This window comes from Coloeus monedula (genome assembly GCF_965178545.1).
Source record: "Coloeus monedula genome assembly, chromosome: 28".
In the NCBI taxonomy this organism is placed as follows: domain Eukaryota; kingdom Metazoa; phylum Chordata; class Aves; order Passeriformes; family Corvidae; genus Coloeus; species Coloeus monedula.
The window spans coordinates 1,216,806-1,282,663 of NC_138808.1; the positions used below are offsets into that span (position 1 = coordinate 1,216,806).

The window sequence follows — 65,858 nt, forward strand, 5'->3', positions numbered from 1 at the left end:
ATAATCCATTTTTTTTTAAGTGGGAATGACCCATTTTTGTCACAGGGAGCGGATGGTGACACCAGGAAAACAAGTTCTGATGCTGACCAATCCTTCCAAGCCTGAGGTGCTTTTAGGGGCTCAAAACCAAGAGAAGCTGGCAGATTTTCCATGTTCTGGGATGAAATTGAGTCACACCCTGGAATTTTCAGTATTTTAAGGAATTCCTTTGGAAAATGTCCCACCAGCACCGAGGACAGAAAGAGGCCTCAGGGTGAATCTCTGCCTGCCCATCCTGCAGCTCCAGGGGTGTTCGGGGAGAACTGGAAACCTGGAAAGATCAGTGGGATCAGGCCCAGAGAGGGCAGGGAAGGCTCAGAGGTTTTATCTTAAGGGAAAGGGAATGGGAAAGGAAAAAGGGAAAGGGAAAGAGAAAGGGAAAGGGAAAGAGAAAGGGAAAGGGAAAAGGGAAAGGGAAAGGGAAAGAGAAAGGGAAAGGGAAAGGGAAAGGGAAAGGGAAAGGGAAAGGGAAAGGGAAAGGGAAAGGGAAAGGGAAAGGGAAAGGGAAAGGGAAAGGGAAAAGAAAAAGGGAAAGGGAAAGGGAAAGGGGAAAGGGAAAGGGAAAGGGAAAGGGAAAGGGAAAGGGAAAAGGGAAAGGGAAAAGGGAAAAGGGAAAGGGGAAAAGGGAAAGGTGCCCTTGTGCTTTAGCTGAAGGCAGAACAGGAACAGACAGCTCTCCCCTTCCCTAAACAAACCCATCTGCAACACTTCCAGTTTGAATCCAAATAATCTCTGGGCTTTGGGATTCGGCAGCAAACCAGCTCAGGGTCCCTAATCCCAGCGCCTGATGTTTGGGGGTGTTGGGATTTGGAGCTAATTAATTCAGCCACCTGTAATTTCTGCTCAGATGTGCTGTCTGCCTTTTCCTGGGATGGATCATATGGTCTGGAAGGCTGCAGACGGAGCTGGCCTGAATCCCAATCCCTCCGTGCAGCCTTTTTTTCCCCCTAAAAAATCTTTCTCTTATTTTTGTTTATTCAAGCTTTTTCTTGTTCCTTCCTTTTCTCTCCCACCTCCCTCCTGCTGCTCTCTCCCTCTTCTGGGTCCTGACTCAGACAAAAGCCCGGCGACAACAAAAGAATCGGACATTCATTGAGTGGTTCGGCTTTTCCTGAATGGAATGGTCTTTTCCCTCCAGGCCTGGCCGCAGGATGATGCTCCCAGCGCTGTCCCAGTGTCCCTGGCTGGTTTTAGCACAAAAGCTCCGGTGCCAGGCGTTCCTGTCGGGAACAAGGCTCCAGGGGATGAATATTGCAGGGTTTAGAAAGCCCAGGAGTCCTGTCCTGATTTCTGTCCCTTGGCAGGGAAAGGATGGGAGAAGAATGAAAAGATAATTACTTTGGAGTTTGGAGAAATTAACTGGACAAGGTTAATCCATCCCCTTTAAACCGAGGGAAAGCTTGGGCTGGAAGGGCCTGGAGGCTGAGATGTGGCCACAGAACGGGGGGTTCTGCTCCTTATTCCCTCTGGAAAGAAACCCTTCCAACAGCTAAAGCTGGAGCGAGATTTCCCACATCTGCCGAGCCTGGAGCTGTGCTTTTCCTCTGGAATTTCACATCCCACCAGTGCCAGGCCAGGCCGGGCACCTCCATGCGTTCAGTGGCAGCTCCTGGCTGAAAGCAGGGGGGGCTCCAGAGCTCCCACAGCCCCCGGGGGCTCACAGAGAGGGCAGAAAATGAAAACCCTTCGGTATCTCCTTGTGCCTTAGCAAACATCGGCTTTGCTCGGGTGCTGCACTGGGGCAGAACTGCCAGCCTGGCAGCTGCCACTGCCATTGTCACCCTGACTGCCATTGTCACCCTCACTGCCACTGTCACCTTGCCATTGTCACCCTGACTGCAATTGTTACCTTGTCATTGTCACCCTGCCACTGTCACCCTCACTGCCACTGTCACCCTCACTGCCACTGTCACCCTCACTGCCATTGTCACCTTGTCATTGTCACCCTGCCATTGTCACCGTGCCTGCCATTGTCATCCTCACTGCCATTGTCACTCTGACTGCTACTGTCACCCTGCCATTGTCACCCTGCCATTGTCATCCTCATTGCCATTGTCACCCTCATTGCCATTGTCACCCTGACTGCCACTGTCACCCTGACTGCCACTGTCACCCTGCCATTGTCACCCTCACTGCCATTGTCACCCTGATTGCCACTGCCCACCCTGCCATTGTCACCTTGACTGCCATTGTCACCTTGCCATTGTCACCCTGCCATTGTCACCCTCACTGCCATTGTCACCCTCACTGCCATTGTCACCACGCCTGCCTCTGTCTGGGTCACTTTGGGGCCGGCTGCTGCCGGGTGCTCCCAGCTCCCGTCACCGAAATCTCTCCTGGGAAGATGCAGAGGCTGCCCAGGGCTGGAACTGAAGGTCAGGGGGCACCTGCAGTGGTCCCAACAAACAGGCCAGGAGGCCTCAGGAGCTCTGGGGCCGCTGCTGCTGGAAGGAGATAAAGTTGTAATTATTTAACATTCCTGAGTGGGAAATGAGAGCGATCCCATAATCCCCTCAGTCTCTGGCTGCGGGTCTGGCAGGGGAGTGGGAATCTTAATTGGTATTTCCTTATCAATGCACTCAAACTGAGCGATTAAGGATAAGGCTCTGAGCACAACCTGGATTTTTGGGAGATGCTTCTGATTTGGGGGGGATCAAAGCAGCATTGCTGGGGCCGGGGGGGCTGGGGAGGGGGAGTGCAGGACCACGAACCTCAGGAGTGAGAGGCATTGTCTGCACACACAGCCCCAGCCCGGCTGATCTGCACCTGCACACCTGATCCATCCCAAAAGCCAGGAACAGGGACAGGCAGGAAATGCAGATGTGTCCTGGCCCGGTGTCTGGGTGGTTTTCGGGCATTTTAAAGGTGTGCCAGGGCTCTTACAGTGCCCCATAAAAAGGTCTGTGACCACGTGAAGCGCGGAGCCCGTGCTGCCGGTTTTCCATCAGGCTTCCACACGATGCCATCCTGCCTTCCCACAGCTCCAGGAACAGCTCAGCTCCATTAAATCCCCACTCCCAGCTCCTGGGGGCCCACTGCAATTAATAAATCTGTTGTCACCTGGTCTGCAGCGAGCCCAGCAGAGCCCTGCCAGGCTTTTGAACGGAAAACCACCTTGTTCTGGAAGTTGTTCCGGTTGTGGCTTTGGCTCTGGCGCTTCCTGTTTGTGGCTTGGATCGAGATTTATTCCAACATCCTCCCTGTAGAAGTGATGTATCCAGGCGGAGCCTGGGGTGTAAAGCAGGGGCTGCTCCGTTCCAAGTGACAGCAAAACCCCGGGAAAAGGGACAGGAGGAGCAGCCCCTGTGTGGCTGCGAGGTGGGGGCTGAAACCCCTTCCAAACTCCTGCACAGCCCACAGCCTGACACGGGCACAGCAGCGCTGGTTCTCCTCACTTCTCCGAAATATTTAAGGGGATGGAGGTATAAAAAGAGAAATTACACGTTTCTGGATACACGAAAACTCCCTCAGCAATATTTCCTGGGATGTCAGCGGCTTCTCAGTGAAATATCTGACACCTCCCCTGCTGTAAATCACTGTGGCTGTGGTGACACGAGGGGAGCTACTCTGATTTACACCCCACAGTGATCCAGCCTTTATTCATCATTATGGCCTGGAATTAATCCCTGTGGAGAAAACAGAGGAGTTTGGGATGCTGAGAGCGTTTATCCAGCCCAGACAACTTCCAGAAACTCGGAGAAAGGAAAACATTGGGCTGAGGCAAAGATGAGTAATTGAGGCTCGGGATGAGAAGGTGTAATTACAATTAGCTGCACAAGAGCGTTAATCACGGCAATAATTACACGTCAGCGGTTTCCAAAAGGAACCGGGAGCAGTGATGGAGTGGCCCGAGTGGGTGACAAAAACAGCAGGGAGGGGCAGGAGGGGAACAGAGGCGAAGTCCTGGATATTCCCATTGCCTCCCAAGCCTTTCCAAGGAAAGGAGAGCTGGGAGTCAGGCTCTGAGCTCCTCTTTGGGTGGATTGAGCCGATTTTACTGCCAGAAAATTGGGATTCGGGGTTGCAGCCATTGGATTTCTCAGCTCTGTCAGGTCGGGGCTGCCTCTTTCTTTGCTACAGGGTTAAGGTCAGACCTGGAGCCACCTCCCCTCTGCCAGACTCTCCAACCAAATGAAGCTTTTTTTGTCCCACAAAATAAGGCAGACACTCGATTTTTAAAGATATTTGTGCAGCACAAGCCTTAATTCCCATGGGATTGGGTTAGGGGCTGGACTGGGAGTTTGCCTTTGGTCCTTTTTGCTTAGACAGGAACTTCTTGTTCCAGCTGGGGGTGGGTGCAGCCAGTCCTGCAGCCCCCAGAGCGGGGCCCTGTGCCACAGGATGGGACACCAGGCCCAGCTGCCCTTCCCTGATCATCCCTGACTTATCTGAAGCTCTTTCAGGTACTGCGGGTGGCAGGGTCCTGTAATTTATCTTGCATGAAATGAGCCCGTTTGAACGGCCTGGAAAAGCCGAGCCATTAATTCAGAATCGCTTCTGGACTCTGCAGAGCTGCAATTCCATTCTGCAGATCCGCTGCTGTAAAAGTTATGGCATTTTAATGCCCTTTTTTTAAATTTTATTTTTATTTTGTCCTGCTGCAGTCACAGCTCCGGCTGCCCCTGAAAGCAGCTTCACCTCAGCAGTCACCTGTGAACAATTGAATAAGTTTGCTGAGTGTAAATCCTCGTCTTTAAACTCATTAAAGTGTGCCCAGCCTCTCCAGGAGCCATTTGACAAACTCCCCTGAGCAGCCAAGTCGTGTTTATTACGATTATTATTACTATTATTATTTTTCTCTTGGCTCCATCTGCAATGTAAACACCATTACGTTTTAATTATCTGTTTGAAGAGGAGATTTCAGAGTGAATCCCGCAGGAACCTGGCCGGCAGAACAATGGGAATGCCGCAGGAGGGGAGAGGGAGGCACCCAAAAGTGCCGGCAGGGACAGGGCTGAAGGTCACGGCCACAAATCCCACAGAAGTGGGGCTGGAAGCTGATGGAGCTCCTCTCCAAGAGGGGTCTATTTGCATTTAGGGGAAGGGAGGTGCTGGCAAAGGCTCTTCCTGTGCCTTTGGTGAAGGATTTGTCTCCCATTCCCCAAAAAAGGGGACTGGGAACGGAAGGAGCATGCTGAGGTGAGGGAATGGCAACGCCTCGGTTGCCATGGAGCCCATCCGAGACTCGATGAGGGCTGAGCTCCCCCAGGCAGCGCCTCTGCACACCCCCCACACCCCGGGATTCCCAGCCTTTCCCATCCCTTTTTCCCCTAAAAGGCCCCTAAACTTCCCCTCCCACACCCCTAAAGCAGCCCTGTGCTCCCCCCGTCCCGCCCTGCAGAGGGAACCGGGGCTCTCTGTGCTCTGCTGGGTTTCCTTCCCTCTCCTCAGCCTCAGGGCCGGCTTTCCACACCCAGGATTTGCCAGGATCCCCTTGGGCTCACCCAGGGAAGGGAACAGGAGCGTTCAGCCTTTGGCACAGGTGAGCAGAGGTGTGAAAAGGAATCCACGAATTGGAAAAGCTGCCAGAGGAGAGGGAGCGGAGCCGGATCCAAAGCAAGCCAGGAGGGAACTGGGGCAACACCTGAATATCGCCTCTCTTATTTCTTAAGCTTGACATAAACCCAAACTCTTGACCCCATTTTCACGCCCCTGGCCCAGCTCTGTTTGTCAGCCTCACCCTGCGTTCAAAGTTCTGCATTTTCCATCCTCGCCTGGCTCACAGGAGAGGCAGAGCCCTGCCGTGCCAGAGCTGGGGGCTCCATCCCAGGCGGATTCCCAAATCCATCCCCCACCACAGGGAACACTCGATGCTCCAGAGCTCTTCTCCCCCTTCCCGTGCCCCAGGAGAAGGTCCTGGAACATCACAACTCCCAGGTGACCACAACACCTGAAAACTCAGGGATCCCAGAAGCTTGGGATGGGCCCTTCTGCTTCCTGCAAAGCCACGGAGCTCGGAATTCCTGAGGGAGGGATGGCACTGGGAAGATGCGAGATGAGAACATTCACACCCCCAGGGTTCCCAAATAAAGGAATTGATTTTTAATAACTCCAACCATCTCTTCAGCTTTCATTAGTCTCCTCCTCAGCTTTGTGGTGCTGGGCATGGAGAATATGAGGATGTGAAGAATTAACTGAATTAATGAGGGTTGATTATTAATGTTCAGAGCTCAATAAAAGAGAGAGAGAGAGAGAGAGAGAGGGAAATAAAACTCACCCAAAAATGAGCTGAAAATAAGGGCAATTTTTCATTCCTCCAAATGAGATACGCTGAGTTATTGCTGTGCTTCAAGCTGAAGCACCAAAGGAATGGAAATAAATCCCTCCCATCAGCTGGGGAGGACCTGGGAAACTCGCTGCAAGGAAATGTCCGAGTCGGGGCAGAGGACGGGGAGGTGAAACAGGAGCTGGAAACTCATCCTGAGCTGCTTTTGGGCCTGGCCTTGGAAAACTCTCAGTCCCTGAATCTCCAAAGGATCTGGTGTCATTCCTGCCCTGCCCGAGGAACCCTGGAGCTGGGACAGCAGGGCCGTGAGGAGAAGCTGTGCAGGCGTTCAGCCCCTCCACAGGTTGTAAAATCACCTGTGAGTGGGTATTTGATACTCCCAAACACTCAGATATTTGAAAATCCCAAATTTCCCTCCATGCCAAAGCCCAGCTGGCAGGAGAAGCCGAGAGCCAGAACTGCAGGAGCTCTGTGGGTGGGATGGCCCGGGATTGTTGGGATAACGGCGGTGGATGTTTCCTTTCCCACCTGCTGGCCCCAGGAACACTGTGGGAGCGAGCCCGGCCACAGGACCACCCTGGCTGCTCGCTAAATTCCACTTGGAGCCTCTTCTGCAGTGATAAAGTGTCTGAAAGGCAGCGTGGACAGAGCTTGGATTTCCCCATCGTCCCTGGGCGCTGGAATCTGGGAATGAACAGAGTTTAGAGCTCGCCGGGAGAGCCGGGCTGGGCAGCGGCTGCTTGGGGCAGCAGGACAACTTTTATCGGAGCTCTTCCAGACCTGGAGCCCTCTCTAGTGCTGGAAAGGTTGGGGAACAGCAGCAGTTAAATGCTTTGCTATTTTAGCCCTGGGCTCACTTAAAAATTCCAGGGTTCCGTGTTTCCTTCATTGGCCCAGTCTGGGGAACTCTGAGGGGTAAAATCCTGATCTCAACGGCCCTACAGCCTCAAATCCTGTGGTGTTTTTGTTCCTGCAACTTCCAGGCTTCTCCCCTCGGCTTTCCCTGTGTGTTTTTCAGAGCCCTGAAAGTGCCCTGGGATGTGGGAGGTGTTGCTGCCCATGGCAGGGGTGGGATGAGATGGGATGTAATCCTTTCTAACCCAAACCATCCCAGGATTCCATGCCTCTCCTTACCCTCCCTCTTTCCATCCATTTGTAGATATTTTCGGGTGAGAAAGTGCAATTTTTCTGCAGGGAGAACTCTTCCTCGTGGTGACCAAGGGAGGGACTGTGGGCCCTGCCTGCTCTGTAGGAAATGCCTCCCTAAGCCTGGGAACCCAGCAAACAATCCCAGCAGTGGAAGGATCCCGGAGCTGGAGAGATGCAGGAGTGCTGACAGAGGCTCAGCCTGACCCATTTATCTCCCAGCCCCTCTCAGCTCATTCGGCAGCAGCTACAGGAGCACCTCGCAAAATTGGAACCGGGGAATTTAAATGATGGTCTCTGCTGCCGCCGCTTTTTAATTTCGCATCCCTGGGATGCTCCCGTCCCCGCTTTGGAGTCCTCTTTGTCTCCAGTGATGGATTACAGGTGTCTGCCCCCACTCCTGGCCCTGCTGAGCAGCCGGGAACTGAGATTTAGGAGGTGCAGAGCAGCCAGGGCAGGGCAGAGGGAGGGAAGGGGAACGTCGGGGCACAGCAGGGGCTGTGCATGGGGGGTTATGGATCACGGATCCCCAGGTCCATGGGAAGCAGCGGATCCAGCACTGCCCGGGTGCGGGTGGGGCTGGGATGTTCCAGGGACACTCCTGGCCATGCCCTGTCCCCGCCTGGCACTGGTGGGGCTGGACGTGTCCCCACGGGCCCCCCAGTGCTACCTGTCCTGCTCCTGACACTTCCCCGCCATTCCCACAATTCCTGAGTAATTCCAACAGCTCTGTGTTACTGTAATCCACATTTTCTCAGCCTAATCCTCCTCCTGTGGAATTCCAGGAGTTTGCTGATGTATTCCTGATGGTGCCTGGCTGGGGCAATGTGTGTATCCCAGCAGGTGCAGGGATTTGGGAGCAGAGGGAGCAGGGAAGGAAAGAGCTCCTCCAAATCCTTCAGCTCCTCACTTGGCCGCTGTGAATGAGATATTTAAATGTTTCCACGGCAACAATCAAAGAGGGGGTCCTTGTGAGGGTGTGTGTCTGAGTAATCCCAAAGGGGGACTTTAATTGGGACCAACCCCAGCTTTTTAACTGGGTTTCAAATAGAAGAAAACTAAAAAAAGGGAGAAGCTGCCAGAACATTGAATAAAAGAGGGGGGAAAATAAAAAAAACCATGAAACAAGGTGGAGGGAGAAAGGGGAATCAAAAGAATAAATTTACTGTAACTGGTGAAGGATTCATTAGGGTTACAGCAAAGCAGGGTTCAGTTCCCCTCCCATTGACAGGAGGGAGTTTGATGTAGGTCCAGCCTGAAAGGCAGCGAGGACGTCCCTCCCTTTTCCCCCTCTCCTTTTTCCCCCTCTCCCTGCTCCCAGGGCACCCAGCAGCTGGCTGGGAACTGCTCCTCACAAGGGAATGAGGTTTTCTTCTTCCCTCCTCGTGTTTCCCTTTGTCCAGCCCTCAGATTTTACCTCCCCACTGCAGTTTTTGGGCCCCTCCAGGCCCCTAATTAACAATTAGCAATGCTAATGGTGAAATTGAGGTGGAATGAAGGACAGGAGCGACCTCAGGGTGAGCAAACTTGGGGAATTTGGGAGTTGGAAACACTCCTGGAATAAGGGCAGTGGGAGAGGAATGGTTGGGAGAGAAAACTTGGCAGGGCACGAATGAAATTGTGCCTCAAAGAGCTAAACCCCGTGGTCCAGGAGGTCTTTCCCAATCTCCTGCTCCTGTGTTTGATGCTTTTTGTATTGAAATGAGGTGGCACAGGGTGGGAATGGCAACGCTGGGAGAGCTCATCCTGCACCCACAGAGCAGCAGCAGGGCCTGACCCCCGTGTAAGGAGCCAGGGTGACTTTTTTGTCATCCGAGATTAATTCCACATGGCTGGAGCTGCCAGAACAGGCACATGAAGGAAGGGCCACTGATCCCAGATGCCAGGGCCGGGCTCTGCTGTTCCCTGCAGACAGAGCCGGCACAGAATTAGCATCAGGAGAAGCTGGGAGGAGTCCAGCAGAGGAAGGGAGTCACTCAAGGTCCAGTTTTAGGGTTATTTTTAGATTCTACACATTCTCTCCATGCTCTGGGAGGGTCCTGCTGCCTCCCTGAAGGCCTCAGAGCTCAGGTTTGGGGGTCTGGCATTATTAATAATCCCCTTTTGAGAAGCTGGGAATGCCCAGGGAGGTGAAGAAATCAAAGCCTGAGCAAAACCGGCCCAGCCTGGTGTGGCCCTGCAGGTCTGGCTCTGTTAAACCCGGCCTGGGAGGGAAGTGCTATGCCCGTGGTGTGTCCCAGGTGGCAATGCCAGAGCAGGGTTCTGAGCCCCTGGCACGCTCTCAGGGGCAGCTGCACCTCATGGGCCAGAAATGAGGCCAGGCCGAGCTCAGATCATTGCATTTTGTCACCATTCCTCCCTTCCCACACGGATTCCTGCTTCTGGATCTTCCATTTCTCAATCACAACCTCTCCAAGCTCCAGGAGAACCCTTCTCTGGCTTCTCCCCCAAACCAAAGCCCTCCTGCCAGGCCTCCCCCTCGCTCCCCCGTCCCTGCCCCCTCCCTGAGGGAGAACAGCCGGGAAGGATATGTGGAGCTGGAGTAGATTCCCCCCACGGAGTGCACCTTGAACTGAAGGTTGGTCATTGAGGCACCTGGAAGCAGCAGCGTGAAACAATCCTTGTGAGGGCTGTCCTGAAAAATGGAGCAGGAGATGAGGAGTGATCGGGATGCAGGAGGGAGCTGCAGCTCTGGGCGTAAAAATGATTAATGGCCAATGCCCGGCGTCCTTCGTGCTCCTGGTGAGGGGGATAATGGCAGGGATGGTGCGTCTCCAGGAGCTTCCCAAGGCCCCCCGAGCATGGAATAAATTGCCGTTGTCACTTTTGGGAAGCTCACAGAGGGAGATCGGCAAAGCTGAGGGAAAAGAACAAAGGATTGAGCCCCAGGAGCCCGGCCCTGCCTGGGAGAGGAGCCTCTGCTCCACCCTCACCTCAGCAACGCGGGCTGGGAGTCCCGAAGGATCTGGGGGTGGCTGATGGCAGAAGGGCCAAGGAGGGCTCTGTAAGGGGCAGATCTGGATCTGGGGGTGGCTGATGGCAGAAGGGCCAAGGAGGGCTCTGTAAGGGGCAGATCTGGGGGTGGCTGATGGCAGAAGGGCCAAGGAGGGCTCTGTGAGGGGCAGATCTGGATCTGGGGGTGGCTGATGGCAGAAGGGCCAAGGAGGGCTCTGTGAGGGGCAGATCTGCAGGGCTGAGCCCGTTTTGGGGAGCCCTGGGGGGCTGGGCTGGGCTGCCAGGCAGGTACCTGCCCTCAGGGTGCTGCGTTGGGCTCAGGAGAGCCAAACTTTTCACTTTTTCCTGAATTGGATCCCATTTCTCACAGGAATGCTGCAAAGCAGCCAATCTCTTCCTGCTTCAGTTCTCTACCTGCAAAATAAAAGTGTTTCATTTCCAGTCTGCCTTGGCTGCTTAAATGGGGCCTTGGCTACTGAACTGGGGCCTTGGCTACGGAACTGGGGCCTTGGCTACGGAACTGGGGCCTCAGCTACAGAACTGGGGCCTCAGCTACAGAACTGGGGCCTTGGCTACGGAACTGGGGCCTTGGCTGCTGAAATGCCAATCCTTTGGGGCAGGCCCTGTGTCCCGCTGTCCCCGTGCATCACAGAGCTCCAGGATGTGATCCTGCAAAAACCCCGCTGCAGAGCTGGAATGGGAAAGAGGGAAACACCTTCCTGGGCTCCTGAAAAGTTGGGAAAAGGAGTCACTGGCAGGAGGCTGAGCTTGAGGATTGGGTTCGCTTCAGCTCCTGGGATGGCTTTGCAGCAGTCACCGGGTGCTTTAATTTTCTCTCCTATTTCTGAGCATAATTTCTATTATTTTCTGTCTGGTCTATGCAAGACAGACCTCGGGATGGATTTTGGTACCTGCATTCTGTGACTGAACATTTCCCCGTGCCATGGGACGCTGATTTCATTTGGATTTCTAATTTATTTCACAATGCCGTGGCATAATTAGAATTATTAAAGTCGAACTGCTCTCTGCTGCCTGTTTCCATTAGGCAAAGCAGCTCAGGCTGTCAGGGCTGTGGGGAGGGAGGAGAAGGTTTGGGTTTTACCACCTCCAAATCTTTTGTCCTCCATGACCTTTCCCTTTTTTTTTTTTTGCTAAAATCAACGTCAGTGCAGAAAAACAGAAGGGGAAAATCAGCCTGTCTTCCCACTGCACCAAACATTCTGGCTGGGGAAAGGTTTTTCCTCTCCGAGGGTTCTGGAGGATGTGGGCTGCCCTTTCCCAGCTAAATCAGCAGCCCTGCTGTGTTCTCCTTCTTTTTCTCCCCTTGGCACATGAATATTTCCATGTTGGCTGTACCAGATGGAAAATGAGGCTGGAAGTCCAAGTCCTGTTCCCATTTAGGGCCAGAAGGATGGGATAATTCCTAATGGAACCCTTGGAGTTGTTGACAGAGCTGTTCCTCAACAAAAAATAGTGAAAACCACCCGGAATTTAAAAACCCAAGGACCCTGAGGCACAGCAAAGCGCGCTGGTAAATCCTGCCCGTGAGATGCGCAGAGTTCTACAGCGGCCTTGGATGGAACTGGGAAATTGGAGCTTTTTATTGGAATAACTCAACCAGGCCAAGTGAGAGCCTCCCAGGGGATCAGCGGGACAGAATTTCCCATCTAGGGAACCAAGCAGTTGGATTTCCAGAGGGAGAACCATTCCTGCAGTGGAACTGGAAACGTCACTGTGGGGTCTGATCAGCTGGAGAGGGAAGGGAAGGGAAAGGAAGGGAAGGGAAGGGAAGGGAAGGGAAGGGAAGGGAAGGGAAGGGAAGGGAAGGGAAGGGAAGGGAAGGGAAGGGAAGGGAAGGGAAGGGAAGGGAAGGGAAGGGAAGGGAAGGGAAGGGAAGGGAAGGGAAGGGAAGGGAAGGGAAGGGAAGGGAAGGGAAGGGAAGGGAAGGGAAGGGAAGGGAAGGGAAGGGAAGGGAAGGGAAGGGAAGGGAAGGGAAGGGAAGGGAAGGGAAGGGAAGGGAAGGGAAGGGAAGGTCCTTCCCCAGCTCCCTCAGCTGCTCTCCCACCCTGCCCTGCCCATTCCCACCATGGCCCCTCCTCTCCCTGACTGTCACAGTTCCCTTCCTTCCACCTCGTTTTGCTCCAGCTCCCTGGTCCCTCAAAGAGCTCCTCTGGATGAAACCCATCCCCTCCTTCTGTTTACGACCGAGTTTAACAAAATCTGGCTCCTGAGCCCTGGACACGCGGTACTGCCCGCGGGAAGTGATCGATCCCTGAGCTTTCAACCCGGGCTTTGAAGCCCGCGCTGGATTTGCATTCCCGGGGAGTTTAAAGCCGGCAGAGGCGGCTCTGGAGCTGCCCAGCCTCTGCCCTTCCCTTCCCTGGGCTGAGCAGTGCGGTCTGACCGAGCTCGGAGGTGATTTATGTATAACCAGAGCAGCCTCCAGTGGCTGGAGCCGTGAACTTTTCCAGCCGCGCTTTCATCCCATCCCACGGGGTCCTGCAGCCCCCGGCGCTGCGGGACCCCTGCTCAGACCCTGCCCGTGCTCCCAAATCATCCGAATGCGCCAAGGAGCGGAGGGTGGGCTCAGGCGCTGGGGGGTGACACAGCTGGCAGGGACAGGAGGTGGCAGGAGCCCTCTGTGACCCGTCCTGCAGCTGGAGGCTTCCCAGAGGGAACAGCTCCGAAGGAGGAGGCAGAGTTTGGGGTTGGCCTTTAAATCCTCCCCTGTGCCTCGGGGATTCCTTCTCAGCGGGGATTTTGCTGCCCAGGCCCTTCAGGACCCCCTCAGGGACCTGGCGGTGACCGGGACCAGAGCAAGGCGCAGGTGACGGTGACACAAAGCCCGGGGGGTGTCTGTGTGTCCCCCCCAGCTCTGGCCCAGCCCCAGGCTCTGAGAGGCCTCGTGACTCCACGGGCAGCAGCTCCAGGAGCTCCTGAGAGCGGATAAATCCTGCAGGGAGCAGCTCAGCGCTGCTGTCCACGGAAAACGGGGACGGGGGAGGAAAGAGGTCCGGGCTGTGTCCCAGACAGAGAAATCGCTGACGCTGTTCCTCGATGCAGCTGCCCGGGCGTCTCAAAGCAGCTGAAATTTCATTATCCGAGGAGCACTCCCCGGCTTTGTTGGGGCCTTCTGGCTGCTTTACAAAGCAATTCCAGCACTATTATTGGAACAAAAACAGAACAACCACTAATCCTCCGCTTAAATGACCGGCGAGCTCCCTGCAGGCAACGCTCTGCCAAAACATTTATCCACCTCATTTTCTTTCGTGTGGGTTTGTTGTTTGTTTTTTGTTTTTTGTTTTTTTTAAATTCAGATTTAACCTTTTGTGCCGGGCTTTGTAGGCGCTTCTGTTCAGAAGCGCATTTTCCACACTGCCGGGAATGGAATTCCCTGGGGCAGGGGAGGGACAGGGCTGCTGCTGTCCACACTGAAAGTGTCTCTGAGAGCTCAGAAATTTCCTTTCAGTGCCTGTTTTTTTGGAGGAGTGTGGCCAGGCAGAAGTGAAAAGTTCAATTTTTCTGCAATTTCTCAATTTTTCACCCCCTTTCCCAGGGTTCAGGACAGGTTTTTCCCAAGCTGAAGCATCCCAGAGCTGCGAAATCCCGTTGGCTCAGTGAGGACACAGAAGCAGCCCCCACCCAGGACCTCCCTGTTCGATCCTTCTGGGATAATCCCGGGATAAACACAGGTTCAACTGCAAAAAACCGGGAGAATTTCCTGCTTTTCAATCAAGCAGGAGTGGGGGAGGGCACGCCACGAATCTCGGAATGTGTCACTCAGCCTGGAACAGCTCATTTCCATCCTTCCTCGGGTTGTTTTTCCCACCACACTCCCACTTTCTGATCTGAGTCAAACTTTTCGCTGGGAAGGCAGCGCTTCAAAGGGAAAGGGAGCATATTCTGCCTGGAAAATGTTTAACTGAAACATTGCAGCACTTGTGAAATGAATGGTGGCGTTTAGAAGCTGTCAAAACAAAAAAGCTTCAATCCTGAATTCCTTTTTTTTTTAAATTTCTTTTCCCCCTGGGGAAAAAAAAAAATCCCTGACTTTGACAGGAATTTGTAAATTGTCATAATTGTCCCCTGCCCATGGAACGAGGTGATCTTTAAAGTCCTTTCCAAGCCACGCCATTCTCTGATTTGCTATCCCCCATAAATCCAGGGTTTATTTTCTTTGCAAACGGAGAAAATCTCACCGAGCCCTGGATGTGCAAAGGGAGCGGGGGACGAGGTCAGCTGTGAAAAAAACCACGAAGAAACATGGCCTGGAGACAGCTGCAGATCCCCGGGGAGGGAAATCGAGTCCTCAGCACCGCTTCGGCAGCTTTTCCTTCTCTCCCCTGCGCGCCTGTGGCTCGGGGAGGGAGGCGGAGGAGGGAGAGCGGGGCTGGGGGAGGATTTGGGGACGTTGTTGTTGTCGCTGTCGCTGCTGCGCGGCCACGGGCGCTTGTGCGGTGTCCGTGCGTGTCCCTCGGTCCTCCCGCGCCCCTCCGTGCCCAGCCTGGCATAAACAACCCAGCCTCTGGCCATGTCATGCCTTAAAATAGATGTTCCTACATCAGCCTCCCTCCAGCGGCGGCGGCAGCAGCGAGACATGGCCGACTGGAGCTGATCCCGCTCCGATCCCGCCCCGATCCCGGCGCCGCATCCCGGCCCTCGCCAAGGTACGCTCGGGGGTGGCCGTCCCCTCCCCGCGGGTCCCGGGGTGTCCCTGAGCCACGGAGCTTCGGCACGGCTCCCTCCTGCATCCCACGGGATCATTCCTGCATCCCACGGGATCATTCCTGCATCCCGCACCTCTCCCCGCATCCCACAGGACCATTCCTGCATCTGGGACCGCTCCCCGCATCCCACAGAACGTCCCCTCCCTCCCAGCCGGGCACAGGGGCCGGGGGAGCAGCGAGCGAGCCCCCGGATCGCCTCCCAAACAAGGGGGACAGCCCCTACCTGGGAGGCGCCAGGAGCGCTCCAGGGGCTGTTCCCGGTTCGGGATGTGGGGCAGAGCCTCTCCCCTGACCCCCGGCAAGCCGCTCTGGGCCGGGGTTCCGGCGGCTGCACCCCGGCCTGGGTGGGGACGGTTGTTTTTCCAGCCAGCTGTGGTGATAAGAGGGGCTGGAATTCGGCTGCCTCCAGCCCTCTCCATGATCCAGCCGCTTTTTCCAGCCCCTGCTGCTGCTGTGCCCCGGCGCTACCCGGGGCTGGGGACGTGTGGCTGTGCCGCAGCCAAGGTCACTCGGGGTTTAAGGGCCCCGGCACTCGGCCCTGCCCGGCGCCTTGCCCGGGTGGGCTTTGCCAACCTCAATTCCCAGCCTGGAGGAGCCCAGGTTGGATCAGAGCAGGGGGAATGAGTCGGGCTGGCACCTGGCCCTAGGGTGTGAGCTGTGCTGGCGACCGGGGTGACACTTGGGCAGGGCTGGCCCGTCCCGCGCAGGGCTCTGAGCTGCGGCCCTGGAGCAGGGAAGGGGCAGGGGGACACCCTGGGTCTCCCTGGGCTCCCTCCGAGCTCCCCCATGCCCTTGCCACGTTTTCCTCTGCGTTGCCAACAAATGGGGGCTGGAGGCTCCTTCCTTCTGCTCCGCCGGCCGGAGCCTCGGGGCAATGTCACAGCGGAGGGACACTGGGTCGCTGTGCCCCCCCAGCCCCAACTGGGCAGTGCTGGGAGGGGAGGGGAGGCTCCGGGGCAGCTCCGGGGCAGCAGCAGCGAGGTGGGACAGAATTTCTCCTCCTGAGGGAGGGGCAGCAGCGAAGGCAGCACAAAAAGGCCTCTCTGACCACATCTGGCAGCAGGAACCGCTGGGTCGGGCTGCCCGGGGGGGGGAGGGTCCTTGCAGATGTGTAACAAGCAGTGAAGGTTTGGGAGCAGGGCTGTGTCCTGGAGCAGCTGCTGGGTAAAAGGAGCTTTCTCGTGCCCTGCAATTAACTCTTCTCACCCCAAAGCGGCCCTGGATGTTCCAGAGCAGCTGCAGGGCCGTGCCCATGGAGGGGTTAACCCTGCCCCACCCTCCCTGCAGGCTCTGGAGGAGGCTGGGCCCTGGCCAGGCTCCTGGTGCCATATGGAATCCTCCACCTGTTCGGGGGCTTTTCCTCCCCAGCCCTGGTGCCGTGCCCAGACCTGGCCGCCTTTCCTCGCCTGCCAGCGCAGGTTGGCAGCGCCAGCCCCAAGCTGGCACCGTCCCCTGGCAGCAGAGCCACGGGAGGGGTCCTGTGCAGAGCACCTCCTGCCAAGGTGGCCACAGCCCAAAGTCACGGGGCTGAAGCGAAAGCTCGGCCTGTGGAGGCTCGGGGTTCTGGCTGCTCCCCAGCCCTGGCAGCAGGAACTTCTCCCCAGCAGTTTTCCTTCTTGGAATGCTCGGCTCACACCGGGGAGCAGCGGGTTGGTGACCTGACATCAGCAGGGGGAGACCTGGCTGCTCTGGGCCGGTGTTTCCACAACAGGGATGGAGTGTGTTTGCAGCACCACAGAATCCCAGAACCCCCGAGGTTGGAAAAGCCCTCCGGGATCATCGAGTCCAAGCTGTGCCCGATCCCCACCTTGTCACTGAGTGTCACATCCAGGTGTTCCTTGGACACCCCCAGGGATGGGCACTCCAAACTTCCCTGGACAGTTCCAAGGCCTGAGCACCCTTTCCATGAGGAAATTCCTGCTGCTGTCCACCCTGAGCCTCCCCTGGCCCAGCCTGAGGCCGTTCCCTCTCCTCCTGTCCCTGTTCCCTGCGAGCAGAGCCCGACCCCCCCGGCTGCCCCCTCCTGTCAGGGACTTGTGCAGAGCCACAAGGTCCCCCCCTGATCCCCCTTTGCTCCAGGCTGAGCCCCTTTCCCAGATCCCTCAGGAGTTCTCCAGCCCCTTCCCCAGCTCCATTCCCTCCCCTGGACACTCCCCTCGCTGAGGGGCCGTTTCTCCTGACAGCCTCTCCACTGCTTCCCAACAGGACCGTGGGTGGCAGCAGCAGCAGAAGTGACCCCCAGGCCCCTGTCCGGCCTCTCCGCCCCCACAGGCATGCCGTGTGGGTCTGGGCAGCTCCCATGGCTTTCCTGTCCAGGTTCTACAGGAACAGCAGCAGGTCCCCGAGCCGGGCCCCGCGGGACGAGCGCGGGAGCCACCCCATCCTCAGCGTCTTCGAGCTGGAGCGGCTGCTGTACACGGGGAAAACGGCCTGCAACCACGCCGATGAGGTGTGGCCAGGCCTCTACCTGGGCGACCAGTAAGTGTGGCAGGGCACAGGGACAGGGGGCATTTTGGGCACATGGGGAGGTGGCGAAGGTGAGGGAGCACAGGATGTGGTGGGTGCAGAGCACTGGGACGAAGGAGGAAGGAGGTGAGCAGGGCTGTCTGTGCAGGGAGGTCACAGCTCTGCTGAGCTGGGGTGGGCACAGGTGGGGTGTCCACAGAGCCAGGGCTGGGAGATCGCCTTAAAACCCAAAAACCTCAAAAATCTGTCAGGTTTTTGCCTCCAGCTCTCTCAGCCAGAAACGTTTGTCCCGGGCAGCCTTTCCACCGTGCTGGGACACTGTTCCTGGTCTGAAGTGTCCCCTCCCTGCTGTCCCTGCAGAGATATCGCGTCCAACCGGCGGGAGCTGCTGCAGCTGCGCATCACCCACGTGCTGAATGCCTCTCACTGCCGCTGGCGCGGCGGCGCCGAGTACTACGAGGGCACCGGCATCCGCTACCTGGGCATCGAGGCCCACGACTCCCCCTCCTTCGACATGAGCCCCTACTTCTACCCCGCCGCCGACTTCATCCACCAGGCCCTCAATGAAGGTCCCTGGGGAAGGTTCTGGGAGAGGAGAGGGAGAAAGGATGGGGGGAACTGCCCTGGGAAGGGGAGGAGCTGGGGTGGTGTCCTGTGGAGTGGAGGAGCTGCACTGGGAATTCCACCATCAAACAGAAGTTTCTAGGCTGGGATGGTGTCCCCTGGATGGGATCACCTCAATGGTGTCCCCTGGATGGGATCACCCCGGTGGTGTCCCCTGCACAGCATCACCTCCTCCCCAGAGGGCACAAGGCTGGATGAGAACACCGTCCCCCCAGGTCACAGTTTTTGTTCTGACCTGTTCCTGGGTCTCTTTTGGGCTCTCAAGACATGCTGACACCCTTTGCCATGAGGTGACCTCGGTGCCTCACAGCTGGGACCCCTCATGCCCCGCCAGGTGCTGCCCACCTGAGCCAGGGCTCCGGGTGCTCCGTGGCACAGCTGGGTGCTCAGCAGGTTTTTAACTGGGATGTTTTGGCTCTGCTGTGACGCAGCCGCTGTGTCCCCCCAGGGAGGATCCTCGTGCACTGTGCCGTCGGGGTGAGCAGGTCCGCCACCTTGGTCCTCGCCTACCTCATGATCCGCCACCACATGCCCCTGGTCGAAGCCATAAAGACGGTCAAGGACCACCGCGGGATCATCCCCAACCGCGGCTTCCTGCGCCAGCTGGTGGCCCTGGACAACGCCCTGCGGCTCAAGAGGAGCTCCTGAGGGAGGGTGGGTGCTGCAGGGGCTCTGCCCGCCCGGCCCCGCACCCGCCCAGCTCGGGCTCTGCCCATGGGTCACCTGCAGCCCCCCCAGCTCAGGGGGTCCCCAGACCTGCGAGCCATCCCCATGGTCCGGCCCGGGCCCTCCACCTGCAGCTCTGCCACCCAGGGAGGCCTGGCCATGGCCTCCTCCCCAGCCCGCTCGCTCCAAGACGCCTCTGGAGGACTCGTCCCCACGTCACTGTCACCGGTCACTCCATCCCTGTGGGCTCCAGGGAGCCTTCAAGGCTTCGTTGTCCCCCCTGGCATCTGCCCAGGCAGTCGTGTCCCTCCCTGCCAGGACACTGCAGCTCCGTGTGTCCCTGTTGTGTGTCCCGTGTGTTTCTGGTGATGTCAGTCAGCTCTGGGCTGTGGGCCCAGGCAAACTCCTGTCGTAGTGTTTGGGTGTTCCCCATGCCTCGTGTCACCCTGTGGAAATAAAGGCAGTGCTAAGGAAGAGCCTGGACACCCCTGGCGTGCTTGGGGACAGCTCAGGCTGGGATCTGTCACAGGACTGCAGGACAGAGCATCACCCGAGTGCTCGGGGTCCACATGGACCCAAATCCCCCCAAATTCTCAGTCCAAGGATCAAATCTTTGCCTCCACTCAGTGCCCAAACCTGAGCCCCCGCTCAGTGCCTGTCCTGGGGTTCCCACTCTTTTTCCCAGCAGTGGGGACCAACTGCGGCTCCTGGTGGGAAGCAGAGCCGGGCTGGCAGTCCCAGGGTCACCGTCCCACACGAGGTGGCCGCATCAGTGTCCCAAAGGCAGCTCCAAGTGGCCACCCAGGCTGTGACAAACACCCCAGAGAGCAGCAGGGCTGGCTGGGCCGAGCCCAGGAGGGTGCCAAGGCCGGGAAGGGGTGGCCCGGTGGCCCGGGTGGCCCCAGGCTGCCAGCCCTCATTGTCCTCCCGCTCCCGTTATAGCTCCATTCTTCCTGCGCTTCCGGAGGGCCCCGGAGCAGCGCTGGGCTGCAGCTGTGCCGAGCTGGGATCGTGGAAACGGGGAGGGAGAGGGGCCTGGGGGCCGTGCAGGGACAGCGCCGTGGCTTGGGGCACAGCGGGGCCTGTGCCAGCACCCTGGCCCCGCTGAGCTGACTGGTGACCCCGAACTCGCGCCGGGAGTCACAGAATCCCAGACTGGTTTGGGTTGGAGGGACCTTAAATCCCATCTCACCCCACCCCTGCCGTGGCAGGGATACCTCCCACCATCCCAGCCCGGCCTTGGACACTGCCAGGGATGGGGCAGCCACAGCCTCTCTGGGAATGCCATCCCAGCTCCCCCCAGGGAGGAATTCCTTCCTGCCTTCAAGTGCAATAGGGAGAGGAAAACCCTTTCCACGAAGAAATCTTCCCGAATATCCAACTTACGGTGTCCCAAACCTGACACCGAGACCCCCGAGGAGCTCCGTGCCCTCGGGGGCCTCCCCCAAAGGACTTCTGCGTGCCCGAGGATGGGCTGGGTGCCGGCCTGAGTCGCCTGGTGCCACCCGAGGCAGGCGATGCCCTCGGAACGCGGCTCGTGGATGCGAGCGCAGCCCCGCCCGGGCAGGGACACGCCGGGGGTGCGGCCGCCCGGGGCCACCACCACCGGTGCCGGCGGGGCGGGGGCGGTCCGGGGGCGGCCCCGGGGGGGCTGCGGGGCTGGGGCGGGGTTTGCGGGCACGGCCATGGCCCGGCGGAGCAGCCGCGGCCCCGCGAAGCCGCCCGATGCCCCCGTTCCAGTGGTGCCACGGTGAGCGCGGGGAGGGGGCGGGCGGGTGGGCAGGGGGTGTCCCCTCCTTGCTGCCCGGGAAGGGGGGCACTGACTGCGGGGGGGAGCGGGGCACCCCCCGGGCATCCCCCGGGCACCCTCCGGGCACCCCCGGGCATCCCCCGGGCACTCCCGGGCATCCCCCGGGCACCCCCGGGCACCCCCGGCCGCTCCGTGCGGGGCGGGCGCTCGGTGTCCCCCCGCCTCCCTCCGCTCCGAGGGCTCCCGGGGTCTCGGTCCCCCCGTTCCGCCCCCGCCACGGCGCGTCCTGCTCGGCTCTCAGGGAGAAAGCACCCGGCGGAATGGATTGGCCACGCTTTGGCTGCTCGCACCAAAAAACCCCAGCCTCAAACCGTCTTTCATGTGCCCGCAAAAGTGGAACAAACTCAATTTTTAGGGGTCCCCGGACACGGCCCCGGCCCTTCAGGGTCGCGCTCGCCGTGAGGAGCTCTCAGGAACGTGGAGCTGGGTTTGCACATGCGAGGGGGGCTCGGTTCAAAGGAGAACTGGGTTATTTTTGTGCCCGAGGAGTGGAGGAGCTGCGCTGGGAATTCCAGCATCAAAGCCCTGCCCCGGCAACAAAGGCCGGGCTGGTTTAATTTATGGAAGGGTTACAGCCTTTGAAGCTAAATATAAAGCGAGCAGTGGCTTCCTCTCCTGTAACACATCCCTCGTGTGCCCTGGGGGACGTGGGGGACACGGAGCCACCGCTCCCCCGGGCAGTTGTCCCACACATGTGGCAGCATGTGGGTGCAGGGAAATGCTCCGCAGCAGCTCCACGCTCGGCTGTGTCCAAGAAACCTCCTAAATAAGAGAGATTTTGCTTCCCGAGGCTCTGAGCAGCCCCAGCTGTCTCCAGCCTCCAGCGAGGCTTTGGGGACGGCAGGACAGAGCCCAGCCTTGTTCCCAGGCCGAGGCGTGGGTTGAGGGGACAGGGCCTGGGCACCCGACTTGTGCACTTTGGCTTCGAGCCCCAGGCTCAGAGATATTTGATAAATCAGAGCCCGGTGCTGTTAAGGGCCTTCACAGGGCTGGTGGAAAAATCACATTTTAACCTAAATGGGTTTATTCAGAATATCCTGACAGGCGGCTGCTGCCTGGGATTTCAGCTCCTCCTTCGCAGCCCAGCTTTCCCTGCTGCTGCTCACCTGGAGCTCAGGACTTTGCAGACCCCGCGAACTTCATTTGGGGGGCAGCTCCTCATCCCCCGTGCTGGACTTGGCTTCAGGGCAGCTTTGTGCAGGGATTTTTTTCAGCATCCCAGCAAAACCGAGATGGAAACTGCATTCCGTTCTCTGGTGCAGAGCCCACAGCTTTTGTGTGGGAGGAGAAGGAATGGTTTTATTTAATGACCTGCTGAGTTTCCCGTTGGTTTTATTGAACAGGAATTGGGGTGTGGGAGAAGCTCAGCTCAGCAAAACCCCTGCGCAGTGAGGGGGAGGAAACTTGTGTGGGTCCTGACTGGAAATGCTGTGAAATAAATCAAAATGTGGGGTCTGAGGGGCCAAACTTGGCTTTGCTGGAGCACCAGGGCTTTGAGGAGGGGTTGGCTGTGGGGCTGTGGGGTTGAGGTCAGGCTGTCGGGTTTGGTGTGGGGGACAGGGCTGGGGTCACCCCGTTGGGGGGCTCAAGGCTCTGTGTCCCCAGCGCAGCTCACAGAGGGGGTTTGGGATAAATCTGTGTGGGGAGGAGGAGGAAGAGGGGCAAACCACAGCCCTGATGGGCCAAACTGTACCTGGGCTCCTTCTCCTTCCAAGAGGAGCTGTGGGGGTTCGCATGGAAAACGCTTTTCTGGCCAAACTGAAGCAGCTCCCTGTGTGCGTCCTTCGCGCAGGAGTCCACAAAGGCACCGTGTGTCTGTGGCCACTTCCCCAGATGTTTGCAGATCCCTTTTTTCCCATTTTTCCACTCAACAATCGCCCCAGCCTTCAGGGGTTCTGGTTCTGGTGTCAAACCAGGAGCCAGGAGCTGGTGGCCGGGGTTGTTTCTCCTCGGTGCCCATCAGGTCCTCGTCTCACATCGGGTAAGCCGGGACTTGATCCGTTCCCCCGGAAACTGAAAACACAAAGGCCTCTGTCGGGCAGGGGGGTTTAATCAAAACCATCCAGGGAAGGGGCTGGGAGGGAGAGGGGGCTGAGCTCGGCAGGGACCCCCTGCTCCAGGTTCTGGCAGCTCCTCCTCACATCCCATGGCCTCTCCCAGAGCAGCAAAGGGAATTTCCCTGGAGCTGCACCCCCAGCCCGGGAGTTCCTGAAGACCCATCCAGCAGGAATGCCCCTGGCTGAGCTGGTGAGTCCCAAAAGGGCCCTTGTGGGGTCAGAAACAGCATTTCACCGCATGGGATGGGGCAGAGCGTGGGGGCTGTAGGAGGAGAGGAGAGGTGGCTGGGGTGGTTTCTGGGGTCAGGAGCTGGGTTTTGGTGTTGTGAGCTGGGTTTTGAATCCCTTAAATGAGCCCAGAGGGATGTGCTGGGGCTCTCCAGCCCATGCCCCACCAGCCGGTGCTCCAGCATTACCTCATGTCTTACTCAGTGGGTTTTTTTCAGAGCTGTAAGCGTTTTGTTTTGTTTTGTTTTGTTTTGGGGGTTTTTTTTGGAGCATTTCTCAATCACTTCCAGCAAGGAAATGGCAAAAAATAATGAACCTTTCCTATTGTCTCTTCCTGCACCTGGTGGTCCTGGGAGCAGCAGGACCTGACAAACAAATCCTCCCTTTCCCGCTGTGGCTGAGGTGGATGACGGATTGTCTCCGGTCATTCCAGGAGGCACAGAGCGTGTGGCTCTGGGGCAGGAAAACCCCATGTCCTACAGCCCAGGCTCTCCTCTGCTGCAGCTGCGCGGCACCAAACCGGTGTCCCCAGCGCCAGGTGGCTCCTGGCCACGGTGGCTTGGCCGTGGCATCGATGGGACACGTGAACTCCCCCACTCAGCAGAGCAGATTCCTGGGAATGGCCGGAATTTGGGTGTCCCAGCTCAGAAGTGCCACCTGCCCACCCTGCTGGGGTGGTGTCCTGCTGTCCCCTGTCAGCGTGGGGAGGACACCAGACAGACCAGCCCTGGGTGTCTCCGCTGGTGCCGGAGGTTCTGCTGCCCACTCCTGCCTGTCCCTGCAGAGCGAATTCCAGCCTCTCCTGAGGAACAGGCGGAGGGGCTGGGGGGCTGTAATTAAAGCCAGGAGTGCTCCTGGAGGAGCTGTTTGATGAGGAGCAGGGTGCTGGGCGGAAGGAAGGAGCCAGGGGAGCTGCTCCGTGGGGCACAGATGGGGCTGGGAGCTCCTCTCCTTTCAAGTGAGAGCCGAGGAGAAATCAAAGCCCTGACTCCAGGGGGGCCAGAGCCATTTCCAGACATAAAACGGGGCTCATTCCGTGCCAGAGCCCAGCTTTGCAGCAGCCCTGAGCAGTGTCAGGGGGCTGGGGCTCCGTGGGAGCCTCCCAGGGTGGCTGTGCTGTCACCAGCTGTGCTGTCACCAGCCCTGTGTGACACCCATGTGTCCCCCGTGGTGGCCCTGGGGTGGCACCCGTGGCTTTGCTGGGACAGGGGACTGGGTCAGCCGCTGCTCAGTGACCCCAGTGCCTCTCCCCACGCCGAGGCCGAAGCAGCCGCTTGCTCTTCCTGGGGCGATGGCAGCCGCCAACTGTTGCTGGTTTTCAGGCTGGTTTTTAGCTTCGTCCTTCCCTAAATCCCTTTCCAGCCTCCGTGTATTCCCCCGGAGATGAAATCCCGGGGCCTGCTGCTCCTCCAGCTGCTGCAGAAGGGGCTGGTGGCTGTGGAAATGCAGCTGAGCTGCTCTGAGGGGCTGCTGCTCTTCCAGGGGAGCTCTCACCTCACCGGGCACAGGACGATGTCTTAGTGCTGCTTTTTGCCCACTTGGCAAACTCCACAGGGGACGGAGCCAGCCCAGGCTCTCTGTGCTCTCTCAGCACATCTTCTTCACCTCCTTTTCACCTAAACGCTGAATTTCTCTCATTTCTCTTCCTGCCAAGGGTGCTCCTGCAGCCTGGGGCCGGTTTATCCCACTAAACCCTGTATGATGCCGCCCATCACCTTCCAGGACCTGCCCCTCAACATCTACATGGTCATTTTCGGCACCGGCATCTTCATCTTCGTGCTCAGCCTCATCTTCTGCTGCTACTTCATCAGGTGAGCCGGGGGCTGCGCCGGGGGCTCGGTGTCCCTGGGCATCCCCAGATCCTGGTTTTTCCCAGAAAACCGGGACAAACCGCCAGTCGGTGCCGGGGTCCCGCAGCCCGGAGCAGGGCAGGAAGCGCAGGAAGGGGCTCCTGTTTTCCAAGGAACGTGCGAGGGCCGCACTGTGCGGGGCAGGGAAGGAGCAGTGGAGGATGTGCCTTTCCCTGCGCTCCCTGCTCGGGGAGCGCTATTTTTAACCCCAAAGCCGAGGCTGCTGTTCCTGGAGGGCCGGCTCAGCCCTGCCCCGCGGGATGTCCCCCGCATCCCTCAGCCACTTCAGGGGCAGTGGGAGCGCGTTTTGGGGCCCGGCTTGGAGGAGAGGCCGTCCCGTCCTCCCCATCCCCGCGGTTCTGGGCCAGCCGCGTTTCCCCGGCCAAGGTCACGGCGGGGCCGGGAGCTGCCGGCAGCCGAGCGCTGGAAATGCGGCGCTTCCTGCCCTGCGAACGACTTCCGAAGGCAAACAATCGCCCCCGCCGCCCTTATCGCCCCCACTGCCCATTCCCGGGGCCAGCTCGGGCTGCTCCTGCACAAACGGAGCCGCTGATCCCGAATCCCGGGCGGGAGGGGCGCGTTCTCCGTGATTTCAGGTGCCTCCCGAGTATTTTTGGCTGCAAAACTCACGGTGCCTTTCTCTCCCTGTCCCCAGCAAGCTGCGGCAGCAGGCGCAGAGCGAGCGCTTCGGGTACAAGGAGGTAACGCGGGGGGTGTTCCCGCACCAGCCGGGCGGGGTTTGGGATGAGCGGGGACACGGCGGGGACCGGGGCTGCGCGTTCCAAAGCGCTGGGACGGGACACCCTGCCCGGAACCCCCCGGGCTCAACCCGCCCGCGCACGGCTCCCTTCAGCTCCTCCCGGGGCAAGATCCTTCCTGCAGTTAAATCCTCCCCTCCTTCTCTCCTTCAGGTGGTTTTGAAAGGCGATGCCCGCAGGCTGAACGTGCACGGGGTGAGCGGGACCACCTCTGGATCGGGATGGAGCTGGGATTAACAGGGACAACCCTCGGGACACATCCCCTGTGCTCAGGAGCAGGGCTGGGACAGGCTGGGGATGCGATGTGGGGATGTGTGCCCCAAAATCCCCCTCCCCGCGGGTGGTTTGGGAGCGGGGCCGAGCTCCCGGCTGGAAACACCCGGGATTTCCCGAGCCGTGGCATTTCTGGCGGGTCCCACATGTTCGCACCCGCCCTCAGCCTCCGTCTCACCTCCCACAGCAGACCTGCGCCGTCTGCCTGGAGGATTTTCGGGTGAAGGAGGAGCTGGGGGTGCTGCCGTGCCAGCACGCCTTCCACAGAAAGTGAGTGGGGCTGGCAGAGCGGGGCGGGAGCGGGGAATTCCCTGCGGGAATCGGCATTGTCGCCTTCCTGCCCGCAGGTGCCTGGTGAAGTGGCTGGAGGTGCGCTGCGTGTGCCCCATGTGCAACAAACCCATGGCGGGGCCGGGGCAGCCCCGAGCCGGCATCGGGACCCTCCTGGATGAGCTGGTGTGAGCCAGCCCCGCTCCACATCCTGCGGGATCCGTCGGGATCCGTCGGGATCCACCGCGGGACCGCGGCTCCGCACGCCCGGTATTGCCCACCCCGCCTGCCCAGGGTCCCTCTGGAAGGATCCGGGGTTTCCCGGTTGGGATTTTGACCCCGCAGGCCGTGGCTTGGTTTGGGATTTGCCGCTGTCCGGGCTGTGCTCCCCATGGAGCCGGGACCGCCCCGGGCTTCCCTGCGGGAAGCTGAGCCCCAGGGCGCAGGTGGGCTCCTGTCCCCACTTCTGCTGCAGAGTTATTTTTGTACCTGAGCCCCTCCGGACCCCCAGGATCCCCACGGGGCAGAGGGATTGTACAGTTTTGTGTAAAAAAATGATTAAATGGATGATTTCTTAGTCTGTCTCAGCTGTAGGTGCTGCCAGGGGGCCCCAATAAAGGCCAGGGGGATGCTGAAACCCCCAGGTGCGCGAGGGGGGGACACTGCTGGCCGTGACCCTTTAATGGAGTGACAAATCACCCAAACTGCCCTGAACAGCATCGAAGTGCCTCCCCTCCCCAGGGCCAGGACCCCCCGGCTGTGCCCAAATCAGGGCGGAACCCCCTGATCTCCCCGTTTTCACTCATTTTTGACATGTGCGAGAGAAGATGCCATCAGCGGCGACATCACTGACCCCTCCAGGGCCGGGCACCCCCCAAGCTGTGCCCACATCAGCGTGGACCCCCCCAATTTGCCCATTCCCACTCACTTCTGACATGTCCGAGAGAACGCGGCGTCAGCGGTGACGTCACAGAGAGCCCCGGAGCTGCGCACAGCACCTTAAATTTGCTCATTTCCACTGATTTCTGACACTGAAAAGCAATAACGTCAGAGCAGCATCACCCACCCATCACGCCACAAAAGTGACGTCACCCCATTACCCCACTGCCGCTGTTCTTTGACGCTAAAAAGAGAAAGTGACGTCTGAGTGACGTCAGGACCCTCCGGCGGTCAGATGGGACTGTGCAATGTCGTAACGCAGGGCGCACACGTCACGCAGCCGCGTGCCACTCCCATTCATCATCTCCATGAACCGGAAGGATCAAAACAGCTCCTTCCCGCGCCCGGCCCCACAGCCACGCCACTACTCCGAAGTCACGGTGATATCCCCGTCCTCATCTAGCTCCCCGCCCTTCCGTTTCAGCCCCCTCCGCACCACCGCCCGCCGCCCTCCCGTCCCGGTTTCTGCTCTCCCCGCCCCTCACGGCTGCTGTTCGCCGCACCGCGGTTCTTAATTAGTAATGCTAATTTATTCACGCAGCGCCACGCCCCCTTCGCCCACCTGCTTTACGGCAACTGGGGGGGATTTGCGACAGCGCGCGCGCGTGGTGCTGCGGTGAGGGGAGCGGGGCCGCTCGGGGCTCTCCGAGGGGGGCCCGGGGATTCGCGCTGCCCGCGGGGCGCTGCTACCACCGGCGATGTGTCTTTAGAGGGGTTTTAGGGCGGGGACGTCCCTCCGGGGGTCGTGCCAGGCCATGGATGTCAGCAGCCCGGCGCGGGCGCTGAGCCCGGAGCGGGGTCCCGGGCAGGCGGAGCCGCCGCCCGCCGCCCCCTCGGCCGAGCAGGTGCTGCTGCAGGCGCGGCTGGCGCTGTCCGAGCGGCCGGGAGCCCTCCGGGAGCTGGGCGCGCTGCTGGAGGCGGCGGATCCGCGCTGGCTCCTGGGCCCGGCGAGCCCCGCGGCGCTGGGCTCGCTGGCCGCGGCCCTGGGCGGCTTCGCGGCTCCGCCGCGCCGGGAGCAGGACGGGACCGAGCCCCCCGGGCAGGACGCAGCGCTGGCCGCCGTGGCGGAGCGAGCGGAGCGCGTTGGCGCCGTGTTCCTGCTCCTCCTCCAGAAACTGGAAGCTGCCAAGGGCCAGGAGTCGCTGGGGATGGCCGTGGTGGGGCCCGTCCTGCGCCGGGTGCTGGGACACGCGTTCATCTTCGCCGTCACGCACAAGGACGAGAGGCCCTGGACCACGGCGAGCACTCGGGCAGTGGCTCAGGAGCTGCTGGAGCGGCTGCTCCAGGCTGCCGGCTGCGGGTCCGTGGCGGAATTCCTGCGGGGAAAGGAGGGGGATGAGGAAGGAAGATTCGGAGCAGTGATGGGGCTCCTGAAGCAGGAGTTAACCAAGTGAGTGCGAAGGGGAGCGTGGCGCTTGGAGGGTCTCTGTGTAGGAAATGCTGGGAAACGGAGCTCAGGCTCAAGAGATGCTAAACAGGAGGCCAGGAGCTTTACAAATGCCCAGCAGTGGAAGGTGCTGGGGGATGATTATCAGTTTGCTGCCAGCTGAGAGCCTCAAGTGCACGGGAAATGAGCACTCTCAGTGTTCCCTGAGCTGTGTTTGTCCCTCCAGAGACACCTGGAAGCGTAACCCAGGCTCCAAACACGTATTCTCCTGGACTCTGCTCCACGTCAGCCGGCCCTGGCTGTGCCCTCACCTGGAGCGGGTGCTGCCGCCCGCGCTGCTCCTCTCCGATGACTTCCAGGAGGAGAACAAAGTGCTGGGCGTGCGCTGCCTGCACCACATCGTCCTCAACGTGGTGAGGGAGGGTAGGGCTTGGAGCCCTTTCCGGGTGTTGCTGAAGGAAGGGTCAGTCCCAGAATGTCCTGAGCTGGAGGGGACCCACAAGGACCAGAGTCCAACCCCCGGCCTGGCACAGACACCCCAACAATCTCATCCCTGCGAGTGGTGTCCAAGCGCTCCTGGGGAGCCTGGGCAGTGCCCAGCACCCTAAAATCCAATCTAACCCTGCCCTGGCACAGCTCCAGCCATTCCCTCGTGTGGGTCAGGTTCCTAACTTCTCCTCCTGGCACACGGCAGGGCTTACCCTGCATTCACAGCAGTTCCTCACGCTTGGGGTGTCCCAGGGTTTGGGCGGGATGTGCTTTCCTTAGGTTTTAGCGGAATGTGCTGCCCAGGAACAACACCCTGGTGTCTGTTGTTGCAGCCAGGTGCGGATCTGTGCCAGTTCAACAGGGCCCAGGTGGTGTTCCACGCCCTCTACAACCACCTCTACTCACGGGAGGCCCCTCTCATCCAGGTAGGACGGCTGGGCTTGGGTTTAACGTGCCTTGGGCTATTGGCAGCCGTGCAGTTTAAGGCAGGAGGAGGCTGAGCCTGTTGCCTCTCACAGTCCAGTCAGGCTGTCACCAGCCTGTGAGACAGAGTAGCTCGGGAGATTCCAGGAAAATGCCAGAGCAGAGGGAATCCTCCTGCCCTGTTCCAGGGCAGGTAACAGGTTTGAAGCACTCAGGCCTGTCGGGTGAGCAGCAGCAGCCGTGGGTGGTCAAAGGGTTGGGATTTACTGGATTTTGGAGAGAACACGAGCTCAGGTTCCCCATCTGTCCCCAAACCAGGCAGTGCTGCTGTGCCTGCTGGACCTGCTGCCCGTCCTGGAGCGAGGCCAGCGGCACCAGGGCCACGGGAGAGCCACGTCCCCCTGGGACCAGGTGCTGCAGCTGGTGCTGACCCACATGGAGGCCGAGCATCGGCTGGCGCTGCGCAGGGTCTACGCGGGGACCCTGCCCGCCTTTGTCACCAGGTGAGACACAGGGGGACCTGGGGGCCCTGCCCACCTTCCTGAGGAGCTGAGAGCAGACCAGATGAGAGCAGTGACCCCACGGGGATGGGCCCTGGGCTTGGTACCCAAGGGTATCCTCTGCCTCAGGGTGTGTTTGTGCCTCCAGACTCGGCATCCTCATTGTGAGGCACCTGAAGAGGCTGGAGCGAGTCATCCTGGGCTACCTGGAAGTCTCTGATGGTCCCGAGGAAGAAGCCAGACTGGGAATCCTGGAGACACTGCAGTGCACCATAGAGCATGCCTGGCCCAGGTACCTCTCTGGGGGGATTACGCACAGAAAAGCTCTCCTGGAAGCCCGTCCTGACATGAGTGCTTCATTCCTGTCCTGAATGTTTTCATAAGACCCAAAGCTACTTTTTCTTGAGGAAAAGGCCCTCAAATCCTAAGGGAGAATCTGTCCCAGGAAGCACTTGCTGGCATTACTGAAAAACCTGGCTCCAGAATTAAGCTGGGTTCTCTCTCTGGGTTTGACCCACCTTGTGCCTGTTCGAAAAGCATGAGTGGTTACAAATTAAATCAATGTGGAGTAAGCCCTGGGCTGTGCAGGGACAGCATTCCTGCCACACCATCCAGAGGTTCTTGTGTCCAGGGCTGTCCTGGCACCCTGACTGAGGCAGCTGCTTCCTCAGGCTGGCACCAGCCCTGCCCCACACCAGAACCAGGAGCTGCTCAGCAAAGCTGTGCTGTCCCCTGCCTCGGGAAGGGTTTGGGACGAGGTGTTGCCCTTGCAGGATACCCTGCAGGCTGCTCAGAAAGGGTTTGGGACGAGGTGTTGCCCTTGCAGGATGCCCTGCAGGCTCCCCGTGCTCCTCAAGGCCCTGCTGAGGCTGCTCTGGGACGTTCACACGGAGCGGGGCCCGACGCCGGCGCCCGTCAGAGCTGCCCTGCTCCACAGGGCCACCCAGTGCCTCATCCTGCTGGATCGCTGCTCCCAGGGCCAGGTGAAGGTGAGTCAGGGACTCTGTGCCAGTGCCCTCTTCCCTCTCAGTCCAGCAGGATTTGGCATTTCCCCTCCCTAACATCAATAATCGATTGATCAGTATCTCGATACCAATCGATGGGGATCAATCTGTGCTTTGCTCCACCCGAGGGCTGGGGGGGCTGGGTGACACCATAACCCAGGCACTGCAAATGCTGCTTTTCTCCCTGCAGGTGCTGCTGGAAGGGGTGCACAGCAGCTGTGAGGAGAACCAGGTGCGGGAGTGCCTCAGGAAGGTGCAGGAGAGCAGCTGAGGTGCCTGACACTGCTCACCCCCTTTTGTACAGTAAAATTGTTGTATTTATTTAAAGTTCTGTCATTCTTGTCCCACTTGTGAGCCCCACACCTCCCCCAGACACATCCAGGCCACGTGTGGCTCCTCCAGCCTTACAGGAAGCAGCAGAGCCCCCCGGGCCAGGGCCCTTCCTGGAGCAGAGTCTGGGCTGAGCTTTCTGTGGTTGTAGAGGGGGGGATGTTCCTTTGCTTCATCCAGTTGTACAAACTCACTGCAGTTCCCTGGGGTCGGGACAGAAACCCTGCTGTTCTTGCAGAAAACGTGTGGAATATAAAACCAGGAGTCACTGAGGGTCCTGTCCAGGGGTGGAAGGTGGGGACAGACCCTGCAGTGCCATTCTGGTGACACATCTGGAGCTCTGCCAGTCAGTACAAAACGGGATCAGGGAAGGTTCAGGCTGCTTTTGTCTTGGTGCTTGGCTCTGTTTCCTCTTCGTACTCTATTTCAATGTAGGGACGTTTTCTCCTGGCTGGGCCCTTCAGGGGAGTTTTCCCTTTAGATTTGGGGTGGGAGGCTTTCTTCTCTACTTCTTCCTCCTCTTCCTGTTCCTCTTCACTGCTTGTCTCCAACTTATCCATGTCCTGAGGAAGAATTGGGTGACGGGAGTGATGTCAGAGCAGGTTGTGTAACTAAACCTCCTCTTTTCCCCAAAATCACCTCGTGGATGATCCCATTCCACAATCCCTGGCTCCAGAGGAGCTGGGCTGGGGTCCCACTGTACAATTCTCTTCCACAACTCCGATTTGGCTGCCTCCTCCCCATCCCCAGAGACACCCAAGGCTGGAGGTGCCCATCCAGCTCAGCCTCAGTTTGCACCTGGTGCTTCACCTACCTCGAAGTCGCTGAGCTCGCTGTCCTCTGCTTCCACAAACTCCCTTTTGTCCACGTCCTGCAGGGAACAGAGGCAGGGACTGAGCACAGCAGTGCCATGACTCGTGCAAGAGCCACCACAAGGTTGTTCTGAGCTCTCCTGAGGTGTTCTCAGCCAGCAGGTGGAGGCACCAGAGAGCACCAGGGCAGGGCTGAAAGCTTTACCTCATCATCATCTTCATCTTCTTCCCTCTCCGCATCCGACTCGCTCTCGCTCTCTGCATCTTGCTGTTGGAGGGCCTTGTCAAAGGCGTGGATGGGGAAGTTGTAAATGTCTCCATACTGAAAGGAAAATGGGGATTTTCCGTAAGCCACAGGAGGAAGATGGACTTTGGGCACGGGGCAGCATCAGACTGAGGTGAAAGCCCCTTGCCAAGTCTGACCCCACGCTCCTGCACAGAACAGGAGGGGAGCCCTCGTGTTTTGGGGCTCCCTGTGTTTTGGGGAGCCAGGCACCCCCTATCCCCCCCGGAGACAGCAGCACAGGGGCAGCACTGTGAGCTCTGTGTGACCCTCACCGTGTCCTGCTTCAGCCTTTCCAGCAGCTCCTTCTCGATGGCATTGTCCAGTTGGGCAGCAATCAGGGCTTTCTCCTACGGGACACAGAGCAGCTGTGTGAGGCTGAGGGGCAGTGGGGACAGGGGCAGTGGCAAGAGGTGACACGGAGCCATCGCTACCTCTCGCCTGTTCTCGCGCCTCTCGATCTTCCTGCGCAGCGGGACGAGCTTCCTCCTGCAGGGAACGACAGCTCTGGGAATCTGGCAGCCTCTGGCAGCAACAGCCAGCAGCTCCAGCATTCCAAACGTGGCTGCAGCGTGTGGAATGTCCTGGGGGCAGCGTAGGCTGCCTCAGGATAACAAAGATCTACAGCTGTTGGAGAGGGTCCAGAGGATGGGAAGGGTCTGGAGGGGCCACAGGAGGAGCAGCTGAGGGCACCTGGAGCAGCTCCTCCAAGGGGACAGCTCCGATCTCTGCTCCCTGTGACAGAGACAGGACCCAGGGAACGGCCGGAGCTGTGCCAGGGGGGTTGGGATGGATTTTAGGGAAAGGTTCTTCCCCCAGAGGCTGCTGGGCACTGCCCAGGCTCCCCAGGGAATGGTCCCGGCCCCAAGGCTGCCAGAGCTCCAGGAGCATTTGGACAGCGCTGCCAGGGATGCCCAGGGTGGGGTTGTTGGGGTGTCTGTGCAGGGCCAGGATTTGGGGTCAGTGATCCCTGTGGGTCCCTTCCAGCTCCGGACATTCCCTCAGTGCATTTATACACCCGACTCCCTGTGGCTCATCCACTCCACACAGATCCATCTCAAACCCCTCATGAAAACAGTGAGCAGCTCCACGTCCAGCAGTGCCAGCAGCTCAGGAGAGGGGCAGCAGCTCCATAAGCCACCAGTGGTCACTCCATGGTCACTCCCCGTGTCCCTTACTGTCTCTTGAGGGTCAGCTTGCGGATGCGGATCAGGTACTGCGTGATCTTGGTGAACCTCTGCTTGCACTTGTGCCGGATGAAGCGGGGCCAGTAGATGAGGTTCTCATCGATCTCCTCCAGAGCCTTCTCGTAGTTCTTGCTCAGCAGCACCTGCGGGGACAGGGGAAGGGGTGGGTGACAGAGCAGGACAAAGCAGGGATGCTTGGGAGGGGCTGCATCGCTCCCAGAGTCATGGAGCCATTAAGGAAAAGCCCTCCAAGGTCATGAACTCCACCCTGTGCCCGATGCCCACCTTGTCCCCAGCCCAGAGCTCTGAGTGCCACCTCCAGGGATGGGCACTCCAAACCTCCCTGGGCAGCCCCTGCCAAGGCTTGAGCACTCTTTCCATGGGGAAATTCCTGCTGCTGTCCACCCTGAGCCTGCCCTGGCCCAGCCTGAGGCCGTTTCCTCCCTCCCATCACTGCCGTGTCCCCGAGCTCACCCGCTCCCAGAGGCGCCGGGGAAACGCCGCCCGCTCGATCGTCTTCATGTAGAGATAACAGCGACCTGGAACAGGGAACAAACCCCACTGAGTGCCACACCCAGGCGTTTCCTCAACACCTCCAGGGGTGGGGACTCCAAACCCCCCTGGGCAGCCCCTTCCAAGGCCTGACCGCGCTCTCCATGGGGAAATTCCTCCCGCAGTCCCGCTCCCACCTTTCTCCTCGCGGACAGTGGCGTACTGGCTGTTGGCCAGCGGGCAGGACGAGCGGTTGCACAGCCCCGTCAGGTTGTACTCGTTCCGGCAGAAGTTCTGCGTTTTGGTGCTGGGAAAGAGGGGACAAGGAATTAATGAGGGAAAAGCAGGAAGACCTCACTGCCCCTCCAGCTCACCCCATCCTCTGTGACTTGCAGCGAGTGGTGGCACAGGGGGGACACTGTGGGGTTTGAGGGGTAGCCGAGCGTGTCCCTCCAGTTCCTTTCCCTGCTGGATCCCCCCAAAGCCCCAGCCCGTCCTCCCAAACTCACGTCATCTTGTAGGAGCAGAACTGCCTGTTCCCCAGCATGGTCCAGACAACCTGCGAGCACAAACAGCGGGTGACACACCGCGACACCCCTCACCCGGCCCCCCACGTCCCCCGCCGGCTCCGGCAGCCCCCGGTGCGGCTCTGACGCCGGAAACCGCACAAACATTGGGGTTTTCTCCATGTTCCCCCGGCAGGGAGAGCGCGGTGCCCCAAGAAGCGCAGACACATCGCATGTGCTGCTGCCGAATGCCCGCTCACAGCCCCGGGCCCAGCTGTCCCCCTCGAGCCACCCCCGCGCCGGGGACAGGGGACCCCCGGCCACGTGGGACGGGCGCACGGCCGGGCCCAGCGGCGGGGCGGGCGTTTGACACGGGGCCGCAAGAACGGTCGGACTCACATCGTCCGAATGCATGGTGGCGGTGCCGGCGGTGCCAGCGGCGGCTCAGAGGTGCCAGTGACGGGGACAGCGGTGCCCGCGGCGGGGACTGACGGTGCGGGCGGGGCCGGCCGCGCGGGCTAGGGCGCCGCCATTACCGGAAGGGGCGGGGCGCGCGAAGTCTCGCGAGAGCGGCGGCGCTGGGGGCGGGAAGGGGCGGGAAGGGGGCGGGCCTCGCTGTCATGGCGGCCGTGGCGCCTCCCCTCAGGGCGGGCATCGAAGGAACCCCCGGCGCAAACAGACGCTGAGGGGCCCTGGGCAGTACGTTTGGCGTGGGTTCATTCTGCACTCTGGAGCCGTGGGAGAAACTGCGGATTCTCTGCTAAACTCTTCCCTCAGAGCTTTCGAGACCCCCCGGCTGAAGCACCTGACATATCCCCATTAAATACAGTGATCTGACTGGCTTTGTTGGCTGAGTCTAAACCTTATTCCCACCTCAGTTTCTTTAGAGTTCTTCAAACGAATAAATTAATTTAATGTGTATTGGGAAGGACACACGAGCTCTGAGTAGCACAGACATAGCACAATACATCAAACTGTACCAAGACAGAAACAAAAGTTTTTTAGCATCCTCAGAGGAGCGGTGACATTGCAGTGACATCTTTATTGCCAGCTGCCAGCTGATTCCATGGTTCAGTCCCACAGTGGCTTCACTAAAGGCCTGGAGCCTCCAAATCCTGGTGGTTGGAGAAGAGATTGGAAATTCAGCCTCCCACGAGTGTGGAATAGGCAGGTTTGGCTGTGGCTGCTCACACATCCGCGTTCTGTAGCCGAATATTGGCTCCAGAGCAGGGCACGCATTCCTTGCCCTGGCTACTCCACATTTCCTGCCTCCCTGTCGCTCTCCTCCGTGAGGGGGAATTCCCGCAGGGCTTCCTTCGGGGTGTAGCTTTTGGGTTGCATGGGGCACTCCTGGCTCAGGATGGCCTGGGTGAAGCAGAGCAGAAATCACGCTTTAATAAAAAACAATGATTCGTTTGAGCAGTTAACAGGAGCATTGTCACATTGGCAAAAAGCCAAAGCTGGCTTTTCCCCAGGGAATACAAGCCGTGAGCACAGGGAAGGACGCTCGAAACTTTCCTGCTTTTATCGGAGTTTTTTTGTCGCTTTTTGAGGGCAGAACAGAGCCCACCAGGGAAGACGCAACCCCTGGCAAATTTATTCTTAATTCCCCCAAATCCCTGGGATATGAAACTCCAGGAAAGCATCCCTGACTGACCATCTTCTCCTCCGCGGCCGGGGGGCTGCGCAGGAGGCAGCAGAGCGGGGCGTAGGCCACGTTCAGCACCCCGATGATGACCATCAGCCAGGGGAAGCCGAGGGCTCGCACAATCGCCCCGCCCGTGGAGGGGCCTGCAAATTCAAACATCAAAAAGGGACAAAACACCAGGGGGATACACCCTGAGTAGCTACACCGTGAGTAAAGCTCTCCTACCGACGGCAAAGCCCATGCAAAAGGCCACGTCGGCGATGGCGTACACGGTGCCGTAGGCTGAGGTGTGGCGCAGGTCCACCAGGTAGCCCATGATGGGCATCATGGAGGAGTCCACCATTCCTGGCCGGAGCAAGGACAGGCTCCTCAGTCCCTGCTGCCCCGGGGGAGCTGCCCGGGAGCAGCCGCAGCACCCCCAGCTCACCTATGGCAAAGCCCAGCCCGGCGTTGGGGCCGATCAGGCCGTAAATGTTGGTGGCCAGAGGGACCTGGGAGAGGAGAGAGAGGAGGTGTGAGGCCAGAAGAGCTGTGGGAGGTGGGAGGGGGGGACACAGGGCATGGAATCACAGAATGGGTTGGGTTGGAAGGTTAAAGACCACCTAATCCAACCCCTTCTGCCATGGGCGGGGACACCTCCCACTGTCCCAGGGTGCTCCAGCCTGGCCTTGGACACTGCCAGAGATCCAGGGGCAGCCGCAGCTTCCCTGGGAATTCCATCCCAGTCCCTCCCCACCCTCACAGGGAGGAATTCCTCCCCAATATCCCACCTAACGCTGCCCTCTGTCACTTTGAAGCCACTCCCTGTGTCCTGTCCCTCCATCCCCTGTAAATATTCTCTCCCTGTCTTCCCTGCAGGCTCCCTTCAGGTCCTGGACCGCCACCATTTGGTCACCCCAAAGCCTTTTCCAGGCTGAGCAATCCCAAATCTCTCAGCCTGAAGATCTGGAGACCTTTCCCAGATCTGCAAAACCCATCCAGAGGTGCAACCCCTGAGCATCTGCTGTGCCAGGACCGTGAAAATCCCTGTGGATTCTCCTGCTACTCACACAGAGGAGGCTGATTCCCACCACAGCCATTCCAATCATGGAGCACAGCCACCTGCAACATGAGCAGAGGGCAGGAGTTCTCAGCCTCGAGCAGAACCTGCTGAAATTTGGGCTGGGCTGAGCCAAAATCTTTAATATCCCACTTACCTGCCCATCCTGTTAGCCAGAATCCCAAAGAGGTTGGTGCCAATGAGGTAGGATATGCTGGCAGGCAGGAATGCCATCCCTGGAGAGAGAAGGGATTAAAAAGAATGTTTCATGCCCAGAAAAACCCAGATTTGCACCAATTTTCATTCCCTAATTGCCTACTTTGGAGAATACACGAGCCAGGCCAGGCAAGTGAACATCTCTCATAATTTCTCCCTCTCCCACGTCTCCACATTTTCCCTCACTAAATAAAGAGGAATAACACAACTGCTTAAGTAAAAAGCTCGGGGATCATTATGTAGCTCACGATTAAATATTTGCTCTCCCTGCAGCTTTACCAGGTGTTTATTTTTCATATCCTCTCCTGCTGACAGTAAATAAAAGTGATCAGCTCCATTTCCCTGGGACAGCTTCCTTGTTGGAACACACTGATTTGTGTTTGGTTTCCTCTCCTCTCTCTAACAGCTACAGAACATGGTTAATCCTGCGGATTTCACCCAAATTTCCCAGAATTATGGCAGGAGACAAAATAAAGAAGCCCCTTGGGTTCGGAACAGCTTGTGGTGGGTGGGTTGGTGCTGGACTCTGAATCCAAACTGCTCTCACATCTCAGGTACCTGAACATCTTAGGGAATATCTTTGGGATTTTGTTTTGTTAAGTCACCTCAAAGCTCCTCCCGGTGACAGGGGAGCCCTGAGTGCTTTTTCCCTGCGTTCTGTCCCTTCTCCCCCTCCCAGAATCCCTGGGTGCCGCTTTCCCCTTGCCCATCCTTGCTCCAGAGAAGCAGCCGAGGCTTTTAGTGGCTGCCTGCCCAGAGGATAACTCGATCAGGAGCAATTCCAGCCCCCTGCTCCAAGCCTGCAATCCAATTTGGGATCTAAGTGCAGCCCGGGGCACCCCCCGGGTCATTCCTGCGCCAATTGGGTTTTATAACCATTACTGGTTATTTCTGCAGCGAACACAGGCGCTGTTATCTCCACATCCCATTTTCCGGGCATCTGGCAATCAGCACAGCCCATCCTGCCCTGCCTGGGATGCTGGGAGCGGCCTCGTTTCACTCGGAGCTGCCTCTGCAGAGCCCATCTGGCCTCCACAATCGCAGCCCAGCACGAGCCCATTGTCTGCCCTGCAGAAGATGGGCTCCCGGGGCACCCCACAGCCTCCCTGCCCCGTTACTGCTCTGCTGGGGAGCAAATTCCATACAATTTTTGCAATAACAGAGCAGAGCACACGGCACAGCCACCACTGAGGATGTTTCCAGCTGGAATTGGAGCCGTGCACAGCCTGGGATCGCTCGCTCCGCAGGCATGAGGGCAGATGTTTCCTTCTTTTTATGGAGTGATATAAAAGATGATTCAATCCCTCCCGCAGTGCCCAGGCAGGGACAATTCTTGGTCCCTGGAAGTGTCCAAGGAACACCTGGACATGGCACTCAGTGCTCTGGGCTGGTCACAGGTTGGACTCGGTGGCCTGGGAGGGTTTTTCCAAATGATCCTGTGATCCTAAACTCTCTGAAGCGCAGGGGAAGAGGCTGCAAAGCTCGGGACCTACCGAGCTGCCACTGTGGGGAGCACATGGTCTGCAGCATCCAGATGGGCAGCGTGGGCTCCAGCATGGCCACCCCCATGTTGGAGAAGCAGAGGGCTCCTGGAAAAGGGAGAAGAGGGAGGAAAGCTCCATTTTAGCCCTTTTTGCTGCTGTTTCAAGCAGGCACGAGGGAGTCTTTAACCAGGGGACAAACGTCCACCTTTACCTGCAGCCACCAGGATGTAGGGGTCTCGCAGCAGGGTGGACACTGGGGTGGCTTTGGTGCTCTGCACAGGGGGCAAGGTGGGCTGGGGGCTGTGCGTGCCCTCTCCTGGTCCTGGCACAGCCCCCGGCCCTGGGCAGTGCCCACCTCCCTCACCCAGCGCCGCTCAGGCCCGTGCTCACCTCCGGGGAGATCCGGGAGGGCTGCAGGATGCACAGCTGCAGAGCTGGGGACAGAACACTGCTGATGGCTCCTTCCTGCAGGCACCACCCCTGCCAAGCACCTCTCCTTCCCCTCAGCCCGACCCATCCCAGCAGCAGAACCCTGGGATTCAGGAGCTGCTTGGGGACGTGGTTGGAGCGGGCAGGGCAGGAGGGAGCAGCAAAACTGCCCCGAGTGTGTTGGGAGGGTTTTGTCAGCCCCTGAAACAGTCAAAAGTGCAAATGCTCCCCCCAGGCTGCCAGCTGGGGAGCTGCCACCGGAGCGTGACAGAGATGGGATGTGGAAAAGGAAAGGATTAAAGCAGGAAGTGTGATAGGCACGAGGCCCACGTTTCATTTTGCAGCAGCTCTTGCACGCTCCATTATGGATATCTTGCTTTGCAGCCAGACAGGGACGATAACTGGGGCTGTAATTTAATTAGCTCCAGGCTTCCCACTGCAAATGCAGTTCCTGCTGGCTGGAACTTTGCTGTGGCACTCAGAAGGCTCCCGTGGCCTTCGTCTGGGGGCAAGAACAAGGCACCATTTCTGCTGGCAAAGCCTGATTCCTTCACGGCACCAAGAGGCTGCACACAAGGGTGTCTTGCCAAAGAATTCACAGTTCAAAGAGCTTCACTAAACGTGCTGTTTGAGCCATGAAAGCAATCAGGGGGTTTTTTAAGTAATGAGGGATTAATTCCTGCTCTGTTGCTGTGTCAGTCATCTGGAGACAGCAAACATATGATTTAGCCCTGACAGAATAACCAGTGCTGATGGTACCACCCATCCGTGTTAATGGGCCTCTTCCTCCCCACAGACTCTGCCTGAAGCATCCATATTCCAATCTTTTCACAGTTTCTTTATTTGTAGGGCTAAACCCTTTGGTTTCTCACCTCCATCCAGAAGGGCGAGGAAGGCCAGCACCAGGAAGGGCGACGCTTTCCCCACGAACTCGTACATGATGCTCCCGAAGGGTGCCCCGACTGCAAGGGAAGGGCTGGGTCACACCCTGGCAGTGCCACCGTCCCCTGAGCCTGGAGCTGCTCTGGGTCCCTGCTGGGTGTTTGGGAAGGTGTCGGTCCCACAGGGAATGGGCAGAGGGAGGGAGGGAGGGGAGCACCCAGCCCGTGGAAGGCACGGCCAGGCAGATGGGATTGCAGGAGCAGGAGATGCAGTGGCCGTGCCCCGTTGGGAACAGGGGGTCCTTACTCAGCACTCCCAAGGCCAGGCCTCCCAGGGCAATGCCCATGGCACTGCCCCTCTCCGAGTCATCCGGGTACACGCTGGCCAGCAGGCCCAGGCCTGGGGGGCACAGGCAGAGCCCACCTCAGCCTGGGCCCATGGAGGGGGCTCCTCTCTGGAAGCCGCTGGGATCTGGGGGAGGTTCAGCTGCTCCCTGGCTGGGGTGGGTGCAATGAGAAGGAGGATGATGATAACCCAGCCGAGGGGAGCTGACGCAGGGACTGAGGTGTAGCCAAAAGCTTCACCTGCCACCGATGAGAAGGAGGAGCCGACGCCTTGGAGGGCTCTGGCGATGAGCAGCAGGGTGTAGGTGCCTGAGAAAGCAAACACTGCGGAGGGAGGGGAGAGCTGGCGTCAAACCCTGCAGCACAGGGCAAGGCTGGCCCCAGCTGGCACCAGTTTGAGGGCAGCGAGATGTCCTTGTCACCTGTTCCAGAGCCTGGGTGCTCTGCTCTGTCCTTTCTCACACAGAGCAGAGGAGTTTGTGCTGTGCAGTGTGGGGAGGGCAGAGGGGAGGGCGATACTCACTGACTGTGGAGAGGAACATGATGGTGAACCCAATGAACATGGGGATGTGGTATCCGATCCTGGAACGGGAACAAAGAGGCCCCAGCTCAGGAGGGCTCCTCATTCCCCCTGGGAAATGTCTGTGGGCTGGGGAGCAGCTCCTGAGGGGGAGATGTGCCCACAAGTGCTGGCCAGGGGGGCCCCCCGTGCCCCCCCAGTAACACTGCAGAGCCCACCCAGGGACACAGCTCTGCTCCCCAGCCCATCTGCCCACCCCAGCACAGCTCACTGTGTCTGCAGGAGACAAAGAAAACATGAAAATAACATTTTATCCACAACAGACTGGGAAGCTGTGTTTGTTTATTCCGTGGTCGCTGGTATTCAACAGCATCTGCCAGCACCTAAGGAGAGCACGAGCGAGGTTAGTGCTGGGATATAAACTCACAAGCCATGTGCAGGCTGTTAGAAAAGGTAAAATTCCTACCGTTTTCGTGGCTGTATTCTCCCTCTTTCTATTCCCCCCCGCAATCCTTGTGATTCCTCAGCTCCTGGTGATTCCAGCAGCAAGCAGGAGCCGAGGAATCGCATGGAATTGCAGGAACCCCGGGGTCTGACCTACCTGTTGGTCAGCAGACCCACCCAGGGGTTGACCAGCAGCTGGACCAGAGCCTTGGAGGCGAAGAGCAGCCCCACTCGGGTGTTCTCCTGGGCCAGGAACTCCCCACCCTCCAAGCAGCCCCCGGGTGGGGTTTGGGGGGTGCTGGGGGGGTGTCCTGGGGTGCTGCTCCCCGTCCCGTTCGGCAGCTCCACGGTGGTGTTGTCAAAGGAGAGCACAGAGGAGAAAGGAGGAGCCCTCGGGGCTGCAGGAGTTGGCTCAGGCAGGGCTGAGCTCACAGAGCTGTTGGCACCTTCGTACTCTGTCGTGTAGAGGAAGGTGGGGACGATGGGTACTGGAAAAAAAGCCAGGAGAGGGATTAATTTGGGATTTTCCTCCATTTTTTAGCTCGGCATGCAGCTGAACTGAGCGGTGCTGGCTGGGTGGGGGGTCCTGGAAGGTCCCCTGGGCAGGGAACCCCTGGCTTCACCCGGGACTGATGGAGCAGACTGTGCCCCCAAAGAGCCCCCCTCTGTAGCCCTGAGACAAACCCCACAAGACCCCACTCTGCGCCCCCAAGCAGCCCCAAAGAGCCCCACACTGCACCCCCCAGCAGCCCCAAGCCCCGTACCCACGACAGTGAGCAGGATGTTGTCCAGCAGCAGTGCCACAAACACCACCACCAGCACCAGCCTGGGCGAGGCCCTGCCCGTGGCCAGCCAGTGCTGGGACCCGGCCGGGGACATGTCCAAGGTCCTGTGGGCTCTTGGGCTCAGGGGTCAAGGCCTCCAAAAACCTGCCAAGAGAAGATTCCAGGTTAAACCTCCCTCGGATCAGGGCTTCTCCCTGGGGAACACAACTCCTGGGGTCACTCAGTGCATCCCCAGGATCTCTGTGCCATCCCCAGGAGCTGGGAGTTCTGGGATCTGGCTGCTTTTTCCAGGAGCTGGGTGCTTTTTTCCAGGAGCTGGGAGCTTTTCCCAGGATCTGAGTGCCATTCCCCAGGTGCCATGTGCTTTTCCCAGGATCCATCTGCTTTCCCCAGGATCTGGGTGCCATTCCCCATGGTCTGGGTGCCCTTCTCAAGATCTGGGTGCTGTCCCCAAGAGCTGAATGCTTTTCCCAGGATCTGTGAGCTTTCCCCAGGAGCTGGGACCACCAGCTCTGCTATCAAATGATGTGTTTTCATCAATCCTGCTTTTAAAATCCCAGCTGGAGCGTTCTCAAACCATTCCTGAGGCATCTTGTACCTGCTTCAAGGCATCGTTTAAGCCTCCTCACAGAGACTCCAAGCACAGATCAAGCCTCAGCTTATCCAAGGTAATCTTGACATCTTTTATTCCCTGTTTGTTCTTTGGAGATTCAATTGAGCCTCAAAGGAAATTCATTTACGTTCCGTGTCTTTTGATTGAAATGTCAGGGCCAGACACGGCACTTCAAAGCCTCACGGATGTGATTGAGATCGAAGCTTCCAAGGAAACAACACTCCAAAAATATCCCTCCGAAATTTGCATTAAGCCAACCAATTGAACCCCCCAGCTCCTGGGGACTGGGTGGCAAAAGGGATGGAGCTGAGTCCGAGCTCTCCCTCTTCCCAGTAATCCTGGGCTTTCCTGAAATCCCAGGCAATGGGAGTTGCCAGGCTTTCATTACAAAAAGCAAGCACTCCAAATGCTTTGTCATCACGGGGAAGTGCCACACGAGGTGGAAAACTCTCACTGCACCTCCAAGGAAATCCCAAACACCAGAATTCATGCAAAAGAGTATGAATATAAATAAATTTAAGAGAGAGAAAGCAGAGGCAATAAAGACACGTAGTTTAAACTCTCCCTGTCCCCTTTCTCTGCTGCGTGGAGCAGAGGAAAATGTTCTCTTACCCCGGTACCCATCTGGGAGCGTGGAGCTGCTGCCGCTGCCTCGCCGAGCTCTGCTCCCCCGGGATTTACGATTCCCTGTTATCAGGAGAGGAGAGGAGTGTCCCTCGTCCCCGCAGGTTTAATTGGAACCTCACACGAGTGTCCTGGAGCTCTCTGTGCGTCAGCAGGGGTGGGCTGAGGGCTGGGAGCGGGGCAGGAATGTTTATCCTTGCTCCCAGCTTCCAGCAGGGCTGATTCCTCCCCAAGCACCAGAATTCCTGCCTGGATCTGAACACCTGGCCCGGCATTTTGGAGCCCTGGGGGATGTGGGTACCAACAGGTTGTGGTCCCTCCTCACCTCAGTGCTGCCTCTGCCCCATGGGATGCTCTCCATGGCTTTTCCCGGTGCCATTATCCTGCCTCCAGGGACAAGGAGATCTTCCTGGACCAGGCAGGCTGGTTCCTCACAGGCAGAGCGGGATGGAAGATCCCCCCAGGCACGGCGAGGTTCTGCAGAGGCCGTTGGCAATGGGCTCTCTTTTCCTCCATCATTTCTGCTTTCTTAAACTTTTGACACTTGGCTCCATGATTTCTCTTTTAAACCCCAAACCGATACCATCCTTCATCCAGGATGCAGAGATTTACTGCAGGGAGAGGGAATAAATCCTGAACAGATTCACCTTTCCTCCTCTGGCATGTAAATCTGGCACTGGGGCCATTTGTCTGCCTCCTGCCTGGCCCCAAAACCATTGCCAATAACGGCAGATGAGAACATCCTGCCCGGGAATTCCCTGGGTGGGCATTAGAGCAGGAGTTGAAGCCTTTAAGTGGATTTCACGAGCGGAGAATTGAATGCCCGGGCCTGGAAATCGCTTTCCCGGTGCGTGGAGCCGAGGCAGGGCATGAGCAGTGCAGCAGCACCATCTGCTGAGAGAGCCCGGGGAAGGATCCAGACTCTCCTCCAGCACGTGGGGACCTTCCTCTTTCTCTTTTTTTTCCTTTTACTCCCTCTTTTTCTTAATTTAATCCTTTTCTTAATTTAATCCTTTCTCTGGAATTATTTATTCTCTTTGCTCCCTCCTCGGGAGGTTTCGTTTCCCCCAGCACCTCGGCTTGGCTGCTCCCCCGAGCAGCACAGAATCACCCAGATCTCTTTGCACTTGTATTTACCCCAAATATTTCCAGTTCTGAGCCAGCAGGAGGGAGGGGATTGGCTTCTGACCCCGATCCATTCTGACTCACTGCTGCGTCTTTCTCACTTTCTTTCCCTTTTTCTTCCTTTTGTTTTTTATTCTTCTTTTTCTCTATTTTTCCATCCCTTATTAGTTTTACCTTTCTCTCTTTTTCTCTTTTATTTTTCTTCTTTCCTTTCCCTTATTTTCCTCTTCCTCTTTTCTCTTTTCCTTTTTCCTCATACCTTTCCCCTTTTGACTTTTCATTTTTTTATTCTTATCCATTAACCTCTTCCCTCTCTTCCTCTTCCTCTGCCTCTTCTCCTTCCCCTTCCCCTTCCCCTTCCCCTTCCCCTTCCCCTTCCATTTCCCCTTCCCCTTCTCCTTCCCCTTCCCCTTCTTCTTCCTTTTCCCCTTCCTCTTCCTTTTCCTTTTCCTTTTCCCCTTCCCCTTCCTTTTCCTCTTCCTTTTCCTATTCCCCTTCCTCTTCCCCTTCCTCTTTTTCTTCCCCTTCCTCTTCCCCCTCCCCTTCCTCTTCCCCCTCCTCTTCCTCTTCCCCTTCCTCTTCCTCTTCCTCTTTTTCTTCCCCTTCCCCTTCCTCTTCATTTTCCCCTTCCCCTTCCCGTTCTGTTTCCTCCTCCCTTTTCCTTTCCTTGTCCCTTTTCCTTTCCTTGTCCCTTTTCCTTTCCTCCTCCCTTTTCCTTTCCTCCTCCCTTTTCCTTTCCTTGTCCCTTTTCCTTTCCTTGTCCCTTTTCCTCTCCTTGTCTCTTTTCCTCTCCCTTTCAGGACCCGGGACAGCTCCGGCCCCGCCCCTGCCCGCGGTGGGCGTGGCCAGGCCGGAAGGGGCGTGTCCTCCCCGCTATAGCCGCGCGTGCGCGCCCGCCCCCTCAGCAGCCGGTCCGACATGGCGGCGGTGCGGGCGCTGCGCGGGGCCGTGAACGGCGCCGGGCCCGGCGGGCCCCGCGAGCAGGCGGCGGCCCTGACCCGCGACTTCCTGTCCCAGCCGCGCCTCAGTGAGTGCGGGGGACCCGGGGGGCTGCGGGGAGGGGGGGGTTGGCCCTGCTTGGGGGCCGCGCACCGGCCGGGCCGCAGCGCCGGGCCCGGGCAGGCCGCAGCCCCAGGCTCGCCCATCCCCTCAGAACAGTCTGGGGTCGGGCTGTTAATTAACAACCTTAATTACCCCCGGCAGCGCGGGGAGTTGTGCAGCCCAGCCCGCTGGCGGCACGGGCTGTCTCGTGTCCGTCATAAAAAGCCGGCCTTTATACCGGGAGCTGGAAATGGTGGCGGTGGGATGGAGTCTGTTCCTTTAACACTGAATTGAGAAATCGGGTGAAAAAGGGGAAATGCAGGACTTTGGTAAACTCCCTTTATTGCAGCGCGGTGGGGAGCAATCAGAGTGTGTGAAGGTGTTTTTTCTGGCAGCAATTACATAAAATGACTTTACCTGTGCCCTAAATAGCACCAGGACCTGCAAGGTGCTGCCCAGGAGCTTCTGGGTGATGGATCCTTTGGAAATATCCGTCAGGTTTGGAAGCCAAATCCACCATTTCAATTCCAGCCTCCCTTTAAGTCTTTACTGTGGAGCAGAGGCTTCTGTCAGGGTCGGAGCCAAGGTGACTCCATCCTCAATCCAGGTTTTTCCATGTAGATTCCAGCTTTTCCCTGAACTGGCATCAAGCTGGGGATGGAAAATGTTTCAAGTTGTGTTTGGTTTGTCGTGGAACTGGTTGATCCTGGTGGAAAGGGGAATTCTGAGGGGCTGCTGAGCTGCTCTCGTGGGGAGCTGGTGCTGATTGGTGCCCAGGAAATGTTTTCTCATGGACAGAGCGGGAAGCGAGAGGCTGCTTGAGAAGGAAGCGCTCATGAGACAGTCATGGGACGAAATGCTTCACTCAGGGTCAGGTTTTCCCCTTGCTGTGGGCTGCAAACCCTCGGGCTCTGAGCTGATTCTTCCTCCTGGATAATGCCTGGGTGATCTCCCTGCTCAGGGCACAGGAGTGGCCTAGCTGCTGCTGATGATGAGGAGTAATTAAGGGACAGGGTTCTGTCTCAGAGTGTTTAGAAGGATTTTAGGAGTAAAATTGAGAAATTCAGGTTTAATCCCAGCTCCCCTGAACCCGGAGCTGATGCAGGTTGGTTTTTGCCTGTTAAGATCTCACATTGCAACAGTTTCAGCTGTTTTATTGCAGTGTAAACACGGAGCTGTTGACGGTGCACACAACAGCTGGGGAGCTGCCAGGCCTGCAGCAGCCTCTGTGCCTCCCTGGTGCTGATGGAATTGGTGATCCTGGCTGGGGTCTGCATGGCTCCACTCCCCCACTTCCCTTCCTGGGGACCAGGGAGGAACAGTCCCAGCTGCTCCTCGTGACCCTGAGGGAGCTGTGACTCAGGGTTTCCTTCATCAGCAGGTCAAGTGATGCTTTTTCCCTGGGCTGGCAGCAAAATCCTCCCTTGGAATCATGGAATGGTTTGGCTTGGAAGGGCCTTAAAGCCCATCCAGTGCCAGCCCTGCCATGGGCAGGGACACCTCCCACTGTCCCAGGGTGCTTCAAGCCCCCTCCAACCTGAGCAGGGAATTCCTGTGATGGCCAGGAAAACACCGGGATCACATCAGTGTCCCCTGCAGGGCTTTGCAGGAAGCAGCAAAAATGCTGGACACCCAATCCTGCACCTAATCCTTCTTGTGGAGTTCAGAATAAACAGAATTCAGACCCCAAAGCTGCTAAACCCGAGCCTGGTGAGAGGGATGAAATGGAGAAACGGGATCTGGAATATTCCTGAGGAAGTGCCTGACTCATGCCTTGTGTATTTTCCAGCTTACAAAACTGTGTCGGGTGTGAACGGACCCCTGGTTATCCTGGATCAAGTGAAGGTAAATCCCAGCTGTTAATGAAGCTTTTTGAGGGAGAGTTGACAGGAAAAGCTGGGAAAGGTGAAATCCACACTGCTGAGAAATTCCATGGAGCGATTTTGACCCATTTCTGGCTGCTGGGATAAATGGGAATGTGGGAATTGCTCTAAGGCTGGAGGAAAGGGAGGGGTGCTGGGGAAAGAAAGGAAACAGAGTTTGAGTTTTACCAAACCCCCCAGAATACTGTTTAAATTCCAAGCTGAGATGAACCTGTTTGCTTTGTTCCTGACCTTTCTGTTTCCACATCAGTGCTCTGGAAAAGGAAGCTGTGGACAGCTCTGGCTTCTTTTCACGCTGCTCTGGAGAGCAAACAGCTGCTGCAGGTTTTTCTGCTTGTCAGATACTGCACTGGGGCTTTCTGTCACCATTTGGGACTCCCAGGGTCTTCAGAACTGATTCTGACAGCTCCTTCTGCAGCTCCAACCCTGCAGATGCTGCTTATTCCTATAAAAACAGCTTTAGCCTGGGAGATCTAATACCTTGGGAAGCAGTTTTGTTCTGATGCTAAAATATTCTTAAAACTGAGGAGTTTCTAGGCTCAGAGGTGGTCATTTTTGTTTGCTGGCTGCTGCTGTGCAGTTTAATGCCTTCCCTCCTCCCTCTTTTTCCCCTGAAGTTCCCCAGGTACGCCGAGATCGTGCACCTGACCCTGCCTGATGGCACCAGGAGGAGTGGGCAGGTGCTGGAAGTCAGCGGCTCCAAGGCTGTGGTTCAGGTAGGAGCAGGAGGCTCTTTTTCCATATTTCATTAGTCAGGGTGAGCCCTGGACCGAATCAAACCTGTCTGGTGATGAGCTCTTTTTAAATGGACACAGTAAATCGCCTGCTTATTCCACATGCAGGTGGCATCAATAATTTTAGGGGATTTCTGACAGTGCACAGTGATTTTTTTTTTTTTTTTTTTATTTCCATCCCACTGGATTCCTCTGCTACTGGATTAAAGGAATCCCCTGGAATTTGCAGTATTGGGTTCCAGATCAGCCCTGTGCTATGTGGGTGCTGGTGTGTCTCCTAAAAAGCTGTTTCTTGTTCACATTATTTTACCTGAAGAGCTTGGCAGAGGGAAACACTTGAGATCAAAGGAATTGCACCATGTTTGGTGGTTGTTGCTGATACAATTCATGAATTTTGTTAAAAGCAGGGTTTTGTGGTGTTTTGTGCCAGCACTTTGCTCTTGAAACCCTTTCCAGAGCAGGAAAGGGGGCTCCAGGTGAAGCAACATTCAGGAGTTACTTTGTGAAGCTCAAAACTTCTACCCTGGGGTTTATTTTTATTTTTTCTGCTGTATTTGCAGGTATTTGAAGGCACTTCAGGGATTGATGCCAAGAAAACCTCCTGTGAGTTCACCGGGGACATCCTGCGAACCCCGGTCTCAGAGGACATGCTTGGTGAGGATTCACGCGTGGGTGTGAGGAACGAACAGATTTATCCCAAATTACCTGATTTTCACAAGAATTTACGGTTTTTTATTGTTGTTTCTGTAGGCAGAGTGTTCAATGGATCAGGAAAACCCATAGACAGAGGCCCCATTGTCTTGGCTGAGGATTTCCTGGACATTATGGGTTCGTTCTTAATCCTTTTCTGGTTGGGGGTAAATTCAACCCGGGTGTTTCAGCTTTCTGAATTTATATATTTGGTGTAGCACACAAGATCTAACTTAGGAGGAGCTTCATCTTATTTTTGATTGTGTGTGGCATCAAATCACCCAAGTGCAGGGACATGAGGTAGCAGAAGATTTTCTGCAACGTTTGGAAGCTGTTCTTTGTTATTTGTAGACTTAGTTCTGTGACATCTAAAGATGAAAAGCTGATAACCTGGCGGGGTTTTAAATCATTCTTACCCCTGACATGAACATGTAACATCAGAGTCTTGGGGGGCTTGAAAGGCTCAGGAGTGATCAGGTGCAGCTGAAGATCTGTTGATGTCACAGTGGGGTTTGTACCCCTTTATCAGGGGCTCTTTGATAAAGCTTCCAGCATGTGCAGGGAGTAACATTGTGTTCTCTTCGAAAATCCCACAGGCCAGCCAATCAACCCCCAGTGTCGGATCTATCCCGAGGAAATGATCCAGACTGGAATTTCGGCCATAGATGGCATGAACAGTATTGCCAGGGGCCAGAAAATCCCCATTTTCTCAGCTGCTGGGCTGCCCCACAACGAGGTGAGGCCTCAGAGCTGCTCCAAGCCTTGTGGGAGTCAAAACTAAATCTAATTCTGGGCTGTGGAACAGCATCAAATGCAAACCCTGGAGTATTTCTTGCCTAGATTGCAGCTCAGATCTGTCGCCAGGCTGGCTTGGTGAAGAAATCCAAAGATGTGATGGATTACAGCGAGGAGAACTTTGCCATCGTCTTTGCTGCTATGGGGGTGAGCCCACAGTGCTGGGGGAAAACGGCGCTGGAGGAATTAGGGAGGGTCCTGAGAGTGGCTGGAGTCTGAGCGGGTTTTGTGTGTACGGAATTAAAGGATGGGTGAAAATCCCAAAAGTCAGAAGTGCTGGAATCTGGCTCTGGCCCGGGGTGCCCAGAGAAGCTGTGGCTGCCCCATCCCTGGAGGTGTCCAAGGTTGGATGGGGCTTGGAGCACCCTGGGATAGTGGGAAGTGTCCCTGCCCATGGCAGGGGGTGGCACTGGAGGGGTTTTAGGGTCCCTTCCAACCCAAACCATTCCCTGATTCTAACAAAGCATGCCTGATCAGGAGAAAGTGTCTCAAACTTGATCTCCAGCCTGGAATTCCAGAAGCTGCTCACTCTGGGAGCGTAGAGGAGGCTTCCTGATGGAGATCTTTGCTGTGGGTTATTAATGAGGCCATCAGCCCTTAACAGGGTGCAGAATGTGCCAGGGTAACCCTGGAACTGAGGCCTCGGCGCTGTGCTTTAGGTGAACATGGAAACCGCTCGGTTCTTCAAGTCAGACTTCGAGGAGAACGGCTCCATGGACAACGTGTGCCTGTTCCTGAACCTGGCCAATGATCCCACGTGAGTGGCCACTCCCTGCGCTGGGGGAAAGCTGGGAAGAACAAACCAGCTCTGGGGGTGCCACTTGTGGTGGGCTTTTGTGGCAGCAAAGGTGCAGAGGAAATGCTGGTGGTGCTCCAGGTGGTGCCTGGAAGCTCCATGTGGCTCCCAAGTGTCCCTGGCAGCCCCCACTGAGGGCAGGGTTGTGTTCCAGCATCGAGCGCATCATCACGCCCCGCCTGGCCCTGACCACGGCAGAGTTCCTGGCTTACCAGTGCGAGAAGCACGTGCTGGTCATCCTGACAGACATGAGCTCCTATGCTGAGGCCCTCAGAGAGGTGTGTGGTCATTAACATGTTAATTAATGTGTTTGTTACCAGGCTGGGTGCTGGCAGAAAGGGGTGGTGGTGAGAAGTGAGAAGCGAAGCTGCTGCTCGAGCTGTTGTGATTAATATTCATTGGAATGTTTGGGAACAGCCGGTGAGGATGAGAGTTAATCCTCGATTGGCTGGGATTTATTTCACTGGTGGCAATTCCACTCCTGGAAGTGCCCAAGGCCAGGTTGGAAAGGGCTTGGAGCAGCCTGGGATAGTGGGAGGTGTCCCTGCCATGGCACTGGATGCTATTTTAGTTTCCTTCCAACCCAAACCACTCCATAATTCCATGAATCAGCAGTTTGATGCCCTAATTTTAGATTTGTCTTGTCCTGTCACACATGGCTGCGCTGACAAACACCTGAGGGGGATTTGTGGCTGCGCTTGGCAGGAAGAGCTGCTCGAAGTGCCTGGTGCACAAACCCGGGGAGGCAGCGGCTGCCTGGGCGGGATCTGACTCCTTGGGAATGTTTTTGTGGCTGTTCCAGGTGTCAGCAGCTCGGGAGGAGGTGCCTGGGCGCCGTGGCTTCCCTGGCTACATGTACACAGACCTGGCCACCATCTATGAGCGTGCTGGGCGAGTGGAGGGCAGGAATGGCTCCATCACCCAGATCCCCATCCTCACCATGCCCAACGACGGTGAGTTTTGGTCCCTTGTTCTCAGGAGCAGCACTTGGAGGGGCTCCCTCAGGGCACCCCCCCTTCTTTGGGGCACACAGCACCACAGCAGTCCTGTGGCCTTTAGGTTTCTTTAATATTTCACCTTTTGGCTGCTTCTACTAAAAGTGCTTTGCCTTCGAGGCATCAGGCTTGGTGCTCATAGCCCCGATCCAAGAGCACTCAGGAGTTGTGGAAGGGAATAATTGATGAAGTCACCTGGTAACAAAAAGCTGCAGCTCAGTGCTAAAATGAATATAAAAGGGCTAAAAACTACTGAACTGGTTTTTTTTCCACAGATATCACTCATCCCATCCCTGACTTGACTGGATACATCACTGAGGGCCAGATCTACGTGGACAGGCAGCTGCACAACAGGCAGGTGTGTGCCACGCTGCTCACAACGTGCTGAAGGTTGCTCTCATTTTTTAAGGCTTCATGGTAATCCCTGTGTGGTTTTCCCCCAGATTTACCCCCCCATCAATGTCCTGCCCTCCCTGTCCCGGCTGATGAAGTCGGCCATCGGCGAGGGGATGACCAGGAAGGACCACGCAGATGTGTCCAACCAGCTGGTGGGTAAAACATTCCTCTGGCAACAGGGGCTGGTTTCCAGCACGCCTTTGGCTGCCCAGCCTGGAAAGGCCAGGAGTGGTTGGGATCCAGAGCATTCCTGAGGCTGCTTTAAAGCCTTGGCTGAGTGTGCAGTGAGGAGTTTTGAGTTTGAACAGGAATTGTGGGTGATTAGAGAGGAGGGAGCAGCCAAGCTGGGAGTGTTCACCTGGAGAAGCTCCAGGGAGACCTCAGAGCCTAAAGGGACTCTGGGAGAGCTGGGGCAGGACTGGGGCCAAGGGATGGAGGGACAGGACACAGGGAATGGCTTCCCACTGCCAGAGGGCAGGCATGGATGGGATATTGGGGAGGAATTGCTGGCTCTGAGGGGCTGGGCTGGAATTCCCAGGGCAGCTGTGGCTGCCCCACCCCTGGCAGTGTCCAAGGCCAGGTTGAGATAACTTGGGACGGTGGGAGGTGTCCCTGCCATGGCGGGGGGGGGGATGAGGTGATGTTTAAGGCCCTTGGCAGATGTTCCATGGGTTCCTGAGCCCGGTCAAGCCCTGTTCCCATCCCAGTACGCCTGCTACGCCATCGGCAAGGACGTGCAGGCCATGAAGGCCGTGGTGGGTGAGGAAGCCCTGACCTCGGACGATCTCCTGTACCTGGAGTTCCTGCAGAAGTTTGAGAAGAACTTCATTGCTCAGGGTAAGGATCCCAGCACCTCCCTGGCTCGTCCCAGGGCTGCCTGTGGCATTCCCTGCCCCACATCCCCGCCGTGGCTGTCCCCGCAGGGCCCTATGAGAACCGCACCGTGTACGAGACCCTGGACATCGGCTGGCAGCTCCTCAGGATCTTCCCCAAGGAGATGCTCAAGAGGATCCCCCAGAGCACCCTGGCCGAGTTCTACCCTCGGGATGCCAAGCACTAGCACAGCTCCCTGTGCCCCTGCCCTGTGCGATGCTGGTTTGGTTTCCTTTTCCGTGTGTTGGTGTTCCCCTGTCACCCTCCCAGCCCGAACCAGCAGCAGGTGACACCTGTGGCAGTGTTCCCACTGAGAGCAGTTTGGAAAATATCCCTTCTCCCAAAGCCTGGATCTTCAGGAGGATGTTTAGGCCAGCTCTGAAAATGTGCAATAACCACCACGGGGTTTGGGCTTTGAACTGAGCCTTTTGTAGGGTTTTCAAGGCTGAGCATGAGCAGGAATTGTAAATCTTCACTTTGAAACTGTGGGTTAGAAAAACATGAGAGAGGAAATGGGGCTTGCAGGACAACATTGCTCTGTGAAAATGCCGGTTTTTAACCAGGGCTGCACATTCTGGAAGGGTTGTGTGAACTGAGCGCACAGGGAAGTGACACTGGGGACTCTCCCAACGGCAAAGGTGGAAAAGTCCTTGTCCTTTCCGAGGACAAAGGCCAGTGAGGCGCTACCTGACAGCAGCAGGATAAAGCTTAATTACTGAATTACATTTTAAATTTTGAGTTTACAGAGTAAATTTCCTCCTTAACCCTTCTTTGGTTGAATTCTGGAGATGCCAGACAGAACCAGCAGCTCAGCAGTGTCACCACAGCTGTTGGTAATTCAGGGCTTTGTGCTGCTGCTGAAGGGGATCCTGAGAGGTGAAAACCAACCTAAAACCTGGCCCAAGTGTGCTGGAGTTTTGGTTAACAGGAGTTAACCAAAAAGGGCAGCTTTCAGTGTGAGAAAGGATATTTTGAACCTGCTCGAGGTGTGCTGGGCCTGTGCCATGGCTGAAGCTGTTGTGGTTTGCACTCCAGGCACAGATTTGCCTCAGCCCTGAGCTCAGCATTCCCAAACTCTGCAATCTTGGCTGGGCAATTCTGTGTTGTTCCTTTTCCGACGGGTTCAGCCGAGGCTCTGGGCCCACTGCTGCTGGCAGAATTCCATGCTTTTTCCAGGCTTTCCTGTAGTCTGAGCTCTGGTCTGGCTCACCAGAGCATGTTGCACCTCCCTGCACGCCTCCAGCACCGTCTGGGAAGGTGCTAACATGACTGGAATGTGCTAATTCCAGCTTTCCCTGACGTCTCCCGTGTGCAGTTCTCTGGTTTGTTCCGTGTTCTCTGTGGCTGCAACAGCAACTTTATTCCAGTGCATTCCACCCAAAGCTGTGTCTAGTCTCTTTTTCCTGAGCTCAGGACGGGAGGGCGGAAAGCGTTGGCATGAAAATACTTTAATGTAGAGAACCTCTAAATAAATTAAATATGGAAGGTGTTGAACAAACGGGAGCTGTGGTGATTGCGGGGTTGGAAAATCCCTTTGGGTGTTCAGCAGGGCCTGGGATGATCCTGGGAGTAGGAATGGAGCACCTTTGGTGTGGACTGAGGGTCCCTGGGGACACCCCTGTGCTGTCCCTGGAGCTGGGGGCTGAGGAGGAGGAGGGTCTGACCTTCAGCCTCGGCCGGGGTGCTCAGAGCAGTCACAGGGAAAGGCTTTGCAGGAATGCACAGGGTCTGTGATCCCTCTGTCCCCGCATCCCTCCCTCTCCACGGGCAGTGTGTGCTGGAGGAGGCTTGGAAACCTGAAACTCATGGAAAACGAGCTTTAGGCCCGAGTTTGGTTGGGATTTTTGATGTAATCAGCACTGGGCTCAGTTAGTGAGCCCAGCCCCCTTCCCTCCCCTGGGCACCGCTGTCACCCTGGGCAGGGGCCAGGGTTAGGACAGACCCTGTCCCAGGTGGGAACAGCTCAAGCCTGGCCCAGGACCCTGGAAAACAGGAATAGCAAAGCCAGGAATGAACAAACCCGGCTTTGGTTCCCCCCTCGGCAGGCCCTGGGGCTCAGCACTGCGCTTCCCCCCGCGCTGCTCAGCGTTGTGGGATGAACAAAGGCTGCTCAGGGCCGGCTGTGGGGCTGTCCTTCTGTCCGTCTGTGCCCTGGCAGTGCTGTGCCAGCTCCTGGCACTATCCCGGCGCGGGGACAGCAGGTACCGGCTCCAAGGGCCGCGCTGCTCTCCCAGCTGCCGCCGCCGGGCCTTCACAGCCGGCTGCTTTTCTAATTCAGCTCTTTATCCCATAATGAGTAACGAGCAGCGCCCGGGGGCTCAGCCCTCGCCGAGGGACGGCAGCCGGTCCCTGCCACGGGCACGCACCAGCTGTCCCCTCGCTGGGGAGGGCAGGGGACAGCGCCGGGCGGGTCCCTCCCCGCTCCGGGGGCTCCGCGCCCGTGGCAGATGCGAGGCAGGGCCGGGGCCGGGCTGGTGGGCAGAGCTGCGGGCTCATTTGCACATCAAAAGCGGCTCTGCCTCCGCGCCCCCCGGCCCTGCGAGCCGTGCCGTTCTCTGTCACACCAGCCCCGGTGGGCGGAGGAGGTTTGGGGCTGGCTCTGCCCCCACGCACAGCCGGGCACCGGGCCCGTGGCACCCGGCGTTTCAAGGAGATGCAAATCGCCTTCTCGCCGCCTCGGGGCTCATTTGCGTGCGCTCATTAGGCCGGCGATCCGCGCTGCTCCTGCGGCAGCTGGAGCGGGGCTGGCCCAGAATGGGGACCCCCGGCCGGGGGAGGCTCCAGCTGGGCTCCTTCTCTTTGCCCCCCAGAACCTCCCCCAGGTGCTTCCGGAGCCACCCTGGTCCTGCTCAACCTGCCCCCGAGGGAGCTCTGGCTGTCCCCAGGGAATGACTTTTCCCTAGGATTATCCGGCCTTGCTGCTCCTTGCTGCTCGAGTCTCCTGCTGGAGCAAGGTCGGAGATTTCCTGGTGCCCTCCCAGCATCCCGGCACGGCTCCGGTGCCAGGTTTGTGCCAGGGAGAGGGCAAGGCAGGCACAGCTCGTCCTCAGCAGCAGTTTCGGGAGGGGTTTGAAAAGAAAACGAGGTGGAACCATCACCTGCTTTAATGGCAGGAGGGGCCCAGGGCTGGGCCTTTGGGCCTCCAGGGATGAGGTTTTGGCTTCCCTGGGCATTCCTAAGAATTCCCTGGGGTGTTTGTGGCCTCAGGGATGCTGCCCTCGCTCCTCCTGGTGCTGCTGAGCTTGGCTGTGACCTCTGAGGGACAGGGATGTCCCCTGCGAGTTCTCCGGGGCACAGCTGGGAGCTCAGGGCTCTCCTCCTTGCTGCTCCCTTGTCCTGGCTCCCTGGGCAGGGCTGGGCTGCCCCCCCAGCCGGGGTGGGATGCCTGTGACAGGAGGGACCCTCAGGACACCGAGCCCTCACGGAGATTTTCTGTCCCTTCCCTTCTCTCCTCAGCAGTTCCAAAGGCTCTAAAAATAAACTTCCCTCCCTCCTCAGGCAGTGGGAGCACAGCCAAGATTTCCCTGGAAAGCAGCAGCAGGTGCCAGGTGCCCTTCTGGGGTGCCCAGATCACCCCCCCAGCCCTGCAATGGGGCAGGATGAGCAGAGTTTCCTGAAATTAGAGTGTTTTCCCCATTTTCTGCTCCTCAACCTCCCCCCTTTGCCTCTCCCTCCACGCTGTTTATTCTGGAGTTGATTTGGTTGGGAGCAAAACAGCTGAAATAGTCAAAATACAGCCTTGGGTTTGTCACAGCGGCCACGCTTCATCTCTCCCTCGAGAACTCCTCGGGATTGGGACCTGCCTGCTCAGGGGTGGTGGGAATGGGGTGAAAATCAGGCTCAGCTGCAGGGCAGGAGGGCGAAGCTGCTGGGCTCAGGCTGGGAGCGGGGCTGGATGGATTATCCCACCCTTCCTAATCCACCAATCCCTGCTTTTCCATGCCCGGTTTATCCCAGCTGCAGAGCGGAGATAACGCTGGGCTGGAAGCAGCAGGGCCAGGTGGAAGGATGTCCCCAGAGGGGACCCTGGTGGGCTGCGATAAACGGGGCTGGCTTGGGCAGGGAAAACCCCCAGAACACCGCCAAGCACCCGGAGAGGCTGGGGGAGTTTTAAAAAATTTATTTATAAATAAAACCATAAAATTAACCAGTAGTTTACATCAGTCACCAGAAAGAACATCAAAAAAAAAAAAAAAACAACAAAAAAACCCCAAAAAATAAAACCGAAACCAAACAAAAAGAAAACCTGCAGAAAAATAATTCTCTGTCCAGGCTGGGGCCGGGCGTGGCCACGGCTCCCGGCCGGAGCGACACACCTGGAATGCGACGGGCACACACAGCGGAGTTGTGCAAAGGCAGCACGGCGAGGCCTCTGGAGATCACATCATAGAGCTGGGGGCACACGGGGCCGAGGGCACGCGGGGCTGGGGACAGGGACGGTGCCACCGAGGCCGGCGGGAGCAGGAGCAGGGAATTGCCGGGACGGGGCCTTGGGAAGGGCTCTGCTCCCCTCGGCACCCGGGGTTGGCTCTGGAAGGCTCCGGGCGCAGAGCCCTCGGCGCGGGGCTGTGCCTTGGGGGATGCACAAAATCCCTTCTGGCCTCGCCAGCCCTGATCCTTCAGTTTTCCAAAACATCCTTCGGCAGGTCTGGGCAAAGGCTCGGCCCTGGCTGGCCCCGGATTGCACCTGCGGGAATCGGACGTTGGCTTTTTCCAGCGGGCCAGGGCTGAGGATCGGCTGTGCCGGCACCAGGACCGGCTGGGGAGTGCCAGGACCGGCTGGGGAGTGCCAAGCCCAGCCAGGAGGACTGGGGCTCAGTGGTTTGGGGTGCTCAGGGCCGGGCGCAGAAGGCACAGACTGGTTCCCGTGTGTCACCTTTCCAGGCTGGAATGGCGCGAGGGACGCGGAATTTTGCGCAGCTTGGAGCCCTTGGCCGAATTGGCGGCGTTGGGACTGTGCAAGGCCCCCTCCCCCCACCCCCCTCAGACCCCTGGAATGGGGCAGTGGGTAAAGAATTGCAGCAAAAAGATCATTGCACTGGCACAGAGGGGTCCCGGCTGGAGCCCTCACCCCACAAACGGGACCCTACTGGTTGGCTCCCCAGTCACGGGGACACGAGGGTCACCAGCAGCGCCAGCTCTTTATCCATGGAGCCACTCGCTGGTGGCAGGAGGAAATTTTAAGAGCTGGGGTAGAAATTAAGGTGAGAGTGGTCGGTTTGGGGTTTTTGAACCAGCTTCCCTTGGCGGGATCCCGCAGGAGGAGGGCACGGGAGGAGATAAGGCAGCCGGGGGTCCTGGGAGGGACAATCCCAGCGAGTGCGAGGGGCTGCGGGGTGAACACAAACCCCACTCCTTGGTCAGACCGTGGCTGGGACATTTCTGTGAATTCTTGGATCCAGCTGCTGTCTGGCAGCCGGGAAAAGGGACAGAGTCCGTGGGAGCTGGGAATGGTCCGGGCAGGGGGAGGGAGTGAGGGCAGGGCAGGGTGGGCTGTGCTCGGACTGGGCGGTGATTTCGGGGGGTGTGGGCTGTGCCCAGCAGGGCGTGTGCAGGTGGGGAACCTTCCTGAGGCCCTCACGGGCTGGGAGGGGTGGATGTGGCAGTGGCAGGAGGTGGCTCTGTGCTCCCACGGCGCCCTGGGTTGGCACCAACGGAGGCTGAGGAGGAGTGGGAGCTTCCTCCGGGGAGCTGGGGCTGATTCCTGTCACGGGCAGTGGGCAGGACTGTGCTGTGCCATCCCCGGAGCTGTGCCAGGCCGGGTTCCCTCGAGCTTGGCGCGGAGCATCCCCTGGGCACTGGGCACGGATGGCAGAGAATTCCCTGGAGTCCTGATCCCTGCCCGCCCCGCCGGCGGCTCCTCGGGGGGCAGAGGGGGCGGTGCCGGGGCGGTGCCGGGGCGGGGGAGCTGCGGGCACGTCACCATTGGCACGAGTGGCTTGGTCACCTCTGGAACACGACGGGCGGCGGAGGGACAGGGGGGACACGGCTCAGCTCGGCTGTACAAGGGGCCGAGCGTTTCCCCGGGCTGCGAGGAGGGGACAGCGGCTCAGATCTCAGTGGCGATGATGTCCTCGTAGGGGACGTCGGCGCCGGGGATGTCCAGCTCGATGGGCTCCTTGCCGTCCTCCCCCGCCGCCAGCTGCTGCAGCATCTTCTCCAGGCTCTGGTTCCTCTTGTACATGTGCAGGTAGCTCTGCTGCAGCTGCTTCTGGTACTGGATCACCTTCTCCTTCTCCTCCTTCCACGTCTGCCGCTCCTGCTGGAAGCTGCAGCTCATCTGCTCGTTGTTGTCGCGCTCGGCCTTCAGCTCCGCCCGCAGCCGCTCCAGCTGCCCCTGCAGGGCCTGGGCATCGTCCCCCGCCGGCCGCGGCCCCTCGCGGGCCTCGCTGAGCTGCTCACGGAGCACAGCAAGCTCGGAGCGCAGCTCCAGGATCTCCTGCTCCAGCAGGTTCACCTTCTCCCGCAGCAGCTCCGACTCGTTCTTCTTGCGCTGCAGCTCGTTCTCGCACACCTCCAGCTCCATGGCCTTGGTGCGCAGCGACACCTCCAGCTCCTGGGTCTTCATCTCCAGCCCCTCCATTTTCAGCCGCACCTCCTTCAGCTGCGCCTTCAGGCTCAGGATCTCCGTGGTCTTGCTGGTGAGCTCGGTCTGCGACTCCTTCAGCTGCTGCTTCAGCAGCGAGATCTCCCCGGATTTCTGGCACACCTGGAAGGGGGGGATGAGCACCTGAGTTAGGGCTGGGCCCTGGGGGAAGCCCAGGGCACCCGTGTGAGCTGGGCACAGCTGGGGCTCTGCACGTGGAGACCCTGAATTTAGTTTATGATTATTTATTATTCATTTAATTATAGTTCCTATTTATCATTAATATTACAAACACCTACTATTAAACTTTGGAATTTCCAGCAGTTTAATGCTCTTTGCTCAGCGATACCAAGGAGTGAGTAAATCAAGCTGGAGCAGAGAGTGGAAGGTTTTACTGCTCCCAAGCAGACGGCCGTGGCAAGCCCGAGTAGTTCCTATTTCCTTGTGGCAAGGCAGCTTTACTGCTCCTGGAGGGCAGGAGCTGGGAAACCCCATGCTGGAGGCCGGGAGTGCCGAGGTGTTTTAATGACCGAGGGGTTTTGTGCTGTGGTTGTTCCCTTGGGTGAGGGGCAGGGTGAAGATGGGCAGCGAGAACCTCAATCCCAGCTCTCCATGGCACAGCCTGCGGCTCTGCTGGGGTTTGATATCCCTTTCCTACAGCCTGGGATGCTCCTGCTGGGTGTGGGAATGGAAATGGGGAAGGGCTGGGGCGTTTGGAACTCTCCCCCTGCACACCCCCTTTGCCCTGGGCCCCATTTTGCCCCTCACCTCCCACTGCGTCTCCTCCAGCGCTGGGGCAAAGCTGGTCTTCTCCTTCTCGTAGGACCTCAGCTTGGTCTCCAGCAGGTTCTGCTCCTTCATGAGTTTCTCCAGCTCCTCCCGGAGCTGCTGCTTCTCCTGCTGCAGCTGGAACACCTGCAGGTGCAGCACCTGCTGCGTCCGCTGTGTTTTCTGCGAGGTTTGCTTGAGTTTGCTGTTGCATTTCTGCTTCAGCCCCTCCAGCTCCTCCTTGCAGCGCCGCTGCTTCTCCTCGTAGGCCTGGCATGAGCTGATTTCCTTCTCCTCGAAGCTCGACTGCAGCTCCTGCAGCTCCCCCTCCCTCTCCAGCAGCTTCTGCTCCAGCTCCTGGATGGTGGATTCATCCGTGGAGATGGGCGAGCGCACGCAGGTGGTTTTCTCCACGGCGGGGTGGTGGTGGGGGGCTTTGCCAGGGTTCAGGATCTTGTTACCACCGTCGGAGAAGGACATGGCCTTGAGGCTCATCATGTTGCTGTCCTGGATGATGGCGCACTGCAGGATGTTGTGGGCAGAGCCCCCGAAGCGGCTGATGGGGCCCATGGGCGTCACGAGGGGCTCGAGCTGGTAACTGCTGCTGGTGCTGTGCGTGGGCAGGCTGGACATGGAGTTGCGGCCGGAGTCGGACAGGCCCCCTGAGCACGGCAGCGGCCGCAGCTCCTGCTCCTTGGCCTTCTCCGGGGGGTGCAGCTGCTGGGACAGGGGCCCCCCGCTCTCGGGCGACGAGTGCAGGATGGCCCCGGAGCGCGGCAGCACCGGCTTGAAGGCCGTGGGACGAGGGAGCGGCTTCTCCCCGCCCTGCGAGGGGAGAGCAGAGCCCGTCAGCACCCGCCCAAACTCCTCGCGTGTCCTCCCACCCCTTCCGCCCCCCGGGACCACACCCCCACGGTGGGACAGCTCCGGTGTCCCCCGAGGGCTCGGGAGGATGCTCGGGAGGATGCTGCTGGCTAAACCTGCTGGGTTTGGAAATTAAAGGATCCAGATCCTTCGGGTCACGTTGGCGATCCAAATTCCCAAAAGCAGAGGGTGGCAGTGAGTGCCCCCAGCCGCCCCTCTTTTCCCTGAGCTTCCTCACGGACCACGACCAGGACAACCCTGGACCCGCTCTGAGGACAGATGGGCTCCCGTGGGACATCCCCGCATTCCCAGGGCCACTCTTCCCTACTCACCACCTCCAGCTGGCTGGGGAAGGGCATCAGCTTCTGCGGCGTGGGCGTCCCGAAGTCCAGCCCGCTGGTCCCGGCGGGCACGCCCAGCTCCCCGCCGGCGAGGGCGGTGTAGTCCGGCCGGTGGGAGCCGTGCGACTTCTGGCTGACCTTGATGTAAAAGAAATCCTCATTCTTGCTGCTCTTGGAGCCGGACTTGTGGCCGGAGTCCTGCGAGAAGCCGAAGCGGAGCAGCCCGTCCGAGTAGCGGTTGAGCTTTTTGAGGTGCGAGGACTTGCGGAGCTTGTACTGGGACGCGCGGCAGTGCTTGCTGTGGAAGCTGTGGCCGGAGATGAGGCTGCTGACGCTGCCCATGCTGCTCCCGGCGCGGACACGGGGCCGGCCAGCGCGGCAAGATCATAGCAGAGCCCTCGGTGCGGCCGGGAGCGGCGAGCCTGGGGACACGGGGACACGGCGGGAGTGAGGAGAAGCCACCTGGGGGGTGGCAAAGCTCCCCGGGATGGGGGTGTGAGGGTGGGAACTGAGAGGAGAGACGGGGGGCGACCTCAGCCCCCTCATGAGGGACAGCGCCGACCTCTCCGTGACAGGGACAGGACGCAGGGAGCGGCTGGAGCTGTGCCAGGGGGATTTAGGTTGGATACCAGGGAAAGGTTCTTCCCGCAGAGGGTGGTGGGGCACTGACCCGGCTCCGGTTGGGATCATCCTGGATAAAGCCAGGAATGTTCTCTACGGGAGCCTTTAAAAATGGCAAAAGGGGGGAAAGGGATTTGTGGAGGGTTTTAGGTGTCTAACAGGCGCGATCTCAACGAGCCCCCGTTCCTGGATGGATCCCGGCTCCTCAGCAGCCACGATCTCTCCCGCATCCCTGGCACTCCCGGATTCCTCTCCAATTCCCAGTGCTCCTCTTAACCTGCCCGAAAAGGGACGCCTCGAGGCTTAATTACCGTTAATTAATCCGGCCCTCGAGGGGACAAGAGGCCCTGTGTGCGCTGAGTGCTGATCAGCGATCGGAGGCACGCAGGGCCCTCTGCTCGTCCGCTTTGTTGTGGGGAGAAAAAAATATAAATAAAATAAAATCCCAGCTCCTGGTGGCCTCTGTGACACTCGACTCTAACGGGGACGCAGACCCACCTCGATAATTAGGGGGGAGCTGGGAGAAGGTGGGAGGCACGTAAATAAAATGAGCCGGATCCTGTTTGCACAGGAGGAGGAGAGAGGGAGCGTTTCTGCTCCGTGCTGTGCCTGGAACAGCTCAGAGCTCCCACTGGGTGCTCCAGCTCCTCTCCAGAGCTCCCCAGGCCGAGTTCCCATTGTCCAAGCAGGAATCTGGGGGTTAAATCGGGGGTGGGAGAGGGTTGGGTGGTGGAGGGGGTGCAGGAACGCTGTGCCGGGGCCTCCTCGCTGCGCCATCCTCAAGCCCAGAGTCACTCCTGTTTTCCCACTCCTCTCTTTTCCCACTCCTCTCTTTTCCCACTCCTCTTTTCCCGTTCCCTGTCACACCCGCTCGGTGCCGGCGGCTCCCAGGCAGGGCAGCACCACCCGCGCTCATCCCTCAGCTTTGGCCGCGTTCCTCTCCCCGAGGACCGGCGTTGATGAAGCGCCGGAGGAAAAGTCCTGGGCGGGCGGACAGACCATCCGCGCTAATCCCCAAATCCTTTCCTGGGAGATGGGGCGGAGTCACGAAGACCCGAGGCCGGAGCGGCTGCCGGGGTGCTGCTGATACGGCACCAGCGATAAACGGCTTTGGGAAGAGGCGCGGGATGAGGGGAGGGATCGCTGCAGGAACGGGATAATCGGCACAGGAGCCCCCACAGCGCCCGTGCCGGTGCCCGCGGGGGGCAAAGGCGATGTGACACCGACAGCGCTGCCACCTGCGGCCACAGCGGCCCCAGACAGCGGCCAGCGGGAGCAGGGGAGCAGCCCCGGGCTGTGACACAGCCCCGGGCGTTTGTTTTACACCCAGGTGCGTTTACACCGCACCCGCGGCGGGGCTGCGGGGGGGGTTGATCCCCTAAAGAGATCGCGGGGTGCGCGGAGCTGCTGCTCCGGGGGTGCCAGGCTCGCTGGATGCGCCCTTGGATTTTTGGGTGCCTGTGGGAGATGGGAGTAACGGGGAGGCAGCGCTGGGACTTCCCAGCCTCTCGGCAGGAGGCGTTTCCACCAACCCCAGCCCTCCCACACGTGCCCGGGAGGGTTGGGCACGTTTTCCTTCTCTTTCCCTCTTGAAAATGAACACTTGGAAAGCCGTGGAGGAGTTGGAATTCATGGACAACGATGGCAAAAAGAGACAGCAGAGCTGGGAGGGCACAAGCTCCTGCTCCAGCTGTGGGGACCTCCAAAAAGGGGTCAGGCTTGTCCCCCTTTTCTTGTTCAGTGGCTCTGCAAGGAGCCAGAGGGGGTTTGCTGAGCCACCAAACCCCGTCACGGTGGACATTCACACGCAGTAACTACGTGGATATATCGGGGTTGGATATCTAAGGGGGTTTCGAGCTTGGCTGGGTCAGGGCAGGAAGATTGCAAAGCGTAAAATGCGGAAAAAATAAATGCGAGTGACACTGGGAATGCAGGGAGTGACAGTGGGGGTGTCCCAGCTATGGGGAGCACAGCTGCAGAGGGGGAGCACTGGGTGCCCGGGGGGTGTGACATGGCTGGAGGTCACAAAATCACAGAATTAAAAGAAAAGACCTTTGAGATCATCGAGTCCAACCTGTGACCTAAACGTGCCCCCGCAGTGAGAGGGGATCTGCGCGTGGGGTGTGGGGCAGTGCCGGGCTGTGGGGTCACGGTGTCCCCGCTGGGCCCCGCGATGTCACCGCACCAACCTGGCTGTCCCCAGAGCCGCTCTCTGAGCCCGCACCCCGCCCGCCGAGCTCTGGGCGCCGAGTGTGATTCCCCTGAGCCGGGTTTGCGCTGTCACTCATCAATTAGCGGGCACAGAGAGCCAGAAAAGGCACGAGCCTGTCCCTGGCGCTCTGTGCCTGCAGCAAATGAGCCTTTCAAGGGTCTTTTGTCGGCACCGCGGTGGCAGCAGCACGAGCCCCGTGTCCGCTCCCTGAGCAGCACAGTGTCTGCGCTCTGCGACCCTTCCAGGGCCTTCCAGCACCCTGTGGATCAGGGAATCCCGGAACGGTCACGGCTGGAAGGCACCTGCTGAGATCACCCACCCTCAGGTGGGGAGCGCGGGGGTCCTGGGGGACAGACCCTGACAAACAGCGCGGGCTGAACCCGCGGGATCGGGGAAAACACGTGGATTCACCCACTCGGGCTTGTGGAGGAAAAGGGGGGAAAAATGAATGGCATCTCATCATCCCAGTCATGCCTCCCCTGCACGTGGGAGCGCCGCTCTCCCATCGCCTCCTTCCCCACGGGTGGCAGGAATTTCATCTTATCTCCCTCAGCGCGGCGCCTCCGAAGCTTCGCCCCCTTCCCCGCCGAGCTCTCGCAGGCAGCAGCTTTCCCTGCACCTTCCCGAGCAGGTCACCCTCGCTTCCTCCCAGGCCTCGCCGTGTTACTCTGCTCCCTGCCGAGCCTGTTCTTCCCCCCCTCTGGAATGCCAGCGCTTCCTTCTTCCCCGCGAGCTCTCGCCCACTCCTTTTCCCTCCTGGATTATTATTCATCCTCGCCGTGCAGATGCTCCCACACGTTTGGGTGTTTGTTGGGAGATGCGCGGGTAACACCGAGCGGCTGCCAAGACCCCGGCTCAGGGCTCAGCCTCCTTCCTCTTTCCCTCGAGCGCTGCCAGGTGCTGAGCCCCTGTCCCACTCGGCGATTTGGGGCTTGGGGACGCTGGGAATGTGGCCCTGAGAGGGGAAAGCGGGCGTTTCCATGGTGAAAAGCCCCGCAGGTGCTACCTGCAGCATCTGAGTTGTGTTTTAATGAAGGCATGGCTCAATCCGGAACCTGGAGTGCAGCATTCCCACTGAGCTGGGTTTGGGAGCTGAACCAAACCCAGATGGAGCCTCCAGGATCTCCAAACGCTGATGGACCAGGCTGAGGAGCAGGAGCCGTCCTGGGCTGTGTGAGGACCTGCCTGGCTCTGCTCCAGCTCCTGCTGCTCTCCCCGGGCCCAGCTGAGGCCTGGCTCCCCAAACCCTGCTCCCTTCGCTCCCCAAACCCTGCTCCCTTCACTCCCCAAACCCTGCTCCCTTCGCTCCCCAAACCCTGCTCCCTTCACTCCCCAAACCCTGCTCCCTTCACTCCCCAAACCCTGCTCCCTTCACTCCCCAAACCCTGCTCTTTTTGCTCCCCAAACCCTGCTCCCTTCACTCCCCAAACCCTGCTCCCTTCGCTCTCCAAACCCTGCTCCCTTCGCTCCCCAAACCCTGCTCCCTTCGCTCTCCAAACCCTGCTCCCTTCGCTCCCCAAACCCTGCTCCCTTCGCTCCCCAAACCCTGCTCTTTTTGCTCTCCAAACCCCGCTCCCTTCACTCTCCAAGCCCTGCTCTTTTTGCTCTTTTTTCTCCCCAAACCCTGCTCTTTTTGCTCTCCAAGCCCTGCTCTTTTCGCTCC

The 65,858-nt window shown here is 58.4% G+C and overlaps 7 protein-coding genes across 7 annotated transcripts; 4 read left to right on the plus strand and 3 right to left on the minus strand.

Annotated features, from left to right (window-relative positions):
* The first annotated feature begins 14,899 nt into the window (after nucleotides 1-14,899).
* DUSP26 (dual specificity phosphatase 26) lies at nucleotides 14,900-19,325 on the plus strand. Its single transcript, XM_082298392.1, has 4 exons — nucleotides 14,900-15,033; nucleotides 17,299-17,571; nucleotides 17,920-18,128; nucleotides 18,632-19,325. Exons 2-4 carry the CDS (start codon nucleotides 17,393-17,395, stop codon nucleotides 18,829-18,831), a joined length of 588 nt encoding a protein of 195 aa, XP_082154518.1. The 5' UTR covers nucleotides 14,900-15,033; nucleotides 17,299-17,392; the 3' UTR covers nucleotides 18,832-19,325.
* A 1,209-nt stretch (nucleotides 19,326-20,534) lies between these two features.
* RNF122 (ring finger protein 122) lies at nucleotides 20,535-26,287 on the plus strand (the record flags this gene model as incomplete). The annotated part of the gene is made up of 8 exons (XM_082298282.1): nucleotides 20,535-20,599; nucleotides 22,576-22,640; nucleotides 23,378-23,482; nucleotides 24,599-24,755; nucleotides 25,450-25,495; nucleotides 25,706-25,747; nucleotides 26,013-26,095; nucleotides 26,173-26,287. 8 exons carry the CDS (start codon nucleotides 20,535-20,537, stop codon nucleotides 26,285-26,287), a joined length of 678 nt encoding a protein of 225 aa, XP_082154408.1.
* Nucleotides 26,288-27,669: 1,382 nt separating this feature from the next.
* TTI2 (TELO2 interacting protein 2) lies at nucleotides 27,670-31,164 on the plus strand. The gene is made up of 7 exons (XM_082298142.1): nucleotides 27,670-28,424; nucleotides 28,648-28,834; nucleotides 29,243-29,335; nucleotides 29,652-29,836; nucleotides 29,982-30,125; nucleotides 30,660-30,822; nucleotides 31,028-31,164. Exons 1-7 carry the CDS (start codon nucleotides 27,790-27,792, stop codon nucleotides 31,106-31,108), a joined length of 1,488 nt encoding a protein of 495 aa, XP_082154268.1. The 5' UTR covers nucleotides 27,670-27,789; the 3' UTR covers nucleotides 31,109-31,164.
* Nucleotides 31,164-34,987, minus strand: MAK16 (MAK16 homolog). The gene is made up of 10 exons (XM_082298143.1): nucleotides 34,847-34,987; nucleotides 34,451-34,500; nucleotides 34,139-34,248; nucleotides 33,924-33,988; nucleotides 33,441-33,592; nucleotides 32,697-32,751; nucleotides 32,538-32,612; nucleotides 32,185-32,301; nucleotides 31,982-32,038; nucleotides 31,164-31,730 (listed from the first exon to the last, which is right to left on the minus strand). The coding sequence occupies exons 1-10, from the start codon at nucleotides 34,859-34,861 to the stop codon at nucleotides 31,542-31,544; spliced, it is 885 nt and encodes a 294-aa protein (XP_082154269.1). The 5' UTR covers nucleotides 34,862-34,987; the 3' UTR covers nucleotides 31,164-31,541.
* Nucleotides 34,988-35,698: 711 nt separating this feature from the next.
* Nucleotides 35,699-42,332, minus strand: SLC18A1 (solute carrier family 18 member A1; the record flags this gene model as incomplete). Its single annotated transcript, XM_082298283.1, has 15 exons — nucleotides 35,699-35,812; nucleotides 36,105-36,238; nucleotides 36,321-36,440; nucleotides 36,523-36,586; nucleotides 37,145-37,196; nucleotides 37,292-37,370; nucleotides 38,844-38,939; nucleotides 39,046-39,106; nucleotides 39,225-39,268; nucleotides 40,136-40,225; nucleotides 40,452-40,544; nucleotides 40,730-40,813; nucleotides 41,013-41,071; nucleotides 41,611-41,941; nucleotides 42,218-42,332. 15 exons carry the CDS (start codon nucleotides 42,330-42,332, stop codon nucleotides 35,699-35,701), a joined length of 1,536 nt encoding a protein of 511 aa, XP_082154409.1.
* A 3,160-nt stretch (nucleotides 42,333-45,492) lies between these two features.
* Nucleotides 45,493-54,301, plus strand: ATP6V1B2 (ATPase H+ transporting V1 subunit B2). Its single transcript, XM_082298420.1, has 14 exons — nucleotides 45,493-45,627; nucleotides 47,431-47,486; nucleotides 48,142-48,240; nucleotides 48,819-48,912; nucleotides 49,009-49,086; nucleotides 49,545-49,684; nucleotides 49,789-49,890; nucleotides 50,403-50,500; nucleotides 50,694-50,817; nucleotides 51,342-51,492; nucleotides 51,810-51,892; nucleotides 51,978-52,082; nucleotides 52,638-52,767; nucleotides 52,854-54,301. The coding sequence occupies exons 1-14, from the start codon at nucleotides 45,519-45,521 to the stop codon at nucleotides 52,988-52,990; spliced, it is 1,506 nt and encodes a 501-aa protein (XP_082154546.1). The 5' UTR covers nucleotides 45,493-45,518; the 3' UTR covers nucleotides 52,991-54,301.
* Nucleotides 54,302-58,852: 4,551 nt separating this feature from the next.
* LZTS1 (leucine zipper tumor suppressor 1) lies at nucleotides 58,853-61,704 on the minus strand (the record flags this gene model as incomplete). Its single annotated transcript, XM_082298210.1, has 3 exons — nucleotides 58,853-59,512; nucleotides 60,158-60,982; nucleotides 61,354-61,704. 3 exons carry the CDS (start codon nucleotides 61,702-61,704, stop codon nucleotides 58,853-58,855), a joined length of 1,836 nt encoding a protein of 611 aa, XP_082154336.1.
* Between the last annotated feature and the right edge of the window lie 4,154 nt (nucleotides 61,705-65,858).

What these genes read in the sequence shown, in the direction of transcription:
- MAK16 (XM_082298143.1), bottom strand. An exon ending in CCCGGCGCCTCTGGGAGCGG is followed by an intron (nt 33,593 to 33,923) that starts GTGAGCTCGGGG and finishes CTGTCCCCGCAG; the next exon opens with GTGCTGCTGAGCAAGAACTA. An exon ending in GGCGCGAGAACAGGCGAGAG is followed by an intron (nt 32,613 to 32,696) that starts GTAGCGATGGCT and finishes TGTGTCCCGTAG; the next exon opens with GAGAAAGCCCTGATTGCTGC.
- ATP6V1B2 (XM_082298420.1), top strand. Translation starts at nt 45,519, where the DNA reads ATGGCGGCGGTGCGGGCGCTGCGCGGGGCCGTGAACGGCGCCGGGCCC. An exon ending in GGTCTCAGAGGACATGCTTG is followed by an intron (nt 48,913 to 49,008) that starts GTGAGGATTCAC and finishes TTGTTTCTGTAG; the next exon opens with GCAGAGTGTTCAATGGATCA. An exon ending in CTGGGCTGCCCCACAACGAG is followed by an intron (nt 49,685 to 49,788) that starts GTGAGGCCTCAG and finishes TTTCTTGCCTAG; the next exon opens with ATTGCAGCTCAGATCTGTCG.
- TTI2 (XM_082298142.1), top strand. Translation starts at nt 27,790, where the DNA reads ATGGATGTCAGCAGCCCGGCGCGGGCGCTGAGCCCGGAGCGGGGTCCC. An exon ending in CTGAAGCAGGAGTTAACCAA is followed by an intron (nt 28,425 to 28,647) that starts GTGAGTGCGAAG and finishes TTGTCCCTCCAG; the next exon opens with AGACACCTGGAAGCGTAACC. An exon ending in ATAGAGCATGCCTGGCCCAG is followed by an intron (nt 30,126 to 30,659) that starts GTACCTCTCTGG and finishes TTGCCCTTGCAG; the next exon opens with GATGCCCTGCAGGCTCCCCG.
- DUSP26 (XM_082298392.1), top strand. Translation starts at nt 17,393, where the DNA reads ATGGCTTTCCTGTCCAGGTTCTACAGGAACAGCAGCAGGTCCCCGAGC. An exon ending in GGCCTCTACCTGGGCGACCA is followed by an intron (nt 17,572 to 17,919) that starts GTAAGTGTGGCA and finishes CTGTCCCTGCAG; the next exon opens with AGATATCGCGTCCAACCGGC. An exon ending in CCACCAGGCCCTCAATGAAG is followed by an intron (nt 18,129 to 18,631) that starts GTCCCTGGGGAA and finishes GTGTCCCCCCAG; the next exon opens with GGAGGATCCTCGTGCACTGT.